Below are 70,583 nucleotides of genomic sequence, written 5' to 3'. Positions count from 1 at the left end.
GTAAGAAGAAACATCCAAGGATATATTCCGGCAACTAGAACCTCTGGCAAAAGCTCTTTCGCAGATTCCGGAGCACTAACAAAATTCCAAACAACCTGCATTGCAGTTTCAGTCTCCTTCGAGTTACTTGCACCAAAGAAACTCACAACAGCCAAACATTGCAGCAGCTTCACCGCCGCTCTAGCAAGCCTATGGTATGAAGCGAAAGCTGCTTCTCTAAGAGGGAAGCCGAATCCTTTTTCCTGAAATTAAAGCATCTCTGTAGAAAAGTCGTAAAAGTTATTAAATTTCCTTCCAGATAGTCATAATCATCCACGAAATCCTTTTTAATTAATTGCTTGATTAACGAGGCTAGCGCCGCCCCTAGATCGGACCCCTTCGATCAAGACAACCGATTCAAGCGAGAGGAAAGCTCAATCTCTTCCGGTTTCGGAGCCATGTAAATGTAAAAATCAATGTCGGAGTCCTCACTTTCATCATCAGCGGTGGTAGCAGGTTTTCTACCGGTGTTTCTTTCGATTCTTTTCTTCTTTGAATAAGGTATTCCTTTCTTTCTTAGCGACAGACGTTTCTCTCTTACTTTTTGGCACAATCGACGCGCCCGAATTTTCTCTTGGTAGTAGACGTTTCTCTCTTGCTCTCGTCACGATCGACGCAGCCGAATCGTTCTGGCATTGTGCGTTCTTCTGGCGGTGTACGTTCATCATTGTTAAAATGCAGGAAATAAACATGTTGGAATAATGGTAGGCTAGTCAATTTTCTTGTTCAAAGTTAGGCAAGTTAGGTTAGTCAAGCAAGATAGGTAAGTTAGGCAAAATTAGGCTTATGATCTTTTTCTTCCCTATATATATACTTCATCTTGTAATTGTTGAGATCAAGTAAATATACATCAAAATTCAATATGGTATCAGAGCCAAGTCGGTCAGGGATCGTTCTTGGTAAAGCATTGGTTGTAAAGTCTCTTGAAATTCCGAGTATGCTCTGTGGTTGCAGTTTTGACTGATCTTCCACATCAGAAAAGGTTTCTTGAGATTATTGCTGGGGTTATCACAAACCTTGAGAGGGAGCTTCTTTGTGTCCTCCAACACAGCTCTAAAGCAGCCACGAGGTCAACCATTCTAGGCATGGCCTCTCATTCAAAATGGGAAAGTCCCAACCACCCGCTCTATCTCCACCACTCGGATCAACCTGGTGCAATCCTCGTACCACAACCATTGGTGGAAGACAACTACAACACATGGGTTCAATCCATGAGTATGGCCTTAACGGTCAAGAACAAACTTGGTTTTGTTGATGGGACGATCAACAAACCAAGTGAGGATAATTTTCAGGAGCTGCAGCAATGGAATCGCTGCAACAACTTGGTCAAGACATGGCTACTAGGCTCCATGTCAAAGGAGATTTCAGGGAGTGTCATCAACTACAAGGATGCTCGACAAATGTGGACCGATCTGGAGGAGAGGTTCTCACATGTGAATATAGTTCAGCTGTTCCATGTTGAGAACGAGATTCATGATTGCGTCCAAAGCAATATGAGTGTAAATTCTTACTTCACTAAACTTAAAAGTTTATGGGATGAACGTGATACTTTGTGTTCCATTCCAGCATGCAGTTGTGGAACAAAGAATGAGATGAACTCATATGTTGAAACTCAGAAAACCATGAAGTTCCTTATAGGACTGAACGAATCGTATGCTACGGTTCGAAGCAATACTCTCATTCTCGAACCACTGCCTACGGTAAACAAGGCATATGCATTGGTCCTTCGACATGAACGCCAGACAGAGGTTTCCAATGGAAAAAACACACAACTAGAAACTGCTGTCTTTGCAGTGAAGAATCTGTCGCGAGAACCTACACCTGAAGACAAGGAGATGCGATGTGGAAAGTGCAATAAAACCAATCACATCACCAAAAATTGTCGTGCACATCTCAAGTGCACTTTTTGCGGATGGAAAGGCCACACCTTCGATTTCTGTCGAAAACGGAAAGCAGCCACAGAGACCGAATCCAATCGTCTCTTTTCTTCAAAGGGCAATCAAGTTTCACAAAGTAACAAGCAAGAGACAGTGCCTAATTTCCCGTTCTCTCAGGAGGACTGCAAGCAAATCCTTCAGATGTTGAACAAGAACAAATCATCATTTGCCAATCAAGTCAGTAATCCTCCTAGTCATGAAGAACTTTCAGGTAAAGCCTTCTCTTTTCCATGTAAAGGAACCAAAAGTATTTGGATCCTGGACAGTGGTGCCACGGATCACATAGTTTGCAGTCCTAGTCTCCTTACACACTCACGAGCTGTTGAAAATCATACAGTTAAACTGCCAGATGGTTCCGTTGCCAAAGTCACTCACATTGGACAAGTTGTTTTCTCTCATAATCTTATCCTTGAAAATGTCCTATGTGTGCCGTTCTTTAGGTTGAATTTAATATCTATCAGTAAACTAGCCTATGATTCCTTATATGTCACCATTTTCTTCACCCAATTTTGTGTCATTCAGGACCTTCGCTCGGGGAAGATGATTGGGACAGGAACTGAAAGGGATGGACTTTACTACCTCGACCCATCAAAGAAAGGAACATGCAACAATATTCAAACCGTCTCACCAAAGCTTTGGCACCAACGCCTAGGACACCCATCTCATAAAGCCACTTCGTTATTACCTTTATTTAACAATAAGGCTTGTGATTTGGAAAAATGTTTAATTTGCCCATTGGCCAAACAAACAAGATCACCCTTTCCTTTGAGCTCTATTTCTACCAAATCATGTTTTGAATTATTGCATATTGATATTTGGGGTGGTTATCAAGTTGCTTCTATTTCAGGTGCCAAGTATTTCCTTACCATCGTAGATGACTACACTAGAAGCACTTGGGTTTATTTGATGAAACATAAATCTGACACAAAAGACATTTTAGTCGGATTCATTCAAATGATTGAGACTCAATTCAATACCAGAGTTCAAATCATACGAAGTGACAATGGCCCTGAGTTTAAGCTTGAGCAATTTTATGCTCTCAAAGGCATCATACATCAATCTAGTTGTGTCAACACACCACAACAAAATGGTGTTGCCGAACGTAAACACCGACATTTGCTCAATGTTGCTCGGGCTTTGCTCTTTCAAGCTTGTTTGCCAAAACGTTTTTGGGGGGATGCAATCTTAACCTCAGCTTACCTCATCAATAGAACACCCACTCCATTTCTCCAAGGTAAAACACCTTACGAAAAACTGTTTCACAAAGCACCTAACTATTCCCATTTAAAGGTTTTCGGTAGTTTATGTTTTGCTTCTACACACGCCCAAAGGCCCTCTAAATTCGACCCCCGTGCAATCCAATGCATTTTTCTTGGGTATCCTTATGGTCAAAAGGGTTATAAATTGTTTGATATAAAACACAATAAGACTTTTGTTTCTAAGGATGTTGTTTTTTTTTGAAAATCATTTTCCATTCCAAAATCATACCACTTCCGCTGCCCCGTCTCCATCAAACATTACACCCTCATCCATCACGTTTGACTTGACCTCTCCCATTGAGTCGCACTCAAGCCTTGCACCCGAAGACATAAACACCACCTCTCCCACACTTACCGACATCACACCACTCTCATCTCCTTTACCTACTACAACTCCACCACCAGATACCTTATCAACACCTCCAACCACTCCATCACCAGACCAACCACCTCCACTCCGTCGTAGCACTCGACCGACCAAAACTTCCACATTTTTGCAGGACTTTCATGTTGAGGTGGCCCTCCCTTCCCGTGTTGCTCCCACATCTTCCACAAGCATGGTCCAGTCATCAGGTACATCTGACCCCATATCTCATTATTTATCTTATGACCATGTATCCCCCACTCACAAAACCTTTCTCACAACCCTCACCATTATCAAAGAACCCACCAGTTTTTCGCAGGCTGTTCAGGATCCAAAATGGCGTGACGCCATGCAAAAAGAGATTGTTGCCCTTCATGACAATCGCACTTGGACTCTTGTGCCCTTACCACCTCACAAACATCCCATCGGTTGCAAATGGATCTATAAGGTGAAGCTTAAACCTGACGGCAGTGTTGAACGCTACAAAGCTCGTCTCGTTGCTAAAGGCTACAGTCAAATTGAGGGGCTTGATTATCGGGAAACTTTTGCTCCAGTTGCCAAGCTCACCACCGTCCGCGTCCTCCTGAGTATTGCCTCCATACAAGGCTGGCATCTTCATCAACTTGATGTGAACAACGCATTCTTGCATGGTGACTTATACAAGGAGGTTTATATGTCCCTGCCTCCTGGGTTCGGATGAAAGGGGGAGACACGAGTATGCAAATTACACAAATCCATTTATGGTTTAAAACAGGCCTCGAGACAATGGTTTATCAAGCTGTCTAGTGCTCTCAAGACTGCTGGTTTTCATCAATCATGGTCAGATTACTCATTGTTCATCCGAAACCGTCAAGGCAGTTTCATGGCATTACTTGTGTATGTTGATGACGTGATACTTGCAGGTAACAATTTGAGAGAAATTGAAGAGACTAAACTCTTCATTTCCCAACATTTTAAACTAAAAGATTTGGGAAAACTCAAATACTTTTTGGGGATAGAAGTTGCAAGATCTAAACAAGGGATTGCCTTGTTCCAACGCAAATATGCTTTGGAGATACTAGAAGATGCTGGGTTCCTTGGTGCGAAGCCCTCACGATTACCAATGGAACCAAACCTGTCCCTTACACAAACTGATGGGACGCTCCTACATGATCCTTCTTCATACAGGCGACTCGTAGGGAGGCTGATTTACTTAACCATCACGCGACCTGACCTGACTTATGTGGTTAATATGTTGAGCCAATTCATGGACAAGCCACGACAACCACACCTTGAAGCGGTGCATAAGGTTCTCAGGTACATCAAACAATCTCCTGGACAGGGAATTCTTTTGCCTTCTACAGGTTCACTACAACTACAAGCCTTTTGTGATGCTGATTGGGCTCGGTGTAAAGACACTAGAAGGTCAATAACCGGTTATTGTATCTTCCTTGGACAAGCACCGATATCTTGGAAAACGAAGAAACAAAACACAATATCTCGTTCCAGTGCAGAGGCAGAATACCGTTCTATGGCTACTACTTGTTGTGAAGTTATATGGCTAAGAAACATTTGAAGGACTTGCAAGTAAATCATGCACAACCAGTCACAATGTTTTGTGATAATCAAGCTGCCATGCACATTGCTTCGAACCCAGTGTTTCATGAACGAACGAAGCATATAGAGATAGACTGTCACTTAATACGTGAGAAGATTCAAATGGGAATGGTGCAAACAGCTTACATACGGACCTCGAATCAACCTGCAGACTTGTTCACCAAACCACTAAGCTCGGCACAATTTGAGGTCTTAATTAGCAAGTTGGGTGTCATCGACATTCACACTCCAACTTGAGGGGGAGTGTTAAAATGCAGGAAATAAACATGTTGGAATAATGGTAGGCTAGTCAATTTTCTTGTTCAAAGTTAGGCAAGTTAGGTTAGTCAAGCAAGATAGGTAAGTTAGGCAAAATTAGGCTTATGATCTTTTTCTTCCCTATATATATGCTTCATCTTGTAATTGTTGAGATCAAGTAAATATACATCAAAATTTAATAATCATGATTCGTGAGAAGTTCCAAGCTCAAAGCAAATATTAGGATGCAAAGATTGTGGTGGGTGAAATTGTTAATGTGGTGAATGAATATATATATATATATATATATAGGGTTTTGGTTTCATGTTTACTATTCTTGCACTGAATAGGAATTACGTTCCCTAACGTTGATTGCATGCAATCTCCTAATCCAATTAAAAAAGGGAAAATTATCCAAAACATCCAAAAAGGTTTGCTTTTAATCATCAGAACAAAATAATTTGATAATACCCAAACTGGGCATAAGAAAAATGACAAAGGAGGGCTCTAGGGAGACAAAACATACAGCAACCCTTGAAAACCTTTAGACAACAATTGAATGCAAAATAATAAAGAAAGGGCATGGGCTCCAGGAGACAAACCATGCACGAAGATTCACATGGGTTCACATGGCCTTTATCAAAGCAAAAGAAAGAAAAGACAAGATCTCGTCAGAATCAGAAACAATGTCTACAGCTTGTCAGAATTAGAAACAGTGTCTACAGATAATCAGAAACAATGTCTACAGATTCAGAAACAGTGCCAAAAAATGGAAGATAATGCACACCATTTAATAGTAAAGAATTTTGTATGTTAGTATTCTCATTCAGTGTATATAAGGAGAAGTTTCATTCATTGTAAACACACCACCTCACAACCTCAACACCTCAACATCTCAACACCTGAACACCCTCTATATACTCACACCATCTTTATCCGTAGCCTTCATAGCATCCTTGCAAACAATTCTTTGTAAACACTTTCTTGTAAACAATTATCTTTGTAAACATTCTATATATCAATAAAAGTTCAAGTGTACATATTCAAACAATCTCCAAATCTTAAGTAAGTTTTCTTTTCCTTCTTTAGTATGTTTGTTTAAATAGACTTCTAATCCAAAACAGGGAAACACTATTGTAGTTATATTATTAACTTGCTAAACTGATGTTCATACTTTGTTCGAGCATTCTGTTATAGTTGAATGCTTACCATAAAAATAACTGGACATTAACCAGGGTACCTCTGAGTTTTCGTACCTCTGAGTTCAGCTGTTAAGGCCTTATACTTGTATTGTGAGCGGTCGTCATGCTGAAACTGTCGAGTTCCATGTCCAAGGTTTTATGTCTAGTTGTTATAATGGCCATCCGACTATTTAACAGGGTCTGCTGTCCGAATTTAGTATCAGAGCCAAGTTTAGCATTTTAATAATATAATTATAATAGTAAAGTACCTTGAGGACGGAAGTCATTGATACAACTGATATCATACTTGTTTAGTTTGTATGAACAATAGATATTATTGTCCTTGTATACCTTGTCAACCACAACCACCAGGTATTTATTGTCCCGGACACCCAACTATAATTAGCATAAACAGAAGATTAGCATATATATCCAAAAGAATTAGTAGGACTTTGAAGAAGCAGAAGTTTTATCTTGATTATCTTGAACATCCTTTATTTATTCGTAAATATAATAACACAGAAGTGCAGCATAAAGTTTTAGAAGCAAAAAGAGCAACATATCAAGTTTTAGAGACCTTGAGAAAAGAAAGAGAGTTTCTAAGAAACTAGTTAGCCGTAACTCTAGAGAAAGGTAAACTGTAGTTTATGATAGATTATCTTAATTTAGAAATTAGTGAACCTCAAAAAAGAAAAATAACCTTAGACCAAAATAGTTTAGTTTGTTATTTTCCATTGAGAAAGCATAATCATATTTTGCATAGTGAAGAAAATCAACAAGCCAATAGTATTGTAGATCTTATTATTAGTCAAGCAGAAAATACAAAATTAGAAAATAATAAGCCTAATCATTTGTTAAACCAGTTGTTAGAGCATTTTCAGAAAAGTTTCATAAAACAATTAGACAAAATTTAGACTATATTACATGTCAGTCAGAAGACAATAATAAAAATATTCAAAGGTTTCCTAGCAAAAGAGAGATAAAAGAGCTTGTTGACCTCATAGATAGTAAGCCTAAGCAAGTAGAACTTAGACCACTAGAAATAGTTGAGCAGTTAAAATTAGAAGTTCAAAAAATTCAATTAGTGCAAAAGGAGTTGAGTAAACAAGTAGATAAGCTGCATAATAAAATAGATAAATTATTAGTTTAATAACCGATTCTAGACCTAGCAGAAAATATATCCAAGCTTTGAAAGAATTTAGTAAGCTAGATAAAGAACCAGTAGGTTTAACATTATTTTCAACACAAGTAGCCAGTAGTAATATTTCCATTAGGCAAAATAATTTAATTATTCAATTAATTATAAGTTTGGCTAAAAAATTAGATCAAGTTGAAGAACAAATAGCGGAAATAAACCAAGTTTTACATAGAGCATCTTCATCACTTCCACCATCTTTGTTAGAAAAATTAGAAAATTTAACTTTAAGTACAAATAATCATATTAGATGACCTAAGATAAATCATTTTGATAACAAAAAATGGAACTTTTTAGGAGAAAAGGAAAAGAAGTAGTTAGAGCTGAAGATATTTATCCAAATAAAGAAGAATCACAAGAATTTATTAGAAGAGGTTTTGAGAGAACACAGAAAAATAAATATAATTTGTATCAATTAGGTTTATTTGAAAATAGAAGCAGAATTGTAAGTAGCATTAGTCAACATGAAGTTAGTTGTATTGATAAAGAAGTTACACTTAATTTAATTAGTAAAAAAACAGTTACTCATTTGAGAAAATCACATTTCAGTCAGATTCACATAGGAACAATATTAATTGGAATAGCAGGATTAACCAGAGTACAGGTATGCACAAAAGCTTTAGTATACATATATGATGATAGAAGAGATAATCACCAGTAAGCAGCAATGGCAACAGCTAAAGTAGACTTAAGTTCAAACTTAGCAGTCATAGGATGTATTCCAAATTATGTTATGACAATTAATGAATTTAGTAGATATATTAAAGTAATCATAAGAATAGAAAATTATAATACGAAAGGAGAGTATAAAATTTTTTGTATTAGCTTAATGTATATTGGTAAAATGTCTGATAGATATAATCATAAGTTTAATTTAGAATTTCAAAATTTAGTTCAAATATTTGGTAGTAAACATGTAAATATGATAGAAGCAAAACCAGTAGATAATAGCTTTTTAGAAGGAACTTAGTGGACATTACTTAATTTACAAGTAACAAGAAATAGACAGCCAGATAGAGTACAAATATATATATATATATATATATATATATATATATATATATATATGAAACTAGTACAGGTCAAGCAACAATTAGGTTTAGTAATTACAAGCAACTAGAAAAAATAGAAGAGGATGAAAGTGAGATCGAAAATGAGAGTATTCATATGGCTTTTGATAATTTAAATATTAATTTAGTTAAGCAAAATTTTGATCATATTGTAGATAAGCTTATAGAAGATATTGATCATTTAGATGAAGAACAATATTTAGAAAAATATAAGACATATGATTTAGGACTGCATAGAATTTCAGATGAAGAGATGAAAATTTTAATTTTAGAAATAGGAGCAGAACATATTTTAGGATCAAAAGAATATAATAATCTATTAGAATTGAAAGCAGAATGTAATTCAGTAGAAGAAAGTAGTATATCAGGAGTAGAAAATCTAAGACATATAGGTAGAACTGATCAACAATTTTTGAGACCGACAAATGAACAATATAAAGAACAAGCTAGAGTAGATTATATGGATGAAAGTGTAATAAAACCATCAATAAGATACCATATTTGAGAGGGTTAGAACAAATTAATATAGCAGGAAATATATTAAACTTAGATATCGTAAATCCACAATATTGGGAAAGAATGATTGAAAGATGGGAGAAAGGTTGCGTACATGCAGCATTAATGTTAGATTTTAATAATTCACAAAATATGTTAGATTATTTTGAACAAACTTTATATGGTTTAGTTTTTTATTATTTCCAGTCATGGAAAGTTCAAAATCCAAAAAAACATCAAGCAGCCAAAACACTTTTTAATATAGATGGCTTTGTGACTTTGATTAAACAAGAATTTTTAGATCATAATAGGTTAAATGGTAGAAGCGAATAAGAATAAAAAAGAGCAATTAGAAATTTAGAACAATTACAAATTTGTGATTTACAGTATATAGCTGACTATACTACAGATTTCTTTAAATATTTAGGAAGAACATGTAGAATTAGTGATATTAATTTATTAGATACTTATATGACAAAAATAAAAGGACCAATAGGTGAAAAGATTTGGAATGAATTGTAAAAGCATCCAAAGAAAAATGATATTACAATAGGACCTAGAATTCAACGTGTATATGATATACTTAGATCAGAGTGTAGTCAAATAAAAGCTAAGAGACAAATTAGGAAGCAATTTTATATGAGCTGTAAAAATATAGATTTACCACAGTAATATGGTTGTCATAAGAAGAATAAGCATAAGAAAATATACAAAAAGAAATATAGGTCATACAAACCGTACAAACAGCATAAGACCTTCAAGAACATATAGGAAGAGAAAATATATTCCAAAACAATTTAGAAAAAGAAGTGGCAGACCTTGGATTAGAAAATATAAAGCACCAAAAGATAAGAGTAGTTGTAAATGCTATTCATGTGAAGAAGTTGGACATATTAGACCTAAATGTCCAAAATTAGGTAAACAACCGAGAGAAAAAGTACATTTAATAGAGTTGTTTGATGCGTGATTTATACACGCACACAAATTAAACCCTCTTTTCGTCAAATTGTAGTATATGTATAAGTATGGATCGTTCTAGACCGGGGATTAGGAGGGATTGTTAACCACTTGGATTTGACTCAAAAACGTAAAATAACAATATGAAACACTATACTAGACTCAAAGAATGCAAAACTAAACTTTAAAACACTAAAACAAACGAAAAGACTCAAACATCACCCAAAACACTCAAAACTGCCTTAAAATCACTTTCTGGGCAGTTTTGAGCCCTTTGGTGAATTTGGACGAATTTATGTAACAAATTTAATCAAAACACTTAGAAACATAAACTAAGACACTTTCTAACTAAATTGGACAATAAAGTAAAGGGGGATTTAGATTTATACGAAAATTGAAATAACTGATGCGAGAATTATACGCACACAAATTAAACCCTCTTTTCGTCAAATTGTAGTAAGTATGTAAGTAGGGATCGTTCTGGACCGGGGATTAGGAGGGATTGTTAACCACTTGGATTTGACTCAAAAACGTAAAATAACAATATGAAATACTAACTTAGACTCAAAGAATGCAAAACTAAGCTTTAAAACACTAAGACAAACCAAAAGACTCAAAACAACACAAACACACTCAAATCTGCCTAAAAACCACTTTCTGGGCAGATTTGAGCACAAACACAAATTTGGACGAATTTATGTAATAACTTGACTCAAGAACGTAAAAACACAATATAAAACACTAAACTAACTCAAAGAATGTAAAACTAATCACTTAAAACATTAAAACAAACCAAAAGACTCAAACATCACCCAAAACACTCAAAACTGCCTTAAAATCACTTTCTGGGCAGTTTTGAGCACTTTGGTGAATTTGGACGAAATTGGGAAATAAAATGAATCAAAACACTCATAGACACAAACTAAAACACTTTCTACTTAAATTGGACATTAAAGTAAAGGGGGATTTAGATTTATACGAAAATTAACTAAAATGCACATATTCAAATTAAAGCAAAATGTAAATGTGAATGTGTGATAGAATTTGAATGGAATGAAGGCTAGCTAAGGGGTTCATCTCCATACATGTTATACTTGCATAATAAAATGATTTCCAATTGCATTTCAATAAACCATGAAACTCAACACCCCGGGTTAACCGTGATGCACTAATTAACCTTCAAATCTTCCTAACGTTATTGAATTGGATGGGTTAGCGCATACAACAATTCAAAACATTCCCCACAAGTCCCCTACATGATTGCATAATAGAGATACAAGCAAGAATCATTACGCTCTATGAAAATTATAAGTGTTGACGAGGCATTCGTTACTATGGATTGCATGAAACTTATGCCAAGAATTCATTTAACGCGATTGTTTATAAGCAACCTCCACTACTTGTGAATATAAGTTCATAACTATTAGGTGAAACTCACTTACATTCTAGCGTCATATTCATGCATGAAAATTAAGCGTGCAATCTCAATAAACATACATAAATAAGTTATCAATCAAACGGTTAAACAAATTGAATCCACAACTTATAAAACGCAATTAGAAGTATTCAAATCAAAATGCAAGCATAAACATATATTCGAATCACCCCCTAACCAAGGGGGTTTAGTTCCTCATGGTACAAAACAAAGAAAATCAAAGAAACACCTAAACATTCCAACAACTCAAACTTGAATTGTATGAACGTTTAGGCCCTCTTATCTTCCATTCCTCATTCGTACAAAACAAAGCGTATTGAAATTAAACATTGAAATCAAAGAAACACTTAAACATTCCAACAACTCAAACTTGAATTGTATGAACGTTTAGGCACTCTTCTCTTCCTCTTCGTTGTAGCACAAGGTCTAGGGATAGTTTGATGGTGTGAATGGTTTGGGGAGTGGTGGAAATAGAAGGATGGTGTTTGGATTGTAAGGGAGACCACGGCACAAGGGAGTTTGATGGTCTACATTTCTGCAATGGATGAGTTTATGGAAGAAATGGATGGACTTTGTGAAAGGCACGGCCCCAAGGGACCAATTTCTGTTGTGAAATGAATGTGAATGAATGAATGAGTATTTATAGGTGAAATGGGGGGAACATGACAGCTAGGTTGCATGTGCTAATGCTTGTGTGTGCATGTGAAATCTGCCAAGATGCATGTGAAAGTGTATGAAATGCAATCTGAAATGGGATAGCATGTGGGTGAATGTGTGGCTGCAATGATGAAGTGAATGCATGTGTTGAATGATTAAAATGCAAGTGCAATGTTTTAAAGGATGGAATGATGGAGGAACAAGTGCATGTGAATGCATGGTGATAGCATGTGCACAGTTTTGGTTGGAATGATGGCAGATTGTGAAATCATGTGAATGCATGTGTTTGATGAATGATAAGTGGTGAATGATATGATAAGTGATAAGTGGTGAATGATAAGTGATGAATGATAAGTGGTGAATGATATGATAAGTGATAAGTGGTGAATGATAAGTGATGAATGATAAGTGGTGAATGATATGATAAGTGGTGAATGATAAGTGATATGATATGTGATTATGATAAGTAATGGGAGCATGTGTATGGTTTTGGGAGAAAGGTGGAGATGCACGGCATAAGGGAATTGGAAAGGTTTAAATGTCCTAAAACTAAAGGAAACAAAGTTCCAACACTTTGGTCTTCAATTTCGTCCAACATTTTGGCGCCAAGCATAAGCTATCCATCCTTAGCCCAAAAGTGCTCCAAAAGTCTCCAAAATGCATCTTTTTGCTCCTTTAGCCCTTTGGACCTACAAACACACGAAAATAGCTTAAAGGACTAAAATAACTAAAGAAACATAACGTAAATGCACGAGAACAAGCCATTTAAGTCGTATGAATATGCTCCTATCAATAACAAAACAAGTTAATAAACTAAACAGATTGTAAAACGAATTTGATGGAATGGAATGAATGGATGATAGAATGGCTAAGGGGTTCATCTCCATACATGTTATACTTGCATAATAAACGATTTCCAATTGCATTTCAACAAATCATTAATTCTCAACACCCCAAGTTAACCGTGATGCACTAATTAACCTTCAAATCTTCCTAACGTTATTGAATTGGATGATTGCATACGACAACCCAAAACATTCCCCACAAGTCCCCTACATGATTGCATAATAGAGATACAAGCAAGAATCATTACGCTCTATGAAAATTATAAGTGTTGACGGGGCATTCGTTACTATGATTGCATGAAACTTATGCCAAGAATTCGTTTAACGCGATTGTTTATAAGCAACCTCCACTACTTGTGAATATAAGTTCGTAACTATTAGGTGAAACTCACTTATATTCTAGCGTCATATTCATGCATGAAAATTAAGCGTGCACTCTCAATAAACATACATAAATAAGTTATCAATCAAACAGTTAAACAAATTGAATCCACAACTTATGAAACGCAATTAGAAGTAATCAAATCAAAATGCAAGCATAAACATATATTTCGAATTACTCCCTAACCAAGGGGGATTTAGTTCCTCATGGTACAAAACAAAGAGAATCAAAGAAACACCTAAACATTCCAACAACTCAAACTTGAATTGTATGAACGTTTAGGTCCTCTTCTCTTCCATTCCTCATTCGTACAAAACAAAGAGTATTGAAATTAAACATTGAAATCAAAGAAACACCTAAACATTCCAACAACTCAAACTTGAATTGTATGAACGTTTAGGCACTCTTCTCTTCCTCTTCGTTGTAGCACAAGGTCTAAGGATAGTTTGATGGTGTGAATGGTTTGGGTAGTGGTGAAAATGGAAGGATGGTGTTTGGATTTGTAGGGAGACTCACGGCACAAAGGGGGAAGTGTTTGTGGTATGTACAATGGATGAATTTCTGAAATGGAAGTGTGGGATGAATTGAGGTGTGTATGAATGAGTGTGTATGTTGTGTGAAGTGTGTATGGTTTTTATAGGGAGATGAATGGATGGGAGAGGGAACATGACAGCTAGGTTAAGTGAATGCATGTGCAAAACAGCTAGGATGGCTGAAATTGTAAGGGGAATGCATGTGCAATGTTGGAAATCTGATGGGAGAAAGGTGGATGCATGTGTTGGCTGATTTAAAGAATGTGAGGGAATGATGAAAGGGGAAACATGACAGCTAGGATGAATGCATGTGGAGTGCATGTGCAATGTTTTAAAGGATGGAATGCATGTGAATATGCTAGAAATCTGATGGGAATGAATGATTAAATGTGAATGGCTGATTAGAATCTAGGGTGCATGTGGGTTAGAAATGCATGTGGGTGAATGTTTGAATGATTAAAGGGGAAACATGACAGCTAGGTTGGTTGGTGGCTGCCATGGAGGTGTGGAATGATGGAATTGCACAAGGGGAATGCATGTGCACGGTTTTGGTGTGGAGAAATGATTATGGATGCATGTGTTGAATGATTTCTTGGTGAGGGATGTGGAGTGGCTGGAATGATGAAAGAATAAAGGGTGCATGTGGGTTAATTAATTAAAGGGAGTGCATGTGCAATGTTGTTGTTGGTGCAATGATGGAGGAACAAGTGCATGTGGCTGAAATGTGGAAGGTGTGTGGCTACTTCAAGTAGGAATCCTTGTGACATCAACTCTTCAATTTCGTCCATTCCTTTTGCTCCAAGTATAAGTTATCCCTTCCAAGTCCAATTTTGCTCCAAAATGCTCCAAAATGCATCTTTTTGCTTCCTTAGCCACATGAACCTAAAAACACACGAAAATGGCTTAAACGCCAAAAACAACTATGAATTAACAATATAAATGCACGAAAACAAGCTAAGTAAGTCGCATGAATATGCTCCTATCATTGTTTAAGTTAGAAGAAGATAAAGGTATAAAGTCAATATATAGTTTAGATGATTTAAGTGATAATGAGAGTATTAACATGATGGATTCAGATTCGAAAAATTCAAGTAGCACAAATAGTGATTTAGAAGAGTATATAAATGCTATTCATGTGAAGAAGCTGGACATATTAGACCTAAATGTCCAAAATTAGGTAAACAACCGAGAGAAAAAGTACATTTAATGGAGTTGTTTAAGTTAGAATAAGATGAAGGTATAAAGTCAATATATAGCTTAGATGATTTAAGTGATAATGAGAGTATTAACATGATAGATTCAGATTCAGAAAGTTCAAGTAGCACAAATAGTGATTTAGAAGAGTATATATGTGCATTCATAGAAGAACAACATGAAGAAGAATATATATACAATAATTTAGGTTGGTCAGAAAAATGTCATAAGTGTAGCAAGTTAGTTACAAATAAATACGATAATACATATTCAATATTATGTGAAAAGTGTTATAGCAATACGCTATTAGAAGTTAATTAAGTAGAATCAGCAGAATCACAAGAAAATACAGAAATATTGTTTATAGTATAGAAAAGCCAAAATAGTTCTTTAATTACCATAAAGGCTAAATAGCAAAAATGGTCCCTGAAATTTGCATAACTCATCACTTTGGTCCCTGAGATTGAAACTCAATATAAATGGTCCTTGAGGTTGTCCACCATCCATCATTTTGGTCATTCCGTTAAAAACTCTTTGGGCAATTTTCAAAGCTTCGTAACTCAATTGTTTCTTAACCAAATTCGACCCATAATATATCAAAATGAAGATAGAAAAGTGTAGAACAAGGTTATACCTACTTGGAAGCCCAATGGTTGCCAGAGATGGCCGGAAAATAGCCTCAAAGGTGACTGGTCCGCTAGAAAACTGGAAAACTCGCCAGAAACTAGGTAAACTTTAAACGTTTATAACTTCTTTGCTACTCAATGAAATCGAGTGATTCAAAAACGAAAATCATAAGTGATTAAAAAATGAAAATCATACTTCTCGTCGAGATGAAAATAATGGTAATAGAAAATTATGATGATTTGCACCTAAAAGTTGCTAGTATTCACTACACTCCACCAAATGTTACTTTAACTCCTACCAGATTGATGTTAGCTGTCATCCACCAAAGTGCATATGACGATTATACTAGCTCTCCAAAAAAATTGGTTAGCTGTCATCCACGCTCCAAGTCACTAAATTTGACACTCCTGTGAAGAATAAAAAGGTCGACAATGAAGTACTTGATATGGACAATGCATCAATTGATAATGGCTTTTCTGATACTCTTCCGGAATCAGTATGTCATGTCTTATATGTCTATAGTTCTATAAAAGTTGTTGGAGCTTACTTTAACCACCTACACAAAATTTTATTTACTTATGACAACATTTCGTCTACTTATTCTGTGAAAGCTTTTTGAAACTGACTTCAGCTTAAGTGGTGTATTGTAATATTACTAAGTTCATCCAACCCACAACATTGTTTTTGTGCAATCCTTTTTTCCACATTCCACAGTATCCAACAGAAAGAAGGTCGTATGCTGCCTTTGGATATCAACCATATGTGACATGCTCGACCCTGAAATTTCTCAAACACTAGGGTAGACACGTACTGGCTGACACCCAAAGGTGACGAAGCCAAATTAAAATGCAAGAGAACTGTGAAGAATGAACAAACATAAATAAAATTCGTAAATTAAACCATATTGAATATGCAATTGTGGAACGTGTTCAGAGCATACAACTAATCCAGAACATTGTAGAAAGAATATTATAAAAGTATCGAACAAAGGGAAGGGTCCTACGCCGAGAGGACTCGAAGATACTGATGCGGGAGTGCCTTGATGCCAGGATTGTACGCCTCGATTCTAAGTCCTGAGAGGAACGTAAAACAAAACATGAGTGGACCAAGTTTATAAATAAATAATACTAAAACAATTATTCTTCAAATGTACTAAACCCCAGTTTAGAAAACTCATATAGTATAATAAGTAATAGGTTTTCTGAAAACTCTAGCATGCCATAAAACCTTTCATATATCATATAAAATGTGCTTAGAAATGGTATCATAATTGCCCGAAGCCACTACATCGCCCGACCGAAGCCATATATAATTATCTTCTACTCGAAGGCACTACTTCGCCCGACTGAAACCATATATAAGTATCATTCGCCTTCATCACCCGACTGAAGCCATATATAGGTATCATTCGCCCGAAGGCCCTTCATCACCCGACCGAAGCCACCCGACCGAAGCCATATATAGGTATCATTTGCCCGAAGGCCCTTCATCACCTAATCGAAGTCATATATAAGTATCATTCACTAAGTAAGCACAGAAAATCATGAACATAATTTTTCCAAAACATATATCATCGGAGCTCAATAACTCAAACATCATATCATAAACCATAGAGCGTTCTAGCTCAAAACATCATCATAAACCATGTTCGTAAATATATAATCATAAATATTTCAAAGAACGTAAATCCGCTAAAGCATGATATTTCATAAAGCATAAATCCGATTTATTCATAAACGTAGTCATAAAATCTTGCTTTTCATGTATGCATTTCTAATAATAAAATCATGCATTTTAGAAGGGGTCCACTCATAGATACTCCGTTGTCGAAGAGCCGTGCAAACTAGAGAAGACGGAAACACCACAAATAAATGCACTTAAGCACATAAAGGGACCAATTAATAAAACTGTACTAAAATGATTGAATTTGGGAAAACGGATGTCGAAAACGGATTCAGGATGTTGAAAAAACTAAGAGGGGACCTCGGGTACCCCACGAGCCACCGCACAGGCAGTCATGGGGTGGCGGCTCGGGGGCCATGCGTTACTACACGCGCCTCCACATGCTGAGTTGAGTTGTTGGAAAGTTGGCTGGAAAAGTCGTCGGTGCCACCGTGGACGGCGGCAGAGGCGCGTGTGCTCTACACGCCGGCCATAACAGCCCTCTAAGCGCACCCACGCGTGGCCCACGTGTCAACTGTGGAACTGGGTCGGGGGACCAAGGTGTAAGGGTGGGCCCCACAAGGCGCACCAAACAAGACCAAAAGCAACCATTTAAAATAAACACCCTAACCAAAGTGAAATCTCGAAATTGCCCTTGACGTTATGTAAAATCCAGGACGGGTCGTTACAATATGTATTTTGTTTGTTTGAGTTTGAAGAAGAATTGTATTTGTTCAACATAGATGTATATAATTGCCCTCGAGGTTATGAAAGTTTTTGGAACCATTGTTGAAAATCAATCGCAGTATCAATCATTAAGGCGTGCTTTATGCAGCATTTCCTTGCATCTACCTGGACTTGAATATATGAACAACATTTTTTAGAAGTATCCATTCATCTTTCTACAGCTCAAAGATGAGGAGAGGACGGTAATGGAGGAGCAAATTCCAGTCATCTCACATGCAAAGAGGGATCAACAGAGGATTTCCGGCCTACCTAAGCTCGTCGACATGATTCATTTCGTATTTTAGTCTGTCAACTGTTCTGCCATCACAAAAGAAGAGCTTGTGCACAAGCTAATTTGGAATAACTTTGAATTTACCGACACAAGTAAGCCATCGTATAAAAGTAAATCATTTCCATTACGGTTCACGAAAGCTCCTGGTGAACCTAACTCCTTTTCTATTCTCTTCATAGATGAAGTTGAAGAGCAGCTTACCTTCTAGATCTGGTTCCAGAATGGATTTCGGAAGAAAAGTCGGAATCCGGAGGAGATTTGCTTTTGATCCAGTGAGTTTTATCTAGTCCCGAAAAGAAATGATGTGTTGCGTAAATGAATTCTGCCTTGGGGATAAACTATAGAAACTTAATCAAATTGTTTGATGTCATTTGATCTCTGTTCTTGCAGCATTAACAAAATGTCAAATCCAGATTCGATACGGGCACAGCTTGAGGCAGCAAACTAGCAAAGTAATCTGGACAGTGCTGGGATTTCTGAAGGTTGCTGTAAAATGAAGATTGAGGGATGATGTATGATTTCCCGTCTCATTAATTAGTTCATGCAAAGCACATCTAATTTTGGTGTTCTTTCAGCAGCATAGGAATTTAGGATACATTTCTTTTTTCTAACAAGTAATTTTTTGGTCCAACGTCACGTAATGTTATCACATGGTAATTGTTTGGTACGACGGTCATTTGCACCTATGTTCGAATCTGCGTCCCTAATCACGAAGATAACCTCCATAGCCACATGAGAAATTAACACGATTTGAGTGAAAAGTAAAATATATAATTTGGTTGTCAAATAGAATCCATTCCCTCTACCAATGAGATTCAACAGGATCCCTACTAAAAAAAAACATCAAACTAATCTCAACATTAATGAATATCCTCTTCCTATTTCCATGCACCTGCAGACCTTCCACAGATCTCTCAGTGCAGTAAATCCCCGATATAGCAAAACGAAAAACATGCTCTGGAAAGCGATACAAAATATAACCCCTCGTCGAAAGTAGCTAAAGACCTGTATGGCTCTACAGAAAAATCCATATGGCAGAAACTGAATCTTTACCTAGAAAGAATTAGAAATGTAGGATAGATGCTCAGAACGATCTTCTCAAGCACCTTACTAATCTTTGGCAACATTAGGAAACTGCGGCAACTTAAGCGGTACTCTTCTTGTTTCTAAAGCTTTCCTTCAGCAACGCAAATTTCTTCTTGCATTGAACCACAGACTTCCCTGGAACAGCAGCAGCAACTCGCTCCCAACGCTGAGCGGCATCCTTTGGAAAGGTTTTCAGAGCCTGAACCAGCGCTTTTTCTTGTACAGCAGACCATACATCTTGCTCGGAACCTGACAACAATCCATTTTCAACAATCGGATTTGTAGGAGTTTGGTCTTTTGCACTTACGCTTGACGACTCTCCCGCTTCATCTGTCTTCACGGCAGGTGTTTCAGTGGCCTGAGTAGTCAGTACCCCTTCTACTTCGACTCTGGTAGTAAGTGGAGAAGCAATAGATGGTGAGGGTTTCCTCTTTTCAAGAAAAGAATCAAAAGCTTTGCTAGAATCAGGTTTCTGGAGGAGGACTGTTTTTGTTGCCTTCAAAATTTCTTCAACGGATCTTCCAGTACCAATATAATCTGAAACAACCTCCCACCTCCGAGATGTTCCTTTTGGAAATTTTACCACTCCTTTTCTCAAAAGCTCAATTTCTTCTCTGCTCCAAGGCTTCTCTTCCTTCTTCTCATAGCTGGCTAACTGAACGGTACCATTGGACTTCACGGAACCATTCTGCTGTTCTGCTTTCTTCTCTTCTTCTTTCTTACCCACCAAATCGTCTTTATATCCACATGCATCTCTAAGGACTTCTGCTCTCTGCAGCCCCTCTTTGCCCTCCATCTTCTCACATATACTCCTAAGCTGCTCGGTACCAAGAGACGAACAGAGACTTTCCACGTCATCCTCAGAAAGATTGAGCAAATGCTTCGAAGTAACAGGCCCTGAAATTGTTCGAAGGCGAGCCCGCTCTTTCCGCAGGAGCTTCTTCTCTTTGTCCTTCAGCTTCTTCTGCTGTAAAGCTGTTTCTGCAGCTCGTTTGGCATCCTCTTCTTTCCGTCTCCTCTCCTCTTCTGCAGCCCTGGCTGCTTCCTCCTCCTGTAATTTCTTAGCCATATATTTGGCCTCTTTTTTCCTCTGCTTCTCAGCTTTCTCTGCTTCCTTTCTCCTCTGTATTCTCGGGTCTCTTTTATATGCATTGTCAACAAGTGTACGAATTCGTGCATACTCCTCCTTCCTAGCCTTTTCTGAAAGTTTTGCATTCTGCCTCTCCATCCATCTCTTATGGTCACGAGACTCCGCTTGCTCAAGATCAAACTCGTCCGCATGTGGGAACTCTCTCCAACTCTTGAAGGTGTACCAGAAGTCATAGAAATTGTCTACTTCCTTCAGTGGAGTATTCTCATCACCTAAAAATGGGATTGGTTGGGTAACTGACCACCGCCCATTCCTCATAAAAGCAGGACCAAACACTCTGAAGAAGTCCTGTGGGGCACATTCAGTGGGGATCTCATCATCAAACTCATCAGTGGAGTCATAGATCCTTCTCTTCACAGGATCAATTAACACCTCATACGCTTCTTGGATGGACTTAAAGTGACCCTCTATCTCATCCTTCTTTGTTTGTTTTGCAGCTTCAGTTTCCTCATTGAGAAGAAGAGAAGCCTGTTTGTCAGGGTGGTATTTCAGGGCAGTCTCACGATAGCTTTTTCTTATCTGCTCCTCAGTTGCAAGGTATCTTAAATGACTCAAACCTAACAGTGCATAGTGATCTTGCTCTTTGCCTTCGCCACCAGATTTCTTCTTACCTTTGCTGCTGTACGAATCAAATGATGGTATAGAAGTCTGTTCCTTGTTATTGACCACCTTCCTATCTTCAACTTCTTTCTTTTCCTCCACACACCCACGAAGCTTCAAAGCGACAGCATGGAAAGAATGCCCAGCTGGTTCATGATTCAAAGCCTTGACAGGAAGGCAGTTTGAAGAAGCATACAGCGGTTGACCATCTACCAACTCTTGGGAGTACGAAATAAGGCGAAACTTGCTTGGGAAAGGCATGATGATTATATCAAACCCACAGTAGCCAGATAAATCGACAAATTTAGTACCCAAGAAAAAGCTTCACTGCACTTGAAAACCCTCTTAATATGAATGCACACACCCCACACTGCAATAACAAACAAAACAAAAATCAACCCGGAAATCTCCGACATGGAAAGGTGCAAAATAGCTAGGAATTTGACATGTATAGAGAAATGAACACATACTTAAAACACAAACACACCTGCATTATTAAAATAAAAATAAATAAAGCTAGCTCAAATCACATAAACCTCAATATTTTCAAAAAATAAACAAAAATAATAGCAAAGAAACAAACTTTAATCACATAACCCTCAAAATTTGTTTCATAAATTAAAATACTTCCCGCTTAACACCATACAACCCTTCATTTTTTATATTATGCACTCATTTATTACTGTATCAACCAAAATTATTATTATTTAAAAAAACAAAAACATTTTCATTTCATATTGGATTGCAGAAAAAGATTGCTAATTTAAACGAGCAATGCAAACAAAAAAGAAAAATGATTCAGCAAAGAAAATAAACGGCGGCTATGAAGAAAAGTCTCAAACCTCGAGGAGAGCAGATGGAGGTGATGAGGGTTTGACGGAGGAGGTGACAGAGGAGCTCGATGACTGCTTGAGCGGCGATCGAAGGTCTGCCGGAGTTTATAGTTGGAGACGCAGTCGTTCGCTCGGCTCGTTGTGGGTTTTGGTGGTTTCACATATATAAAGCTTCCAACTTCAAAATGCCCTAATCGATTGCAATTGGGGAAATGATGGCTCGCGATCTGCGACTACCACGTGTCACGTGACTTTGGTTTATTTGTTACCTGATAATACTGGGCCACCGCTCTTTTAATGGGCCCAAATACTCTGGTTTGTTTGGTAAATGAAGATTGAAGAAACAAATGGGACGAGCATCTCCATGGTATACGCTTTGCCTAGCTACATTCTCATGCCCTAAAGCCCTTAAGAGCATCTCCGATAGCGATGTTAACCAAAATTCCTACAATCGTATAGTTCTTAAATATAAAGATAAATGATTTTTAATAAATTAAAATTGAAGTTTTCAAAATATATTAATACATAAGAGCTCGTTGGATGTCCTAAAAAAATTCTCTAAACATTTTCGGTCATTTTAAAAAACCTATTTTGTGTAATGCCGATCAAACTTCTAAATCCCTGTCAAAATTTAAAAACGCACGTACAGATACAGGTAGCGGCTGAGTTGACGCTGGAGAGAAGAAAACCATGGCGTCTCTGCCTCCACAAATACGGCGCCGTTTTCTCAGCACCACCACAACCAATGTCTCAAGGAAATGGGCCGTGAAGAAGGTGACGAAGTCCAATTTTTCCGAGTCCCTGGAGGAGTTCAAGAACCACCTGTCTAGTTCCGACTTCGTGGCCGTCTCGCTGCAGAAAACGGGGTCGTATCGTGCGCCGTGGCACCGCCCCCAGCCCTTCGACACCGTCGACACGTCGTATTTCAAGGCCAAGTACGCCGCCGAGCGGTTCCAGCTTCTCCAGTTCGCCGCCTGGCCGTTCACTCTCAGAGCCTCTAAGCTCACCCCTCACCCGTCCGTACACTCTTACTATACCTATACATACACATATAAATTTACATATATATATATATGTATATGTATAATAATGTGACTCGGTGATGTGAGTTTGATGATTTTGGTGCAGATACAACTTTGTATTGTTCCCAAGGGATGAATTGAAGATGGGGATGCCAACTTATAGCTTTTCAGTTCAAACATCACATTTGACTTCCATGGTGGAAGAAGGTTTTGATTTCAATGCCTGCATATATAATGGTAAGCCTTCCCTGTGAAGTTTTGGTGTTAATCACTCCCCAGTTTCTAATTTTGTGGAATATGATTTTACCCAAGTTAACATTTTTACAAAAACTAGAGAAGAAATTACTGAAGTTAAGAAATTTGTCTCGATGAATTGGGGAAACTGTACAATTTGGGATTTTGCAAGTCTGTTGTTTTGAGATTTTGTGTTTTTGTAATGAGAAAGGTATCTCGTATTTGTCTAGAGCACAGGAATCTGCAGCTAAAGTTCGGATAGGGAATCCGGCCGCCATCAGCTATGTAACGAACACTTCTTCGACCCATACCATTGCTGATACAGTTTTCGTTGAAAGAATTAAATCGCGAGTTAAGCGTTGGAAAACTGCATTTAAAAGCACAAAGAAAGATGGTAAGGACAGAAAAAGGTTCTAGATTCTATTTACATCCGTTACCAATGTGTTTCCTCTTTTCATTTTGCAGATGCTCTGTTGAGTTCCTTAAGAAAAATTGTAATGCGAAGTGAAATGTACGGAACAAGACCTTGCATGGATCTAGATGTTTGTAGTGAACGTCAAGTGCAGCTTACACTGGAGGTATGTTGATCGTTTGTTCTTTTTAATCCTTTTTTTCTGGTGCTGCCATGCCGGTATATTTAATTAGAATTTTATCCCATTCAGTGTTTTTTTTTCATTGGTTACAGATGTTGAAAGGGTTCTCTGATGACCTTGTTCCTTTAATAATCCCAGCAAAGGGCGGAGGAACTCAGGCTGTTCGTGTTGTTTTGACAAGTTCTAAAGAGGACAAGGAATTGTTTGAGGTAGTGACATGATTTTCAAGTCTTGCTGTTTTGCATCATCAGGCTTTTTATAAAACATTTGGTTTGAATGTGTGCTTACAGAGAGAGCTTCAAAACCTCGAGGAGGAACAGAACAAGAGAGTTCGTGGATTTCGAGAGGTGATCGATTTGATTTCTGCTTCACAGAAACCTGTTGTCTCCCACAATTCCCTTAATGGTGTATCTCTATTTAATAAATATCTGTAAGCTTTAATGCCCTTGACTTGGCCTCTGTTCTTTTCTAGTTTCTCAACTTATAGTTTAATTTTGCTTTGTGCAGATTTCACAGTTATTCATTCAGAGTTTCTCTCTCCCCTGCCGATTAATGTAGATGAGTTTGTGGGTTCCTTGCGCTCCGTTTTCCCCCACATACTTGATATCAGCCATCTGATGAAGAATATTGGCCCTCTAAGGACGATGACCAATATTCATGCAGCTATTTCATACTTGAATAATCATTACTTTGCACCCATTGATATGGAAATTTCGCCTCAAGGTATGTCAATACCCTTAGTTTTCACGTAACACACAGACACAGTCGGATAGAGTGCAGTAATCCCATGTTTGTTGCTCTTGTGGGTTTACTTGGTTCTCTAGTGAATTTCTTGTGTCAAATCATTGCTTCGAAGATATTTTGACCTAATTTTTGTGAGATTGGTTTCCATCATGCCCTCTTTACTTCAGAGCAAACCTAACTTATTTTGAGTTGTTATCTACAGAAAATGAAGGCAACATTCATAATCTTTGTGTTGTGAAGATGTGCTACTTTTTTGCAAAGCTCTGCTCCATTCTGAAAATTTCCGAAAATGCTATGGTATCTAACAATGCACTGTTGGATCCAGCCCTCGAAGAGTACAAATATATTTCCGGCCCCCAAGAATCAACCAATGAGGATGTCAGAGTCTGGACAAAGAATATGAGAAAGGTCAGCTGTGAAGATTTAGTATTCTTATGGGGATTCAGAAGTGGGATGACTGCGGGGATGCTCAAGAGCTTGTTGCACAAGTCACATGCCGTCTTCTCTGAAGAATTTGATGTTCGGTTAGTGGATAAGAGCTGTGCCATTGTTGTTTTCTGGGAACCCTCTTTATCCCAAACTTTTCTGGATGCCGTGAGTAGTGAAGAGATTTGTGGTTCTTTAAGGGAGATCATTTCGGAGGGCCTAAGAGCATCGAATTATGAAACTTACAAGAGAGTCTGCAGGTTAGGCTTATGGGAGGCAGATTTAGCAGAGTCCATGGACAAAGCCTTGGAAGACTCGGACTGCCTTATGGAAGCTACATATTCTAGAGACATTTATTGGTCTAGCGACTTTACGATTAATTTTGATGACTTGTAATATGTAAAACTCCATATGTTAGAAATGAGATCAGTTTTGTTCTAAAACTCGTTGTTGAACAATCGAGAATTGTTGTCGTGCTATCCCAAAAACGGAGAGCAATCAGGCATTGCCCTCGATTCTGGAGGTTATCTGAACAAAACCTTTTCTTTTAGGTAATTGTATAACACATGATGCATAGCAATGACCAGTACAGCAGAATCGAAAACCAAAAATTGCTTTCCATGTAATTTCTTCTAGTTTGCTTGCTTCAAGCGCATCCTAAATGTTCATTTAGCAACTCCAGGAGGAGAGGATCTTGCAACTTTCAACTTTTTCGACCAAAGTGTTTCCAAAAGTGCTTTCAATCCATTCTAAAAGCACTTCCAAATTAGTCTTCTCCTGTACTCGAGGCATTCCATCAGACATCTTAAGGTCAAAATTTAATATCAGAGCCAAAGTTGAACATGAGATTAGTAAAAAGAAACGACGGATATTGGCGTCGTTTGATATATAATAGGACTGTCATCTGGCGTGCCCAAATTCAAATTCAAATTCACATTGTTCAGAGAAACATGCATACATACATTACAGATCTTTGTACCAAACTATCAAAACCCACATTCAGTTTCTGCCGGCAAGTCCTCTTATCTTATCTGCCAAACCTGTTTCCCGGATAAATCAAGGGTCCAAGTAGAATATCATTGACAGTAGCAGGTGCAACAATCATCTTCTCGAGCACAGGTGAACTTGAAAGCAAAAACCTGATGAAATCTAGTTCAGCTTCGACACCATAGATGTCGGTTATTTTCACAAGTCGCAGTTTGGTCAATAAGCAATTCTGGTTGTTGTCTAACCCATAGTTCACATCTCCCACAAGGGCCACAACAGCCTGATCTTCTTTATTGGCCTACACAAGTGTATCATCAGATACTACAATTTCTTGAGTAAGAGTTGGGTCGACGTTCTTAATTCAACACCAGGATATGCATGCATCAACAGAATAAAATTAAACTCACCCGAATTTCAAGCTCGTGTAGAGCAATGAAGCTTCTCAGAAGACAGAAAGTAGTTAAAACATTGAAGCTTATGTGTATAGACAGAAAGTTCAGGTCTCGGCGCGGTTAAGGAAGCTTTCCTGGTAAGACTCCGACAGCTAAATACTGGTGCATAAGGGTTCAGAAAACAGAAGATTGAAAGTATAAGGTCAAATTCTGATTGCCAGAAAATCTGATTACTGACTGAAAACTATGAACCACAAAATCCATTACCTTTAATAAGTAATTTTCAATATGAAGCCTTCGAATACAAGGCAGATGAACAAAAAATTTGAGCAAATTGTTGGAACTTCCATGTCTTTGGTCATTTGCAACTCTTAACATTCGAAGTCGAGCAAATGCCAGCATCACTTGGTAAGTTGCTAATTTTGTCCAACTCCATTGACATTTTTGAACGGGACTTAGGCGGTTCTCTTTCCATTTGAGATATTCTAGAAATTAAAGCAAAATAAAAAATGGAAAATCAAATTTGAAAGTAAGAGGTCTTAGATTCGACTCTAACCAAAGGCAAATTTGAACCATATTATTGCTAGCTTTTTGTATAGTTAAACTCTGTCTCTTTCCTTTATTGTAGATAATATCATTTTTTTCAAGAAAAAAAATATATTTCTAATATAAAAAAAAAAAAAAAAAAATCTCTTTTCCCACCCACACGTTCTCCCTCACTCACTTCCTCCCTCCTCTCATTTTAAAAATAAATAAATAAAATGTTCACATACACTTTGTGTGGACATAAATTGACCTTCATACAATAGGCAGGAATTCCAACAAATTTCCACCTCTATAAATTGACCTTCCTGCCTATTGTATGAAGGTCAATTTATAGAGGTGGAAATTTGGCATGTGTGAGTTCGGTATATTTGGTTCAATTTTTTTTAAAATTAAAAATCAAACTGAAATTACAAATTAGCTCAATTTCGTTTTTGCAATTTGTTAAAAAGAAACATGATTATTTTAGTTTGTTTTTCTTTTTAAATTCGGTCAAGTTTGATTTAGTTTTTTTTTTCATTTTTTGTTTTAGTTTTATTAACCTAGAAATTGGACAGAAAATAATTAAAAAAATATAATGAATACGGCTTTCTACATATTTTGGTAATAGCTGATGTGAAATCCCGTTCTTGAATTTCACTATTGTAAACTACGTATTTGTATTAACGAGATTTTATATTATTTTCGAGAATTTATATTAAATTTTATTAAATTTAGATTTTAATTAAACTAATTACGAAGTTTGAATTTTGGTCAATAATCATTAAAAATCTGTGGACGGTACGAGGTCACACTAAGTATAATTGGATAGAGCTCGATCCTACGAGCGTGTAAGCGAAAACCGTTCGCGAATCTAAGTTGAAACGAATAAATTAGAGACATTTTAGTTGTTTAAATAAATAAAATTAAAATTAAAATTAGAAGTTCGCAGATGGTAGTAGGAGAGAGGGGGAAAGAGAGAGTTGCGGGAGAGAAAAGGAGGGAGAGTGACCAATCAGGGGGGAAATGAAGGAGAAGAAGGAGAAGAGAATGAGGGAACTGGATCCCCTCTTCAATCCGCCGACCCGACCTGGCCATATCCCTTTATTCTGGCCACTGTTGACGAAGAGACCGGTGTCATGTCAATCCTTACTTCGAACCCAATCGATCCCTCCTTCAATTTCACCCAAAAACTAACATGATTTGGCCTCGTTTCACCATGAACAACGTTGGTGCTGCCGGCGTTCCTTGGCGGCGATCCGCCGTTTCTGAAACCAACTCCATCGACCACCACCCCCAATAGACTCTTCTCAATCTCAAGAACAAGATCCATGCTTAGTGTCAGAGTACATTTTGTGGTCGAATCGAGAACACCCAATTCTAGGTTTTTCGACGGATCGAGGCCAATTTTAGGTGCTTCCTAGCCAAATTGAACTTCGGCCTAATATGAAAGTTCTTCCCCTTGAACAACTCTACATTTTTGTAAAATTTGGTAATTTTTGGAGTTAGTCGGAAAATTAGGTTTCTATTCGCTGAAAAGTGCCGCATGCGACGACGTGTGGCCTGTGGGCCAACTTTGTCTTTCTAGGCTAAATTCGATACCCCAAATCCATATGTGACATCCAATTGATGAAATCTCATCGTTTGAACATATTTTCGTTAAAGGCCGCCACTTGATCCTCTAATAATTAACGATTTGACCATTAGATCGTTACCGAACTTTAATATGTTATTATACGTAATATTTGAGGACCTTAGGAACTTACGGATTGGAAATCCGGTGGACGGTTCTCCCTGATTGATCTACTAGGGTTGATTTTGATCAAAAGTTCTTAATCGTTCTTGAATACTAAAATTAGTCTTACTAGAGACTAAGTAGGGTATAGTGAGCCTATATCAGTTAGTGAGCTATCCCAGGTAAAATGTACCTCAGTTTACGTATATGGGGTGCCTTATTGTGATCTAGAGGTGTATTTTTCTTCTTGATAATATGAATGACATGTATGGTAACTCCTAGGTAATATATACCTCAGTTTACGTGTATGGGACACCTTATTGTGATATAGATGTGTATTTATCTTCTTGATAATATGAATGACATGTATGGTAACTATTATGACCATGTAAGCCTAGAATCCTATTAGAAGTATTCCGTGAAACTTGTATGCTTTTGTGACATGTTAGTTAGTGGTCATGAGAAATTAATAGTGCAAGCGATTACGTTACAAATCATAGGGGTTGTGATAGGGGTAAGGAGGTTGTGTGTTGATTTAACTACACCATGTAGCAATGGTACATGGACGGTCCTGCTTGGTATATCCGCGATAGGGGACCATACGTATTTCTGTGGTGATCATGCTTGGTATATCCGCGATGGGTGATCACTGCTTACGTTATTAGACTATACATATGGTTATGCTTGGTTTATCCACAATGGGGGACCATATGCATTCTAGAAGTGATCATGCTTGGTATATCCGTGATGGGTGATCACTACCTAGAGCTATAAGATATAATCCTGCTTGGTATATCCGCGATGGGGTATGTTAAGGGTCAACATGCTTGGTATATGCGCAACGGGTGATCACTGCCTACGTTATTAGACTATGCATATGGTTCTGCTTGGTTTATTCACAATAAGGGACCATACGCATTCTAAGAGTGATCATACTTGGTATATCCGCGATGGGTGATCATTACCTAGAGTTAGGATGTGGTCATGCTTGGTATATTTGCGATAGGGGACCATGCGTATTTCAGGGGTGATCATGCTTGGTATATCCGCAACAGATGATCAATGCCTACATGATTATATTATGCCTATGGTTATGCTTGGTATATTTTCAATGGGGGACCATACGCATTCTAGGAGTGATCATGCTTGGTATATTCGTGATGGGTGATCACTACCTAGAGTTATAGGATACAGTTATGCTTGTTATATCCGCGATGGGGGCTGTTAGGGGTGACCATGCTTGGTATATCCGCCATGGATGATCACTGCCTACGTTATTAGACTATGCATATGGTTCTGCTTGGTTTATCCGCAATGAAGGACCATACGCATTCTAGGAGTAATCATGCTTAGTATATATGTGATGCGTGATCACTACCTAGAGTTAGGATGTGGTCATGTTTGGTATATCCGCAATAGGGGACCATACGTATTTCAGGGGTGATCATGCTTGGTATATCCTCAATGGGTGATCACTGATTGCACGATTAGATTATGCCTATGGTTCTGCTTGGTATATCCGCAATAGGAGACCATACACATTCTAGGGGTGATGAGGATTAGTTGTACTTAGTACATTTCGATAGGCAACCGTATTTTAGTTGGATTCCGTTAAGTAGTCCAAAATCCCTACTCTTGCTCATTTCCTTAAGGTTAGTTTGACCTTAGATTCGAGTGAATACGAATTACTCACAGTAGACGTTGTGTTTATAAATTAGATTTATAATGTTAATACTTGGAATCTAGGTAAGGAATTATGTAGAATTCCTTTATTAAATTTCATGAATTGATATGTGATCTTATTGATTGATTAACATAGTTAAATGTTAATATCATGCATCTTTGATTCTTGGGATTGATTAATTGGAGTGATTGTGGAATGATGTTGGATATGATTGTTATTACTATAATCAGATTCGTTGACCAATGTGAAAGAATAATATTGTGTTCATTGGTTGTTCTTTAAGATGTTGCATGTTATAACTTGCCGTTTTATGTTGAAACATAGTGATTTATAAGATGGATGAAATGGAAATCCTGATTGTCATGTGAGTTGTCTATAGCCCTAAATCTATTAATTCATGCTTGTCAGGCCCCAATAATTGATTAAGGAATATTATGCCTTCTTGTCAGAACCCACTGGGATAAATGTCTGAGTTTAGTGAATAGTGAACTACGAATGGCTTGATTCCTTCTTAGGGTACGTAGGCTGTCTAACGCTAAGGTTAGATGCAGCCATGAAATAAAAGAAAATGAATGCGTGGTTAAATCATTGATTGTGTTTTGGTCTTACCTCGGAGGCGAGACATGATAGATAAACAGGAATGTGGTGACGTCACGTGTTAACCTTGATCGTATGTCGAAAAGAGGGCATGACAGTTGACTTGGAATTGGTTTGAAAAATATAATAATCTCGGCCTAAAAATTTAATCCAGCACCGTCGTTGTAGTAGAATAGTTGTTTCTGGATTAAAGCCTAAATTTTTTGGTTAAAAATTTTAAGTTTTTACCGAAAAGTTGAAAGATGGCCTTAGTAAAATGCAAAAGAGAAAATTACCATAAGTTTATGTGTGTGACAAAATGCTAGTATTATTGAAGGGAACTATTAGTGGCACTCTAAAAATCTCATTTGACACTCCTCACAAATGTATTTTTCTTTCTAAATATAACAAGTTTGGAGTGCTAAATAAGAATTTTGGAGTGTTAATAACAATTTTCTTACTGAAAGTCCAAAAGATTTGTACATAGAGGAGTGCAAAATGACACAGTTCTCCCTATGTTTCATATTTTGGTGTTATTTTCCTCTTTTTCCATTTTTTGGTGGAGTATTCTATTTTTCTCCATACTGCGGTCATCACGATCCACAGCCTAATTGTTCCCGAACCTGATACAAAACAATGGCGATGGCGAGCCTTCAGAGACTCCATCACTACCAAATCCTCCACCGCCTCCCTTCCCTCTCCCTAATCTCCAGATCCTCCGCCTCCTCCACCTCCCCATCCTCCTCCACCCACTCTGCCAAAGTTTCTGACCGAATCATCAAGCTCTTCGCGATCGACGTCGACGGCCGCAAGCGCGAGGTCGTGGGCCTATCGGGCCACACTCTCCTCAAGGCCCTGGCCCAGGGCGGCCTTATCGAACCGGCTTCCCACCGGCTCGAGGATATCGACGCCTGCTCCGCCGAGTGCGAAGTCAACATCGCCCAGGAATGGTTCGACAAGCTCCCGCCGCGGTCCTACGACGAGGAGTACGTGCTGAAGAGGAATTCGAGGGCTAGGGTTCTCAACAAGCACTCCAGGCTGGGATGCCAGGTCGTCCTCACTCCGGAGCTTCAAGGTATGGTGGTTGCTGTCCCTGAGCCCAAACCCTGGGACATTCCATAAGCTTAGGGTAGTGAAATTCCAGGGATCTTACTCTGTTTTTGGATATAATAATGCGATTTTCTGGCTCCGCGGGAATTTTGTGGAACCAGTTGTTTAATGCTGTGGGTGTAATGCTTTGGATTTCTGTGTATGAATTGAGAAAATTGTTGCTCAATTTCATGATTTGAATATGTAGGAATGTTGAATTGCTTATTGTGGTTTCTGCCTGTCGTAATCTAAGTGCTTTTATCGGTGTCTGATTTCGTTGGTGATTATTGACAAAATGTAGGAGAATGAAGTAAAGTTCTTGAGCCATAGATTTGGGGATCAGAAGTGCTTATTCAATTCTTCCATTTAGTAATATGAGGGTAGTGTTTCTGAAGTAGGAGCAAATCAAGGAAATAAAGCATAGATTGTGATTTGAATGGAGTATGAATGTGGGTCTCAGTACGTAGGCGCAGCTTGAGAAATAATCTTAGATTTTGACTTAAATTAGCTGGATTGGGGATCTTTAGTTCGTAAAAGCTGTCTTGTTGTAGCTTATGTGAGCGAAGAGTGGTAGCTAAGTTTACTTGACTTGAGTGCAGCATAACCTCTGTAAATTGTGGAATTCTATGGAATGTCACATAAAGGTAATATAATTCAACAAGCGTACGAAGGAGGTTCGTGAGTTTAGATTTTTACCTAATATTAGTTACAGTATCAATGATGATGAACTTGAAAAGCTTGGTGATAGGCTAGTGCTAATGTCCATGGGGCGTTTGTTTTGCGATAGCTATGGTTGCTTCAGCTGGTGATAGGGCTGAATCATAAAGGCTTATGTGAATTTGAGATTAGTGTAGCTGTGTAAGAAACTAAGTAACAGACTGGTTTATGTTTAAAACCTGCTTCTATGAACTTCTTTGTTCCGCGCACTGTTCGGCAAAGTTTTGTTCCGTTACATGTGGTTGTTATGGTGACTTTGGTTACCCGTACTTTTACACTTGAAATGTTTTGTTCTGTTGTGATTATTTGCCAGCATCTAGTGGAGCTTACTTGAGATATTATACGAGCTTTGTTCTTTGTGTACTGGGTAGTGGAGATATCGAAACATCTCTCCAAACTCTTTCTTTCCAGCTTGCTGGAAGAATAAGGGATAGGTACCTTGCAGGACAGGGAACCATGAGAAGATCAGTTTAAGTGACGAGCTCTTCGGGAAGCACATATACCCTGTAATTTGGATTCTGTTTGAAGATGAACATAGTTGAATGGTGAATTATTGTGGTTGGAGGATGTGATGGTGCAGTGCTCTCACCTCTTCTCCAGAACCATACAAACTATAACAAAAGAGGGCAGAAGAGATAGTTGTAATAGTGACTACTTAGTTTGAGTCCCCTTTTTTTGCGTTATGTAATGTTTTGCTTCCTGGTTTGCATGATCTAGTGGTGCCTTAATGGGTTCTTTCACATATATAAAAAGGAAAAATGCCTTCTAAACTAGGCTTTAAGCCGATGTGAGAGGAAGAAATAGACATAACTACCAAATTATTTCGAAAAATGACTCACGTGCGTTGCATGTGACTATTTACCAAAACATTGAACGAAACTACATATGGATATGACAGTCCCTCTTTTTTATTGCATATCCGACCATTCAATGGTGAGTGTATCAAGTAAATGCATATACTGTAGTATGTAGCTAGGTCCAAACATATAAAGTTTTCAAAGTAAGGAGTTTCAAACCCAAATTGAAAATCAATGTGGCAATTTGGACCACAATCAATAGTTGAAACGAGGTAATTGAATTTTTCCCTAAATAAAAAAAAATTATTCCTGTTTATTTCGAATGGTTATCATGGGTCTTGTTGTACGAGAAGTACTTTCATTCAGCTATTGTTGTAGTATCTCAAGTTAATCATTTATGGCTAAAAATTAACACATTATAACAAGTGATTAATTTGTAATACCATCACACTAGCACCGCCGTGGGTAACTTTTGTCAGTCTTGATACAGAGCCCAACCTTGAACCAATGGTCCGAGATCACTAGTTCTAAGTCTATAGGCCTGCGCCTCATGAGCTAAAGATAACCCCAGTGGCTGCTGATGTTCTATTATATACTTCGACATCAGAGATAGCAGTATGTATCGTCGTCTGCACCAAAATTAGAAACGTTGCGGAATCCAAATGGTCCGTAGTTCTCTCCTGAATCTGACTTGCTCCTCATTCTTCGGGCCCTTTTACTACTCTCACATCTTTATTCTTTGTCTATTTTCCCCCATTTTTCATTTATAAAATTTTGATAAATAAATATTAAGCAAACGCTATGTTGCTTATCTTTTTGTATGAAGTAACCTTCTATTTGTTTAATTCAAATGAAATAACATGGCCATTCTAAACAGTGTTTAAAAATCACTTTTTATTTGTATTCTGGTGCAACGGGCCTTGGCTGATTCTGATTAGAGATCTGGGCCTGATGCTTAGTGCTTAACCTGTTCATTTTTTCAAGGAGTTGCAAGATAAAGGGGTTATGAGTGGAGTTAGGCACCATTGGAACTCTCTTTCATAAGTTTCCATCATTTCTTAAAAGTAGGGAAGCTTGTTCAATGTATTGGTTCTCGAGATGTGCCTGTTAAAAGGCCCCCGAGTCTCCTATACCCCTTTGTTCCTCCAAAGTTTGTTATTCCTTTTCTGGATTAGGGGTTGCCCGGGGTTGTGATAGACGACCGAGTTCTTTGATGATTGGGTCATTGATCCTTGAGGCTCTATGGATAGGTTTTTCTCGACGCTACCTCAAGAAGTCTCAACAATCATAGTAAACGGCTCTCGGTCGATCATTCCATTCCTTTTGCAAGGAGATGTCTTCCTTCTCTTGCTTTGGTATGAAGCATCTGGGTTGAGAGAAGTCTTATGTTGATCAATATCTTGGTGAGAAGGTCATTCCTCATTAAGAATGCCCATGTTAGAGACATATGGACCTTCGTGTTGGTGGGTACCCATGTCATGATCCACAGTCACGGGGACGATAGGGAAATGAGACTAAGTCTGTCTAGCCTTGTGGAGCATCTCGAAGAATTTCTCATATTGTTCTTGGAGAATCTAATTCCTGATCATCATTTTGTTGTTCTGAGCTTCAAACTCTTCGACTTTAGTTTGAAGAGCAACCTTTTTCCTTTCCCTCCTTTGTTGCCTTGAGCTAGGCATAAAGGGTGTCCTTCTGTGTGTTGTGGCTTCCTTCACTCCCCATGTTGGAGAAAGGTGTCTGATCGAAGGATAGTGTACAAACGATGGAAACCAGCTTGACGAAGCTTGTGAGAGTAAGAATAAGTGTCGTTCCCACAAACGGCACCAAATGTTGATGCACAAAATCAGTGTGTCTTTGGACAACGTAAAATGTTAAGTTTAAGACCTTCGCAATGTTGCTCCAGTCACCTAGTGAGGATAATATGTAGAAAGATAGAGATAAGGAAGCAAACACAAGATGTACGTGGTTCACCCTAAGTTGGGCTACGTCCATGAGGGTAGAGGAGTTCTTATTAATAATGTAGAGTTTACATAACACAATGGTTTAAGCATAATCATCATTAGTGAGTTCTAATAATGATTTAAGTACAATAATAACATTAGGAATTAATTGTAGGATAATAGTCTCATTTTATAGTTGAGAAGAGTCTCTCGCTTTTGCTCGCAGTTAATGTAGGACTCTAGGAGCTTTATTCTGATGTTGACACGTGTCACATTGTGATTGGCCTCCTTGTTGGAGAGAAACTCTTGTGCTTCAACATGGATGCCTCAACATGAATCCTATCCTACAGTGGGTAGAATGTATGAAGTTGACCGGTACTCGGTAGTTTCGAGATTGGTAAAGTATGGTACGAATAAACCTTATTACATATGCATCCTTTATCGCTACAAACTAGCCTAACTCACATCATTCTCTATCATTGTAAATTAGTTTAACTCACGGCTACACATCCGCTTTAATTGCAAATCAGCCCAAGTTGACATGCCCCGATCCCGATATGAATGGCACGTGTTGGTCGACACTCGAAGGTGACGAAGCCATTTTAAACATACATATAAATAAAATACGTAATTAGAAAGAAATATGCCAATGCAGAACCATGTTCAGAGCATACAACTAATTAAGAATAATATGAAAGAATTAATATAAAATGATACGAACAAAGGAGTGGATTCTACTATGAAAAGACTCGAAGATACCTATGTGGAGGTGTCCTGACGCCGGGATTGAATACCTTGATTCTAACTCCTGAGGGGGTGCAAAACAAAAGGTGAGTGGACCAAAGTTTACAATAATAATACTAATACTAAGAAAACCATTTTCTTTATGAACATACTAACCTCCTATTTTGAAAACACATATATAGTACTACATAGTAGGTTTTCTGAAAACTCTAGCATGCCATGAAAAACATTCGTAAAACATGTACATGGAAAACAATGCTCAATAAAGGTAATATAGCCGCTTGAAGGCAAATCCACAAATCTCATCAATGATATACTCAACTAGGGGTGTCATAGTGGCCCGAAGGCATAACCATTACCAAAGGTGAGCTGTATGACATTGGGGTACGCCAGTGAAGAATCATGGTCCATCACCCGAAGGTGAAGCTATATGACTCCAGGTTACGTCAGAGAAGAAACATATACATATAACATAACACACTGATACTAGCCCTGGGCTAGTGAAGCTGGGAGTATGTCATAAATATCAACAACTATGTCCTATGGCCATAGACGTCTACATACCCGTATTGTGTGGATGTGTTGTATGATAACCCACTAGATAAGCAACAAAAACATATCTCAAAAACTCATATCAAATCACCGGAGCTCAAAAGCTCAAAACATCACCTCATAAATCCATGATAATTCATATTTGTAAATCCATAGAATTTCATATATGAAAATTCCATAATTCATAACCTTTAGTAAAACGTAAATTCGATAAATCATAAATATTTCGTAAAAGAAATTCAAATAAATCATAAATCCTCCGTAAACCATACGTATAGAAATCCGTAAAACATAATATAAAACATATTCAATTCATGAAATATTAAATGCATGCAAGCCTAATAATTTATAAAAACATGCAATTTAAGAAGGAGTCCACTCACAAATATTTTGTTGTCTGGGAGCCGCTCGAACTAGGGAGGATGAGATCACTTCCAACCGATGCACCTAAACACAACTAGAGACCATTTAATAAACTCTACTAAAATGTTAGAATTTGGAAAAACGGATGGCGGATGGCGGATTCGCCACGTCGAAAAACCCAAGAAGGGACCTCGGGTTCCCCCACGCGCCGCTGCACGTGTCGCTATGAGAACAGTGGCCCAAAAGGCCACGTGCTACCGCATGTGGCGGTTTCCAGTGAATGAAAACCCAATTTTCCTACCAACTCGAAAAATTACAACATTTTACAATAATGTAGAGCTCATCAAGGGGAAGAACTTTTATACTTGGGTCGAAGTCCAATTTGATCGGGAAACACCTGAAAATCACCTCGATCCGTCGGAAACCCTAGAAATGGGTGTTCTTCCATTCATCAAATATGCAGCTCCACCAACCCCAAACTTGTTTGGGCTTTGTTCTTGACCTTAAGATGAGTTGAATGAGGGTGGTGGCTATCATTGGAGTTTGCAAGATTGGCGGAATCGCCACAGTGGAGTCCAAGGACAAACATGGGTGTTCGTTGTGAAACAATGCTAAAAACAGCTTGGGTTTGATGGAGAAATGAAGATGGAAGGTCTCTGAATTGATTTATGGTGGTGGATGGCTGCAATTTGTTGGAAAACCAAACCGCCAAAAAATTTGAAGGGAACCAAGTCGGGTCACGCTAGTAAAAAAGGCTCTGGGTTCCTCCCTTCTCTCTTCCCTTCTTTCCCCCTTTCTTCTCATCTTGATTAGCCCATCAGTCCCTCATTTCCCTCCTTTCTCCTTTCTCTCCTCCGTCCATCTCTCATTTCCCTCCATCCTGGCCACATACGTGGCACCATCTCACTGTTCCAAGAAATCTGAAGCCTTCTAGATGATGGTTAAATGACCATTTTGCCCCTAATTTTGCTCACCTATAACTTCTTCATTATAATTCCAAATTACATTCCGTTTGCGCTCACACATTCGTAACGATGAGTACCACCAGAATACGCTAAGGAAATGAATCTTACGTGACACGACAAGGTGGTCAACAAAAGTCGACATTTTTGCTTCGAAGGGCATTTTTCGTAAATTCACGTATCAAAATGATATAAACCAAAATATTTAAGAACAGGTTGTTACACAAGTCATGTCACATAACGAGTCGAGCATGAGCATTATTAATTACCGAGTATGATAATTGAATGGAAGTTATCCTCACCACAAAAAGCAAGCAAGCTTTGGAACATTATCCAAAACTCCCTCTTATATTTTAGGCATGCTCAAACATAGGATTTCCCCGAAACTTGTGTTGAACAAAAAGCAAAACCTTTGACCGACAAAAAAAAAAAAAAAATTAAAGTCCTAATTTGAGAAAATACGGCGCCACAAATAACGATCAGATGAACGTTTGAAACTCCTTATAAACGCAGTGCCTCAAAAACGCGGCTTTCAAATCAAACGACTTCAAACCAATACCGGCGTTTTTCAACCGACGACGTTAAAAACCAAAATTTTAATCCAATCAATCACCAACGTTCAAACTTTTGACCCTCATCGTTTTTTCACCTCTATTTTCCTTATAACAACTCCGACCAACTCCCACCACAAATCGTCAGTTCGGTATTAACCAATTTTCCTAACCTTTTTTTTCTTCAGGTTTTCCCCATTTCTACCCTTCGTTCCCCACTTGTTCAAGAAGTCAAAATAATTTGATCATTTGGGTTTTGTTACTGGTTCCTCAATATCCGATCGAATTTCAAATCGTGGGATTTGGTGGTCAATCAATTTGTAGCAATTTTAATGGACAAGGCGGAGCTACGGCGGGTTTTCCATATGTTTGATCAGAACGGGGACGGGCGGATCACGAAGAAGGAGATGAGGGACTCGTTGGAGAAGCTGGGGATTTACATTCCGGACAAGGACTTGATCCAGATGATCGAAAAAATTGATGTGAATGGAGATGGGTTCGTGGACATGGATGAGTTCGGGGCGTTGTATCAGACGATCATGGACGAGAGGGATGAGGAGGAGGACATGAGGGAGGCGTTCAATGTGTTTGATCAGAATGGAGACGGGTTCATCACGGTGGACGAGCTGCGGTCGGTTTTGTCTTCCTTGGGGCTCAAGCAAGGGAAGACATTGGAGGATTGTACGATCATGATAAAGAAGGTTGATGTGGATGGTGATGGGAGGGTGAATTTCAAGGAGTTCAAGCAGATGATGAAAGGTGGTGGGTTTGCTGCTTTAAGTTCAAATTAGCTAATAGAAGGATTTTTTTCATGGTAGTGATCTTCGAATTTCCGTTTTCTCCTTCTACACTCCTCCTATTATTTACGTACCTTGATTCGCCTTTGAGTTCATTCGATACGAGAACTAGAAAAACAAGGGGTGCAGAAGGTAAAAAGGGAGTACGGAAATCACTTTGTTGTTGTTTTTGTTTTTTTCAACAGAGGAGATACAAAAGAAGAGCAGCCTTGTTGTGTAGAGGTTTAGAGGCCCCTCTCTCTCTTGAATAATTCCATTTTATGTCAAAGAATGCAGACTCTTTCATTTCTTTGTGCCTTTCGGGTGATCTTCCCGTCGTTCATTAGTTTCCTTTTAATTTCGTTGATCAGAATAGCATCACGTTTTTCTTTCCCTATCTTCTTTAGTTATGTGTGTGTGGTGATTAAACGTATTCGAGGTTTATCTTACGACCAAAATATGGTTTTCCATACGGAAATTCGTATGTTGTGGAAGCTTTTCATTACCCAAAAAGAACATAGCTTTTTATTTTTTTGGCTTCTAAATTTGTGACAAGATCTAATTGCCATGTTCTATTTAAGTATGAATTGATAATCTACCGGTAGTATCAATCCGTACGAAAAAAAAAAAAGGAATCAAACGGAAGTTCAAACCTCAAGAGCAACCAGAGAAAAACAAAGAATCAAAATTCAACCACAACAACCCCACAGCTAGTATACACACTTAACAAACTGTTTCACTTGGTGTCGATCGATGTGGATTGCATGCATTGTTGGAGAACAATTCATAAACAAATTAAAAAATAACAAAACTTGAAATTCTAAATCTTTATTAACGAAAAATACTTACAATACATAATGAAATAACATAAATAAATACAAGAATTAAAATGGTACTAACTTGACTGAATCACAGATGGAGGTTAGCACAAAAGCTATGTCTTTCGAACAGTATTTCCGTCTCATTCTTGTGCTTGTGGTTCTACGACAGCTACTCGACCAGGATACAACTATCTAATTATACAATCCGCATTGAATTATAGAATTCTGGCGAATAGATTTGTGAGTTTACTTTCCGTAAGGTTTTGTATGGGAGAGATAGAAAGGAAAAAGATGATGTACAATAGAACTGAGACTTCAATTATAAAGGTTATTTCATACCTTTTCAAATACCTTTCAGATGTATCTGAAACCACACAACTCTTTCCAAACAATTATGTCTATTAACCAAAACATTTTTTAATTAACGTAATTTGAAATTAAAATTAATGAACTTTGATTAATTTTAACTTCTTGGGGCCCAGGTGCGGCATGGAAATATAGTCCAATCTCACAGCTAGTTGAATTCAAACTCATGCTAACTTTGAGATCACGAGAGACGAGTTACTTTAAATTCACGATCTGTTTGACCGTCTTATTTCCAAACTTGTCTACTCCCTGCCGCCGAAGTTTGCAGGGGAGTGTTAGGGATTTACACACTTAATCACCAATTCAGTGCCAATTCATTGTGGTTTGTAACCACTTTCCATTGTGCCATTCATTTGTAATTTACTGTATCATTGTGGTTTGTCCCTTCCATTTTTTATTTTTTATTTTTATGAGTACATGAATATGTTCGGCTAAGTCATGTAAACAATAAGCTGCCTAATTTTGTATCAAATTTGTCATTTACGAGATTCGAATCTAAAATCTCTCACTTCTAAGAGAAGAAGAATACTTTTAGACTGCGAACTAAATCATATTAGAATCCAAAAAGAACTAGTTTTTCGTTACTCGAGTAAGAAATCTCTTTTTGCAGCACTAGGCAACTGCGAACTAAATCATATTAGAATTAAATTTGTTGCGATGTTGACAATGAATTGTCGAATTCCAAACGCTGGATTTTGAAGCTTGGAATTCCAGATGATCTAAACTCGCCTTCTTTCTGATCCTCCAATCAGAGAATTGCTATTTGCTAGTGCAGGTCTGCCCCAATGCAGAAACTGGCGCGGCCGAGCCTTCTCCGGTCACTGCGCCTTCTCAAATCCCACAACCACCTCAAAATCCACCGACACAGGTACCCATCTTTCTCCAAATCTCAATGAATTTTCAACCAAAGTTTCATTGAAATGTATAGCATTTCATGTCTGGACCCCACAATGCAGTAGCTTGGGTGATGTTGTATGCAAGATGTTCGACGAAAAGCCTGCTGCTTTTGGGGACTTGTATTAACTACATTGCAAAATATAAAGTTGGTACAGAGGAAAAGGAAGATGATAGAGAGAAAACCAGAGAGATTGTATTGATTGAATGGATAAAATGTATACAAATGAACTTTTTTAGAAATGATAGCTATACAATCCCTTATATAGCCATATAACCTACTTACAATAATACCCCTCTAACTATATTTCTGTTATATCAGTTATTACTCCCCCCTCAAACTAAACTTGGAGGATCCAAGTGAAGTTTGAGCTAACTAGGTATTTGAGACTAATCTGGAACTACGAAACGAAGATGTCTGCACTGCTTCAACCCCTGTCTCTTGCAGTTTGGAGTAGTGTATGATAGTCTGGAGTTGTTGACATTAAGGCACTGTGACTGGACCCTTTTTTGAACCTCTGATTTGCTGCAAACCGGTGATGTGCTTCTTGAATTCCCTTGAATGCAACCAAGAACTCACTAAGTACTTGGAGAATGACACTCCAAGAAACCAAATCAACAAAGGAGAATGACACTCCAAGAAACTAAATCTACCAAGGAGAATGACACTCCAAGAACCCAAATCAACCAAGGAGAATGACACTCCTTTTCACTTCGCTGACATGAAACCTAACAAAAAAAAAAATTATACTGATTTCTACCAAGAAAGACTGACACTTTCTTGTCATAGGAGATTGATACCCCTTTTCACTTTTCACCAGAGATTGACACTCCGTTGCTTTTCTCAAATTACACAAATCTCAAATATAATACTCCTCAGTATACTAATCAAGCAACCTTCTTCATTCTTCACACAAAACGAAATCATAGAAAGTCCAATTCACAGAAATTGTAGATATTGCACAAATTTTTCATATCAGAGAGCTCCAAATTCTCAAATCACAGTAAACTTCTCAGACAACATTATAGATTTGCATATGGATACCAAGAGCAAAATCACCTGATTTACACCAGAGATCGAACATGTGCATAAACTCCAAGCGCAAAATCTTCAAGAAACCCAGCACTCGAATTGACCAGTAAACAGGCATTGTTGCTTGCTTCTCTGCTTTACCCCGACACACTGTTCTGCCTAAGATTCACTAGCATGGGACTGCCACTTTCAGGAGAGTTTCCTTGTCCATTTCTTACAAGTTCAGAGGCACAAAATGCAAACCCCTCATACTCCATTTTATACTGCTAAAAGTGGGTGAAACTACAGATAAATCACCATTAGTCGAATTGCTGACAGACTGACCAGGTAACAGAAGTTCAGATCCATTTGTTTGGTAATATGTAACTAGTACTTTCATCCTCTGCACGGGCAACAACATCCTCCACTCACAAAAACCGGAAACAATGCTAACAAACTCATCTTCAAAACCCAAAATACTTGATACACAAAATAAGCTGCAATCAGAACTCATCTTCAAAACCCATCGCACCAAGGCACAAATCACTACAATTCACCTTATTGAATACCCAAAGAAAACTCCAACTGGTAGCGGCATTTTACATAATCCAACAATATTCTTGAAAATGGGAGCACAACAGAAACACAAATAGAATACCCAAATCTTGAACAAATATACTTCCAAAAGCAACACAAGCCACAACCAAGTAGCAGAACAGTAATTCTGAACCAGCACCAAAAAAAAAAACTTGAAAAAAAAAAAAACCCAAAAAAGATCCATTCTAATTGTTCAAGAATTCAAAGAAAAAGGGACTGAAAACATAACCTTCACATGAAACTTTTGAGTTGGGCATTTCGACAAACACCTGGAGTGCACTCATGTCTGATCTTTCTTCCATACAGAGAACAGAGTAGAGATCAAAAAATTCACTGACCCATTTCTTCAAACAGTTGGAGTGCACATAATTGGAACACGAAGAGCTCCCAAGAACAGAATCCACCTTCAGCCACCAGAAAATCGTCAACTCGAGGAAATGGAATTAGAGCACCTCGATCTTTCTTGTCGCGCCAACCTTCCACCGTTGACCACACAAGATCTGAAGAAGAAAACTCCAGTGCAGGTCAATCTGGGCTTTTTTTTTTTTTTTTTTTGCAAATGGCAGAGGCAAACTCCTAAAGCCAGCGCGAAGGTTCTCTCTGTCTACAAACAGCAATCTGGTGTCGAAACGAGAGAGGAATCATCGAGAACAGTGGTGAAATCTCAATTCATATCCTAGAAAAATAAACCAAGAACAATCACGGAAGCACTGAAAATCTAATGAAAATTCGAAGAGAAACTAAACTAGGAAAAAAAAAATTTAACTATTAAGAAGTGAAACCACCATAATCTATGGCGTGAGCCTGGTGGCTCTGATACCATATCAACTACATTGCAAAATATAAAGTTGGTACAGAAGAAAAGGAAGATGATAGAGAGAAAACCAGAGAGATTGTATTGATTGAATGGATAAAATGTATACAAATGAACTTTTTTAGAAATGATAGCTATACAATCCCTTATATAGCCATATAACCTACTTACAATAATACCCCTCTAACTATATTTCTGTTATATCCCCTCTAACTATATTTCTGTTATATCAGTTATTAACTTGATGGGTACTGCGTGGTTTCCGCCGGAGGGCCGTCGATGGGTTTATTCAGCTCCGTATGTGAACACAGAGCACAAAGCTGTGGAGCCGTTGGAAAATTCGAAAGACGGCGGCGCGGGTGCCGACGGAGCTGGTGATGGTAAAGTGAAAAGGAAAAAGCTCAAGGGGAAGAGGGCAGTGGTTAGGTGGCTCAAGTTCTTCAGGTATAAGAAGAAAGATTATGAGAGAATGACTGCTGAGGAGAAAATTCTCCACTAGTTAAGAAAGGTAAACTAATCTGTACATTAAGAATTGTATACGGTTAATGATTTCGTACAAGTTATCTGACAAATACGGATGTTTGCATGAAAAATGTAGCACGGTTCTGCAAAATGTTTTGAGACTGATGATGATATGTGGTTGCTGTTTTTGCAGGCTCAAGGGAAAGAGGAAAGGCTTGTTGAAGCTCTTAAGAAAATTGAGCCCTCGGAGCCATCGGAGACAAACCATGATCCAGAAATATTGACGCCGGAGGAACACTTCTTCTTTCTTAAGATGGGTCTCAAGTGCAAGAATTATGTGCCCGTTGGAAGACGGGGGATATACCAGGGTGTGATTCTGAACATGCACTTGCATTGGAAGAAACATCAAACGCTGCAGGTTGTGGTGAAAACATTCTCACCTGAGGAGGTTAAGGAGATTGCTTCTGAGCTGGCTAGATTAACCGGAGGGATTGTGCTCGGCATTCATGAAGAATACACGATAATTATGCATAGAGGGAAGAACTATTCTCAGCCTCCAACAGAAATCATGTCACCTAGGATCACTATCTCCAGGAAGAAGGTTCGCTTGTCCTATATTTGTCTAAACGTACATCTTTCAGACAATTTAGACTTAAACTGTCTCCATTAGAACACTGCATGTCAAGCCCAAGCAGAGTGCTTTTTAACTGCATATTTGAAATTATTTTTCCATGCTGTAACCACCTCATTGCTCTTTTCTGATAAACATTTTAAATCAATGCCCGATACCATGACAATCAAGTCCTTTGCTTGCTTCCTCATGACCGGAAAACAAGTTTTCCTTATATAATATGTTAGTTCAAAAGATCCATCAGTAAATAAAACACAAATATACAAGGAGATGCAGGTATATGTTCGATAAGACAGTTATACTTTTGACAGGTGTTGAAATTAAAACTAGGTTCACTGATCATATAGTTGAAGCATTGTATGTCATTATTTGTTCTCATGTTTTCCCTTGTATTCTCTGCTCCCCCATACAGGCTTTAGATAAATTGAAGTACAAGGATGGTCTTCGCGCTGTAAGAAAGTATATCCCAAAACTTGAACAAGAACTTGAATTGCTTCGAGCACAGGCTAAAAGGAAAATAGACATTTATACAGATTCTATGGAAGAAATGCAGGAAACTGGTACTGAATCTACTGATAATGTAGACTCTGGGAGCTCCTCAAAGTTGAAGCTGGAGGCTTCAAATAAGGTAAAAGAAATGATGGATAGAAGCAAGGAACGCTCTGAGGATGACCTTTCAACAGACGTGGATATATCTTCGGACTCTGAAGATTTACCCGATATTTTTGATACTGATTCTGACAAGGAGACCGAGAAGAAGGCAGATCGACCTCTGTATTTGGAAGAGTTTGAAAAGTTTCCTATTGAAAGTGATGTAGAACCTGAAGATTTTGAGGATCACTTGCGTCAAATATCTAGGGACGCAAAGAAGGATAAATCATTGGACGAAAATGCTGGCTTGCCAAATTTTGATGAGGTTGATCGAATATTTCTGCGTGCTGCTTCACTTTTAAGGGAAAAAAAAAGAGTAGATGAGACGCTTGTAAATTGCTTATGATCACAATTCGATTGTTAGATACCTGCTCTTCTTCTTCTAGTTAGATACTTGATTTTTTATGTTATCTTAATTTTTTGGAATATACTTCCTTATAGCGCGATAGTGTCACGCTTTGCAGAAAATATAAGATTACTATGATACTATGTCAAAGTCCAAACATGGTAGCATTACATTTCCAATGGAATGTAAGGAGCGTTTTAGAAAAAATTGATTTGTAAAGTAAAAACAAAGTATGATTCAGTAGTATTCTGAAATGAATCAAATTCAAAACTTCGTTTGTATAATCCAAATATGAACACCCAGAATCCGTACCTGAATTAAGATTCCCAACAAAAACTGGCGGGTGGGAAATTACCAAAATTCAATCTTTACCACTTTCTCACTTATTTTCTCAGGAAACTAACGGAAAAGCCGCCAAGCCAACTAAAAACAAGTGGTACAACTAAACGACTAGTAAAATGATGTCGTTTGGAGGTCGTACGACGTTGGGACAATAAACAAACAAATAAATAAATAAGCGAGGGGAGTTGAGATTAGAAAGCGAATTGGAAAGTGTGAAATTTTTGTTGCCATTTGTGAGCAAGCGCTGAAAAATGGAGCATAGATTCGATAGAAGGCCAAGACCTTGGCTTGGTTTGATTGGAAGCGACCCCAAATCCCGTAAGTTTTCTGCTAGCTTTCTCTTCCATCCAGTAATTTTGTGTTTGGTTGCCGAGAAAATTTGAATGAGATTTTGAGCTGATTGTGTGCAAGTGCAATCTATCATGGGTTTTGCCTTTTAATTGGGATTTCATGGTTTTTTGGGTTTGGAGTGTACAGAAACTTCTGCCCAGAAAAGAAAAAGTAAATGAAAAGCTCTTGAAAGTTTAAAGATATGAACTTTTCTAATGGATTATGGTGAAAAAATGGCTTAGGGAAGAATGAATTTGGCTTCCATTTCTGTAATTCCAGCGTTTAATTACTTAAAACCTTGTTTTTTACTTGAAGGATTTAGTTTTTAACTGTCTGATTCATGAGGAAGAATTAACTTTGGTGTTCAACAAAAGCATATAAATCTTCAGGGTAGGAGGAAATTCAGTAGAATGTGATTTGTAGAGAGAGAGAGAGAGAGAGAGTTATTATATTTCTCGAATGTAATAGTATGTGATGTGTGGTTGTGAATTTGGATTGGACAGCCGGAGCACCTGAAACTTCGGTCGAAAGGGACTTGAATGCAGTTGGAGAACCATATGTTGGTATGGAGTTTGAGTCTGAAGATGCTGCCAAGGAGTTTTACGAAGATTATGCAAGGCGTGCTGGATTCATCATGCGTATAGGCCAGTGTCGTCGATCACATGTTGAGAAGAGAATTCTTTCCCGTAAGCTATCCTGCAATAAGCAAGGTGGGCGTTCTGTAAAAGCTAGAGACCAAGTCCGGTCAGTTCGAAGACCGCAACCTACAACAGGAGAAGGGTGTAAAGCGATGATGCTTGTCAAACTTAAAAAATCTGGAAAATGGGTCATTACAAGAGTTGTTAAGGACCACACTCATCCACTTATAGTTTCTTCCGGGAATTCTATGGTAAGTTTATCTATCTAAATTCAAGAAAAAAGTAATCATTGCTCAAATCTTTACTTTAGTTTTTAGTAAATGAAGTTGCTCTTTTATGCCTGTCGCTCTTCTTCTCGAACTTCTAAAGCATGAGGGAGAAAATGATTGATGGAACTTTGCTTACTGACTGCATTGCTGAAACTGTATTTTCTGAAATCGTAGTTTATGTATCTTCTGATCAGGTCTAAGTGGTTTAGATTCCTCATCCCTGCTATAACTAGCATGGTTTCCGTCTAATGTAATTCACCAGCTTATCTATGAATGGGGCCTTTCAGGTTTCCATGCAATGGAGTTTCACAGGTTTAGTTTTTCGATGTTCCGGATAATTGGAACATATACTATTCAGGATGGGCGTATTTTTCTTTCCTTTTAAGATGAAGAATCTCTTATTTAGGTTGTTTTTTATGTTAGGGAATATGGTTCGACAAAGGATCTGAAAGTGTTTATGGGTACATGATTGCGGAAGTGCATTACCTGCAACCTCTGAATCTGATTTTCTCTCAAATAACTTCGCAGGATGCAAAGGATATGAAGATTGCGGAACTCACTTTGGACCTGGAGCGTGAAGAGCAATTATGTGGACAATATCGTGAGCTACTACTTACATTGCTGAATCATGTTGAGGAGGAGACGGAAGACATAGCAACGAAAGTTAGAGGAGTCGTTAACTACGTAAGAGAATTTGAGACTCAAGTTGAAGGGATTCCAGAAAATCAAATGGAGTCAAGTTCGAGGGCTTCCTCAAAATCAAACGGAGACTGAAGTTCAAGAGCTTCCACAAAATCAATCAGGCGACAATTAGAGACAGAAGTATGGCTCTGTCCATACTAGTTGCATGAGGATTCGACTAATGTTCTCCTCGGGAGTATTCTGACAGCCTAACATACTGTATAGCAGAGTTGGCTTGGCTGATTTATCGCACAAGCAATCTCGAAAAATGTCTTGAACCGATAAACTTTCATTGTTTAATCGAACGAAAAATACAACGAAAGTTTGTGGAAGAATGTTGGATTTGCATTGAACTGTAGAATAAAGGCACATCTCTATTTGTGACAAAAGAAATTGATTGCAATTAACACTGTACATTCTTTGATGATGGAGCGGAATGGTGAGTAATTCACAGATGAAATCCTAGTTTTAATTTCCAATGCTGCTATCTACAAGGAGAAAGATTTTGCATTGTTCGTAAAACCGAGTAGTTTTTCTCGATTTTCCGATCCTTGTAACCCTGCAATCATTAACAAGCAAATTAGTCAATTGCGGAAATTGAACCGAGTCAAAAGTATCGATGATTGCAGGGTGATAAAGATTACTATCATGAAATAACAATCATAAACTCAAAAGATTGCTATCATAGAATTCTAAAGTCGATTCATTAACAGATTCGAAAATTTTCCAATGATTACTTATCTCAAAGTTCACCCTTCTTTATTCTCTACTTGAAATTATTTTCAACGGTGGTTCATTCAACAAGTTTGAAATAAAATAAAAATTCGCACCAAACATATATATTAGGGAAAAATTAATGTCTATTAGGTTTTAAAACAAAATTCCACCAATTACCAAATGTTTTAGGATTTGAACTAAGTTTGAATATCATCATTAGCTTACCAATTGTAGTAAACGTTAACAAAAATTCTCCTATTATCATATAGTTGTACCATCATTTATACCATCTCTCTAATAAAGTGTGTGTAAACACGAATTTTCATGCGACAAATGGAACAAGAACACGTGTATAAAATAATATTTTGTATTAATTTTTGGGTTACAATCTCTTTTACAATTTGATCCTCTGATTCTATCTTCGTAAGGTGTAAATTTGTGGATGGGATGTTGATCCAAAGGGTCGTAGGGGTTTGGTCTAGGGATGAACAATTGTGCGATTTGTTGATGTTGTTGATCCAAAGGGCCGTTGGGGCTTGATCTTGGGATGAACGAGGATGAGGGGATCTTCAAGGGCTTTAGGGCTTGATCTTGATGAACAGTTGTGTGGATTTGGGCTTGACTTTGATGGACGAGGATGAACGGATCTTCAAAGGCCTTTCGGGGCTTGATCTTGATGAACAGTTGTATGGATTTGGGCTTGACCTTGATGAATGAGGATGAACGGATCTTCAAGGGCCTTCAAGGCTTGATCTTGATGAACAGTTGTGTGGATTTCTTCAAGGATTTGATGAAGAATGAAGAGAGCTTTCTTGATCCTTCGGGATTCTTGGGAATTTGGGAGGTTGGATGCTTGAAAGCTTTAGAGTTTCATAACTTCAAGGATTTGGGGAATTCTCTTCCAATTTGGGAGTAGAGAAATGCAAATGTGAATTGGTCCCTTGATCCCTCGATGGAGAAGCCTATTTATAGGGTTTGAGAATGAATCACCACCATCATGTTTTTTGTGAACTAAGTGGAGGTTGTAGGTGAAGTAAGTGGATGATGTAGGTGAAATGAGTGGAGGTTGTAATTTTAATGCATTGGTACATTTATTTCACCAAAATTTCGATGTCTACAAATGCCCCCATTTCAAACCGCATCGTATACATGTGCTTGTCACGTGTAGAATATGCGTTTTGAAGTCCCTTAATGTAGATGTCGATCTAAGGGCCATCAAGGCTTGATCTTGAATTGGGCTGAAAATTTCTTCAAGGGCCGTCAGGGATTGATCTGGAATTTAGCTGGAAGATTTTCTACTTTCCTCCAATTGTTGGTTTTTCACAGGCTTAATCTTGAACAGGGCTGAAGGGTTTTCTGGATTCCTTCAAAGGTTGATTTTCCACATGCTTAATCTTGAACTGGGCTGGAGGGCTTTTTTTTTTGCCAAAATTCCTCCAAAGGTCTAAATTTACTCCTTTTATGTGGAACTAAATTTGATTCAAGGGTGGTGGACACTTGATCTTGATTCGGACTTATGATCCCTTCAAGGGTCGTTGAGGCTTGATCTTGAATTTAAATGGGACTAGGAGCGGTTTCACCTGGCAAGTGAGATTCGGCTTTATTGGGGATGAATCAACACATGCGGTTGTTGCGTTTGTTAATTATCCACAAGTTTGATGTTTCATTGTCACTCGTCATATATGTTCTCTAGGCAGATGTGTTATCTTCTCTGAAAGCACATCAGCAGTTGAAGATGAGTGCTCGAGAGCAATGCTAGGTAAGCAATCAGGGAAGACGTTTCAGGCAATCGGTTCCTGACTGGAAGCTTAATTCCAAGTGCTGACTGATTGCTCTCATTCTCATTATCATGCAGGTAAGAACAAGGACAAATAAAAGGATTGAGAGAAAGCATAATATGAGATACTTTTTCTTTTGAAGAAGTAGTGGTGATTTGACGGCGTTGCACAACGAGGCTTTGCTTTTCGATGACGGTACCAGTGAAGGGCTGTTGAGCTTCTTAAGCTCTTCGATTAGAGCAACGATGGCAGGCTAGAATTTGACTTAGATTCCTCCGTCTGGAATATGCAGTTCTGCAGGGAAAGGCGTCATGCTATAGTGACCTATTCCAGCTCATTATTGATCATTCTGCTTCAATCTCTTACATAACAAAAGTGGTGCGCAACCTTTGTATTTGAATGGTCCTTCAGAACATCATTTCTCAGTGACTCATCCATGTTTGGCAGCTTCAATGTAAAGAGCCAACATCATATCAACTGTCATGAAGTATTCATTGAGGAAATTCGAGACCTATCGACAGTTGAAGATGAGCGCTCGAGAGCAACACTAGGTACTCAACCAGGCAAAGGTTCCGGGTAATCAGTTCTAGATTGGAAGTTTGATTTCAGGTTCCGACTGATTGCTTTCTTTCTCCTTGTCTTGCAGGTAAGAGCAAGGGAAAAAGAAAAGACAGGGAAAAAGCATGATATGAGATACCTTTGTTTTCGACCCTGATGATATGAGATACGTTTGCTTTTGAAGAAGTAGCGGATGAATCATCACATGTATTTGTTGCGCTTATCTCCACATGCTTTGATGTATCATTTTCACTTGCCTCATCTGTTCTCCAGGCATCTGGTATCTTCTTTGGAAGTACATCAACAGTTGAAGATGAGTACTTAAGAGCAGTGCTAGGTAAGTAATCAGGGAAGGGGTTTCAGGCAGTCAGTTCCAAATCAGAAGGTTGATTCTAGGTGCTGGCTGATTGCTCTCTTTCTCCTTGTCCTATAGGGAAGAACAAGGACAAAGAAAATGACAGGGAGAAAGCATGCGATGAGATACTCTTGCTTTCGACCTTGATGATATAAGATACTTTTGCTCTGGTGTGACTTGGTTGAAGAGGTATTTTCAAGGGGGAAGAAATCTGAGTATGTTAAGAAGTTTGGTTGCAGATGTATTCTTGGCAACGAAGAAGAGTCAGGCGTTTTGGATATGTGCCTTGCCATGGAGGATGAAGGTCCACATATATAGGGATTTCCCAATAGCAGGTAGTGTTGCGGATGTGGCCTTGTTTCCTATGCTTGTTGGCAACAGCGTTGTAGTTGGAATAGTAACATTCACATGTTTTCAACTTTGTCAGAGATATTTAACAAAGTTGCACATGATATCTGAAAAACTGAGATTGTGTCTGAAAAGTGTTGACAGGCTTTATGCAGGAAAATCCGGCTTTTGAAATTCGAAGAGTGGTGTCTCTTCAATTTTTGAACGGATGGCTGTGTTGCCTTTCCTTTTATAGAGGTATCAATTGTATTCAAAATGCACACTTTGAAGATTGCCCACTGTGAAAATTGTCTCTGCTGTATTTCTGAGATTTTACTCCATCCAACCTTTTTCTTTCATCATTTCTGAAAATGGCTTACACATCTAACATCTGCTTAGATTTGAGTCTCATGAGTGATACAGACGAGCCGCATCAGGATAATATATGGCGTCCGTCCTTCTTATCCTCTAATGGCCCTCTTACAGTTGGAGACTCTATGATGAGGAATGAAATGATAGTTATAGTAGTAGCTAGGAACCTCCTTACTCCCAGAGATAATAGGCTTTTTTCAAGACAGTCTGATGAGTTAGCCGTTTGAGACTCCTTGACTCTTAGTGTTTGGTGTACGGGCTATATGTCCAATATGGGCTAACGCCTACTTGCTCGAACTCGTCAAGTTGGATCATTAACAGCCGAGGTGGCAAATCTTAGATAAGAGATCAGACAGCTCAAGCACGAGAATAGAAAGTTGCACATGCTTGCAAATAATTATTCAACGAGCATGAAGAGAAAGCTTGATCAGCTACAAGAATCCGAAGGTCGGATTCAAAGTGACCATTAGAGGTTTGTGGCTGTATTCCAGAGGTACTTTTTGCCTTCGCCATCTGGAGTTCGACCAAGTATTGAGGCACCACATGATCAATCTCTAGTGCCTCATTCTTCTGGGGTTTTGCTTGGTACTAAGGCTTCATGTGAACAACCTTTGTGAAGGTTCCCTTTTTTCTTTCTTTCTTTTTTTCTTTGCTTTTTTTTTTTGTACAGATTTGTAATTTCTCGTAGATATCAATAGACAGGCTTTATTTCATTCAGTGTATTGTGCTAAATCACATTCAAAGGCAGCAGCCATGGCGGAGGTGCAGAAGCAGCTGGAGCTTGAGGCAGAGTGTAAGGCGTCAAGCTTCATGACTGACTAGTCGTTTGACAGCAGTCACTGAAGCTCTTCATTGATTTTGATCATGGTGGCAGAATGACGAGCTCGAGGTGGTACAAGGTGTCGAGCTTCATGACCGACCAGTCGTTTGACAACAGTCACTGAAGTTCTTCTTGCCCTTAGAGATAGCAGGATGCGCAAAAGCTGGAGGAATGATGCACAGAAGCTAAAGCAAAGATACACAAAAACTAGAGCAGCAGGAGGCCAAAGAGTTGAGAGCATCACGGAGGAGAGCTAGAAGATAAAGCACGGTCGCGATGAGGTTGATGAACAAAGGAAGGCCAAAGAGCTGAAAGCGCCATCTGTGAGTCTAATGATCGCAGCCTGCCCCCTTGTTTCAGCCAACAGTAGTGGAAGGCAATCCCCAGGCATCCAAGACGCGGTGAAGCGACACCAACCCATGTCACAACCTTAAGCCGAGTCAACAACACCAATCCAAGTCACAACCTTCAAGTCCAATAACCGAGCTTAAAGATGGAAAACATGAATCCTGCAACACCAACCCAAGTCACAACCTTAAGCCGACACTGTGGCACTTCGTCGATACCTTCAACTTCTCTGCATCCTTTCACCAAAGTTTACCATGCCCGTAATGTCTTCACTAGCCAGAGCATCGCCGTGAAAACCATCAACAAGAAGAAGGCACACCGGCTCCAACCTCATGTCCAACATCAACAAGCTCTACGAGGTCTTCGACCTCCGAAGTATAGCAACTGCGCAAGTATTGCACAGCCACTGCACACCCGTTGCACTATCTGTCGTCGATGACTAGCCCAACAGTAATGGTGTCGACCAAAGACTGATAAAGCTGCTCTAGACCTTGAGTAAAAGCCTCTTCAAAATACGTGACATCTGCTGTAACAACCCTAGGTAATCTATGATGAAGAAGAGGTCTAAAACTCTGCCATCTGAAGTCAGCATCTGAATCAGAATTTCAAGCTCATGTAATACTTTGGTAACATCGTGGAGTGAGCCTCTTTGATTGTGGCACCAAAACTTTAACAGATAGACCAGAGAGGGTGTCGGGAAATGTTAAAAGAGAAAAAAGTAGGGGGCGACGACAACAACTCTTTGTGAAACCCCTTGAGGTGGAGCTTTGACTTGTCCATGGCCAAGAAATTGAGTCGACGAAGAGGCTCCAGAGGTGCGAAGCGATGGCGATGGATTTGGCAGCGGAGGAAGAGAGAAGAGTAATTGTAATGTCGCTATTCTTTTGCAAGAAATCTCCATTGATTTTGCTTCCGCACTTTGGCGATTTCGAATCTTCATCCAGATGCTTTTCCAGTTGGCCCTCTGTAGTTCCTCCACTATGTAAACAGATAAGGACTCAATGGCATACCGAAGCCCTTTGGAAGAAACGGCAGTAAACGATCATAATTTGGTTTCTGAAGACAAGGTCGTGCGGCTGGCTTGGAGGTCCACTTGCTCCGGGTGTGCACACCATGTGTAGCAGGTGGGGTGTAGGTGGAGTAAGGACGAAGAAGACTGGAGCCTCCATCGCAACTGCTTCGATTCATGGCATCTGATCTTGGAGCCCTTGGTGACAGATACGGGTTTGAGGTGGACAGGTGAGCTGAGAAGAATGAGAAAGATAGCTGAAGACGAGGAAGCTTTGGGAGAGGGTTTGGACTAGCTTGGAGTCGAGTGAGGATGGGCCATTGGAGTTGGACTCATTGCTGGTGGACTTGTTGATGGTGTAAACCGTGTTGGGCCGAAGCAATTGCAAATTTATATATATATATATATATATATATAGCTGTAATTTAATTTTTTTTTTTTTGCAAAGAAAACTTGTATTTTTTTTTGTGATGAAATTGACTTTAATAAAATCCTTATTTTTTTATTTTGGTGTGACTGAACTCGAAGTTGAATGTTTGAGCTGCCTACGTAGTCTTCCAAAGAAGAGATTATGTCATAACGTAGTTCAAATGAACGATAGATTGCTTTTGACGATTTTAATGGTGATCTTGATGATGATTTTGCCGTACATAGTTTATGCTCTTACGGGCCAAGAGTATGGTGCATTTGTTTTAAGGGTAGTAGCTCTTCAAGAATCTGCCATTGATGGGGCCAATCTTCAAGTCGTCTTCCACCATGATTAAGTAGACGTCATTGGTGTAGACTTCTTGTATTACGTAAGGTCCATCCCACTTTGATGTGAACTTGCTTTTTGTTTTGTGAGTTGTGATGATAAGTCTACGCAATGCAAGGACGAGATCTCCCACCTTGAAAAGAACAAAGACGAACATTCTTGTTAACAGCCTTGGAGAGTCGTGCTTGATAACACTCCAAGTGCTGCTGAGCTTCGAGCCTTATCTCATACAGCATTTCCAGCTCTTGAAGACACAACTTTGGATTCTCTTCATCAGTCAAGCCTTCTTGTATAACCATCCTTAGTGAGGGGATTTGACTTTTGAGAGGTAGAACAGCTTTCATGCCATATACGAGAAAATAAGGTGTAGCTTAGGTAGGAGTCTTGTGTGTTGTCCTATATGCCCAAAATGCTTCGCTTATTCTTTCACGCCAGTCTCTCTTTGTTCAGCCGATCACCTTTTTTAGGAAGTTGCACAATGTTTTGTTGAATGCTTTTGCAAGATCGTTGGTCGAAGCATGATACATGGAAGACTTGTGATGCTTGAACTTTTATTGTCCGTGATAATGTAGTAAGGCACACTATATCGGTGGATGATATGCTCTTTGATGATACGGATGATAGTTTCCTTCTTGACTTCTCTTAGGGGTATAGCCTCAGCCAACTTGGAGAAGTAATCTGTTGTAGCTAGGATGTAAGCTTCTCCTACAAATTACTTTGGTGTGATCGGTCCTACGACATTCAATCCCCATGCATTGAACAGCCATGAAGCAACTGTAAGGTGTAACGGTTTAGCAGATTGATGTATGAAGTTGGTGTGGACGTGGAATTGGCAGGCTTGGCATTTTTTGGCGTGTTCCAGGCAGTCATTCACCATAATTGGCCAATAGTAACTCATTCTTTTGAGCTGGAAATGTAGAATTAGTCCAGACTGATACGCCCGCACACACCTAAATATGCTTCTTCCATGGCTTGATTGGCTTATTCCTCACCTACGCATCTCAGGAGCACTCCTTCAAAAGAGCATCGATAGAGTGTTCCTTTGCAGTAGAGGAAGCGAAGTGCTCGTTGACGTATTTCAGAGCGGTGTCTACGATCATCTGGAGGCCTTCTATTCTCCAAGTAATCGATCAGCGGTCGTCTCCATTCTTCAACGTCGACCAAAAGTACTGAGATGATGTTTACATCATCTAGTAGTATTTCAGTGACAAGCGGGATCACCCATTTTTGGCAAACTGGCATGTCTGCAGTTTCGTCTTTTCCTAGTGTCATACTCGAGGCTAGGTTGGCAAGAACGTCTGCCATTTGATTTTCTTTTCTTGGCATATGTTTTAATGTCATGGCCTTGAACTTTTGTAGCAGTTGAGTTGCCAACCGAAAGTGTGGGATGAGATCATATTTCCTCACCTTATATTCAGTTAAGAGTTAATTGATTATAAGCTTGGAGTCACCATAGACCTCAAGGGCTGTGATTTCCATGTTGATCACCATTTAGTGCCCGATGATCAGTGTTTGGTACTCAGCGATGTTATTGGAGCATAGTTCGCTTAGTTGGAAGGAATAAGGTAGTATTTGCCTTTGTGGATATGTGAATACTACTCCTGCCCCTGCTCTATTTACTCGTGCGGATCTGTCGAAGAACATCGTCCATGTCGGGAAAATGTCGATGTAAAACACCTCCTCATCAGGCAAGTCGTCTGAGATTTTCCAATCAGTTCAACTCAACACTGGTGAGAGTTCAACTAAGGTAGTAAAGCTCTCATTCTGTCTGGGATTCATTTTCTTGTGCCAAGAGTGCTCCAATTAAACTTTCATGAGCGGCAATGTACAATATGAGCGGCTTCCCGGGCATAGGTGCCCTCAAAACAAGTGGACTTCATAAATACTTTTGTATGCTTTCAAAAGCATTGTGACATGTTTTTCGTCCTATACGAATGGAACATCCTTCTTCATGAGTCGGCTGAACGGTTGACAGCACCCTGTAAGGTTGGAGATGAAACGTCTGATGAAGGTTAGTCGTCCTTGTAGACTTTTCAGCTTGTGTAAGTTTCTTGGCTTAGTCATGCTTTGAATGGCCTTGATCTTTGATTGGTCTACTTCAATGCCACAATGCTTGACAATGAAGCCGAGGAATTTTCCAGAGGTGACACAAAATGCACATTTTAAAGGGTTCATCTTGAGGTTGTATTTTCGCAGCCTTTCGAACACTATTCGCAAATCCTTCAAGTAATCTGATCTTTTATTTGTCTTGACCACCACAACGTCTACGTAACATTCTACATTTTTGTGTAGCATGTCATTGAAGATTTTCTACATTGTGCGTTGATATGTAGCTCCAGCGTTCTTCAGACCAAAGGTCATCACCTTGTAGCAATAAATACCTTTTGGAGTGCAGAAGGTTGTCAGTTCCTCGTCTTTAAGAGCCATGCGAATTTGATTGTATCCAAAAGAGCCATCCATGAATGACAGTGCCTCGTGGCTAGTGGTTGCGTCCACAATGATTTCGATGATTGGCAAAGGGAAGTCGTCCTTCGGGCAAACATCGTTGAGATCCCGGAACTCTATGCAAACATGTACTTGTCCAAATTTCTTAAGGAGGATGATGATGTTGAAGATCCACTTAGAGTATTGCACTTCTCGAATGAAGCTGCTTCGATTAGCTTGTTAATCTCAGCCTCAATTTGTAGGATGAGTTTGGATCGATAGCGTCTTTGAGTTTGCTTATCGGTCGCGTTCCAGGCTTGACTGCAAGATGATGTACAGCGATGATAAAGTCAAGGCCGGGCATTTCTTTGTAGGTCCAAGCAAAGACGTTTTTGTACTCTAATAACAGTTGGTAATACTCATCTATCTCGTCCATACTTAATAGTGCATTTAAGAAGATGGGATTTGGTTCCTCGTTTGTGCCTAAGTTGAGTTCGTTGAGATTATCAACCGTGGCTTGCCCCCCATCTTCGAGTTATGGTGGTGCAACAGTGACATCTTCCTCAGAGATTTCGTCTACTTTGCCTTCTTGGATCATGAAGTGGAAGACATCTTGGACCTCCTCTTCAGTGTTGTCCTATTGAGCTTGTTAGCATGAAGATTGTCCAGTGTGGATGATGGTGTGCCTTCTTACTTTCAGTGATCCATTTGTCTCAACCTCCAAGATTGTTTGGTGCTTCATCTTTGAAGGAATCAAGCTTCGAAAGTTGCATTTTTCTGCTAGCCCATCGATTTTTTCTACCTTTAGCGTTGTCTCCCTCTTTCTAGAAGGCTTATTATTGTCTTCAAGTCTTTCCAAAGCTAACCATCACAGAGGAAAGCTAGCCATGTTGCTTTGTTTCTTAGATTTTGACAACTTTTTGAAACAGAGCTTTGGGATGTTAACGTATTAAGCCTCTTGAAGATGGAGGTTTGGTCTTGACCACTCATGCAATTAAGTGCCAAAATTCTAGGTCTTAACAATTTATCTTATAGAAGACTGACGTCCGAGATGTGGGTTTAAGCTCCTCTTGATCTTGTTCAATGGTCACACTGATGTGTTGAGCGTTATTCGCTTTACTTGAAATCTTCACAGATGCATTTGGTGTGAAGCCAAGTCCAGCTTTGTTGTTGTCAACTCCATAACCATGCTTTTTCAACTTCTTTTAAGTCTCGGTGAGGTCACGGTCTTTATTGTTGACAGTGTTTGTAACCTTTTTTCCAGGATTTGAAGAGGAAGCGAAGTTGTACCCACCAATGCTTTGCCGAGGAAAGGTGAAGGTGTTTGCAACCTTTCTTCCTCAGTGGCGATAGTTTTACCTTTTGAGGGCTCTTCCATCTCTATTTCAACCATGTGACGGGCAACGATAATGCACTATTAGAATAAGTCCTTCGAGAAATACTCGTGCAATGAGACGGGAATGTATGGCTTTTGCTCCATAGGGTCCTCACTGTATGTTGGCTTAGCAACTCTTACGTTTCCTTTGGGCTTCCTATTGTTGTGGCGGTGGTGATTTCTTCCTTGTTCCACCTTTGGCTGTGTGAGTTGTGGTTTTGGCTTCCTTGTCTTTTTGTAGGTCACCAATGTTCATCCTTCTTCATCGTCGGTAAGTGCATTTTGGTAAATTGGCCCCAGCAATGGTTGTGCAAAAGGTGTTGTGTGGCTTAAGCATTGACGGGAGTGGCCATTCATCATTTGGAGAGGAACGGGATCAAAGGATCCAAACATGATCGCAGTAGTGTGCGTTGCGACCTTATCTTCTAGGTCAAGTTCGATTCGCCGTTGTTGTGACAGCTTCATGATGAACTCTTTGAGGATGAAGCACTTGCCAACACGATGACTTACGATACGATGGTACTTACAATACCTGGGATCGTTAACACGATTCATCTATTCGGGGCGTTTGCATTCCGGTAACTCGATCACTTTCTTTTCCAACAAGTCGTATAACATTACAGCCATATCTGAGTCAGGAAAAGGGTACGTTTTTTGCTTCAACTCCTTTAAGGTGTTTTTGTACCTGTCTTGGGTGCAAGAAGGCTTATCTCTTTTTATCTTCTTCGTTTTGTTCTTAGAAGAGATCTTGACGGACGTAGATAAGGTTTTAATGGGGGTAGTGTTGATAGTAAAAGCTTCCTTAACGGGCTTTTTCCTATGATTGTCCATCTTCGGAGCAAATACCTTATCCTTCTTGAAGTCGGAAATTGGCTCATTTTTTCAATGATACGCCATCAACTCCATGTCGTTGGCGCGGATGGCTAACTCTTCGAATGTTCATGGTTTGATGCCTTAAAGGATGTAGTGTAACCCCATTGTATGCCTTGGACGCATATCTCGATTGAGGAGATGTCTGAGAACCTGTCTTTGCAGTCGAGGCTTAGAGTGCGCCATCAATTGATGTAGTCCACGACTGGCTCGTCCTTCCATTGCTTCATGCTTATCAGCTCCAGCATGCTCACAGTGCGGCATGTGTTGCAGAAACGGTTGAGGAATTCCCGCTCTAATTGCTCCCAACTATTGATGGATTCAGGCTATAGGTTCGTGTGCCAGTCGAATGCATTCCCCTTCAGAGAGCGGACAAACTGCTTTCCGAGGTAGTCTCATTTTGTCCCCGTGTTGTTGCAAGTTTCAACGAAATAGGCGACGTGCTGCTTTGGGATTCCCTTTCCATCAAACTACATGAACTTTGGTTGTTAATAACCCATCGGCATCTTCAGGGGCGTCAATCTTCTTAAAGTAGGGCTTTGAGTACAAAACGAAGGTATGTGAGCTCCCATCGTACTACACTTTGATGGTGTTGGCGATCATCTCCTGCAGCTACTGGATAGAAAGAGATCCCATGAATGCCCCTGCTTGGTCTGGCTTCAGCTTCTCTTCGACTTTCTCCACCTGAGGCTCTTATTCTTTGTCGACTTCTTTCTTTAGTGGACTAACCTTTAGGTCGACTTTCATGTCGTGCTGCGCCTCCAATTGGTTGACGAGTGCAGCGATTTGCAAGTCTTTATCCTCCACAATCCATGTGAGTTTTATGATCGCTTCATTCATTTGAGCCAGTTCCTCCACAGTCCATATGGTCTTGACTTGCATGGCTGAGCTGCTACTCGAGTTGGCATCGAAAAGTAAGGACGTTAAGTACTTCCTTGGGCTTTCCTCTCTTGGCACCCTTAGCAAGGCCAGGGTGATCACGGGCTCGTGCCTCAGGTGCTCTTGTTCCTTTGGCAGAGTTAATGTAGGAGTGGAAGCCGCGACAGAGAAAGCTCTTACCTTGCTTCGGGTTGTGATACCCGAAGTGTCACCATTTGCATCGAGGATGTTCTTCTTCTTCCGCTTTGGTTGCGGGAGCAGCTTAATCCTCTATTGATGCCATTTATGCTTTTTTTACGTATTTAAAGATATACATGAGAGGCAGAGATAGTCCCACCGGGCATGACAAATTTGTAAACACGAATTTTCATACGACAAATGGAACAAGAACACGTGTACAAAATAATATTTTGTGTTAAATTTTGGGTTACAATCTCTTTTACTATTTGATCTTCTGATTCTATCTTCGTAAGGTGTAAATCTGTGGATGGGATATTGATCCAAATGGTCATTAAGGTTTAGTCTACGGATGAACAGTTTTGTGGATTTGTTGATGTTGTTGATCCAAAGGGCTGTCGGGGCTTGATTTTAGGATGAACGAGGATGAACAGATCTTCAAGGGCCTTTCAGGGCTTGATCTTGATGAACAATTGTGTGGATTTGGGCTTGACCTTGATGAACTAGGATGAACAGATCTTCAAGGGCCTTCAAGGCTTATCTTGATGAACAATTGTGTGGATTTCCTCAAGGATTTGACGAAGAACGAAGAGAGCTTTCTTGATCCTTCGGGATTCTTGGGAATTCGGTAAGTTGGATGCTTGAAAGCTTTAGAGTTTCATAGCTTCAAGGATTTGGGGAATTCTCTTCCAATTTGGGAATAGAGAAATGCATATGTGAATTGGTCCCTTGATCCCTTGATGGAGAAGCCTATTTATAGGCTTTGAGAATGAATCACCACCATCAGTTTTTTTGTGAAGTAAGTGGATGATGTAGGTGAAGTAAGTGGATGATGTAGGTGCAATGAGTGGAGGTTGTAATTTTAATGCATTGGTACATTTATTTCACCGAAATTTCGATGTCCACAGTGTGACCCACCATCATTGTCTTGAAGACGAAGGTTTTTTTATTTCACCATCGTTGTCTTAATTTTAAGGCAAAGTAAGAAAGACAACAGCAAAACCCTAATCTCTGTCAGCACAATGGCAGCGACCATCGTTGCCACCATCGCAATAGCCGCCACAAAGGAATGCATCGCCTTAAACTAAAGAAAGCACCCTAACCAAAAGCTAGATCTACGAAGGTTGTGCTAAATCCATCCTCTAAAAACCAAAACCGCCACAACACCTGCAAGAAAGGACACAAACCGTAACAGGAGGATGGGGCGAAAGGAGTGTGCAAAACACTATTGTTCTGATGTGAATCGTTCCACACTTTGCTCAATTTTTCCAACAAGCAGAATCGGCAGTGAGCTGTGTTGGTTGGCTCTAGTGTCAAGACAGGGCCCAACACCTCGAGACCTAATTTCCAATTAAAGGTTGGAAAATATGAGGGGGAGCAAGGGGAAGGAAGGAAAGAGCAGTGCGATGGGGAGGGAAGGTAGGTTTGGCGATAAACTACCATTAAGTGATGAGAAGGTCCAAAACTGAGACAAAAGCTCAGAAAGCTGAAATAAAATTCAGACGAAAACATATAAGAAGAAGAAGAAGAAGAAGAAGAAGAAGAAGAAGAAGAAGAAGAAGAAGAAGAAGAAGAAGAAGAAGAAGAAGGGAGGAAGAAAAACAGAAAACAAGAGAATCAGGGGGCTACCACCGTCCCTAAAGCCAAAATCTAGGGTCGGAGGCTATGAGATGGTTTTCTTTGGGGTTTTCCTTCTGCAGAGAGTTTATTATTTTTACTTGTTTAAAGATTATCTTCTTTGCTTCATACTCTGTCAATATATTCAGTTGTAATTTAGTGTTTGTTAGCAAATTCGAATTTATCTCTATATATATTTATCATTGATTGTTGATGTATATCCAATAATTACTAGGATTGTTAGGTCTTTAGTTGTTTGTATAAGCTTTTGAGGATTTAATTTGTAGTTATTTTTCACAAATTTTTTCTTAAAAAAAAAACAAAATAAAAAACAAAAAGGTTATTTAAAAAAAAAAAAATCATTGACAAATTTTGAAACCGAAGAAGATGTTAAATGAGACTTTCCCTCCTCACCCGAATGAACTAGTAGGGAAGGAACATTCTAGGCATGGAACGATAGAATATAAGCCAACAACTAATTGAGTTAGGCGACTCAATGAGATATTGAAAGGAGAACGAAGTGATAGTTAACTTCTATGTTCTTAGAGCGAGCATGAAAGACAGTTTATGCTACCGAGTGCGTACGCTAATTTTATCAAATGCATGAGAAATTTATAACGAGGCAATGTTAAATAGCGTAGCGAGTAAAAAAACCATATTTTAGTTAGTTCGGAGGTAGTAGAAGCAAACGTCTGTACTCTGTTTGGAAAAAACAGAATCTATATGTCGCCGTATTAGCTTCTTGATTGCCCTTCTTCTTGCATGATCTGAGATACAGGAGGGTGTTTCTATTTTTGTCAAAAATAAAAATTAGAGTATTTAAGTTATTTCTCTGTAACTAACATAAATGGGTAATTCTATATGCCAAATAAAAACATAAATGGAAAATTAGATTTTTAAAAAGAAAAGAAAAGAAATTGAAGAAAATGAAAGGAGGTTATCCGTAGAGAAATACGCAGTTCTCTCACCGCAGTGGATCATTCATCTGCCATCTACGCCCGCGCCCGCCACCTCCCAAAACCAGAAGAAGCAAAAAGTTCGTCCCTTTTTGCTTCCTCTCTATTGCAGAAGCCAAGCAAACTGTTGGGTCGCGATCTCTCTGTCAAAACAAGTGAGTTAATCATTTTCTCTTAGCATTTCCACTCTCTTTAATTTCCTAATCATTTGTTAATCCGCCCTTAGTGTAAACCTATGATTGTGTTGTTTTGCTGTTTTTGGAATTTCCTTAATCTGTTTTACAGCTGAGAAAAAGTAGAGGACTATAAGATGTGGGTAACTTAGAATTCAGCAACCCCAGTTTTGGGTTGTTCTCAGTTTTCCAGTCTGTTAGTATTTTCTTGTGTTTTCTCGGCAGCCAAACACAACCCAAGTGCTGTTTTCCGGTGGATATTTGAGATATCTGTGTTATTCAGCATATGTGATCAGAATCATTGGTAAAATGAATTTAGTAGGGTTTTGCTTGGTTACATTATGATGTGAGACTTTGTACAATTTATTAGGTAATTGAAAACTAGTTTGGCATAAAAGATCACAATTATTCGTCGCAAAATTACTTTTTTTTCGCTTGAATTTGGGAAGTTAGAACCTTAGATGGAGTCTTATCACAATGCTTATTTGGCAGTGGATGATGAAGAACTTTCTATGAGCAAGGATGAGGACGTGTCAGAGAATTCCAATGGGAAGGATGCAGTCACATCTGAGGGGAACTTGGATGTGGAACCATGTGTGGGTATGGAGTTTGAAACTGAAGAGGCTGCCAAGGTGTTCTATGATGCGTATGCAACACAGGTGGGTTTCATTATGCGAGTTGATGCCTTCCGGAGATCAGTGCGTGATGGGAAGGTAGTTTGGCGTAGGCTTGTGTGTAATAAAGAGGGATTTCGCAAGACGCGAGCCAAAGGAACTGAAAACAGGAAGCCTCGAGCAATCACCAGAGAAGGGTGCAAAGCAATGATTGTGGTAAAGAAAGACAAGTCAGGGAAATGGGTTGTAACACGATTTATAAAGGAGCATAACCATCCACTAGTAGGTACACCTGCAAATGGTCGCCGCAGTATGCTTCTGTCTCAAACACCGGTGAGTGCTTCTTATCTGCATTTTTTTTAGTTGCTCTTTTATGGCCTATAGGTTTATTTGTAAGACAGACGCATTGTGATTTGTGTTGATTTAGTTAGTTTGTTTACTTGTCTTGGTTATGATGGTCAATTATCTAGTTTATGTTCGTTGTAGATTTGAAAGTGCATCAGGTGTTCTAGTATCTGTTGCCTTGAAGTGGTTTGGAGCATTTGCAAGCTGGAAAGTTACTTTTTGCTTATGCATCTTACATGATATTAATAGGAATTCTGGTTTGTGGATGAAGTTAGCAGATGCCCCTTGCTTGAACAGGTTACTCGATGCTGTCATTCTTATGGTTTTCATAGTTCAAAGATTATAGTTCATATATTTCTGAACTTCATGTTAGGCAACCCATGTTCTATCACCTCCAAATTGTTAAAACCAGTTTTGATGTTTCAATCTAAAACGTAGAACTTGTTTGGTAACCATTTCGTTTTTCGCTGCACTTTTCATTTTTGGTGATACTGATAGAGAAGCACTTGTGGGAGAAAGGAAAGGAGAAATAAAGAAGGGTAAAGGAAGGAGGGTGGACGAAATGAAAGGAATGAGTATAAAAATGACAAACAAAATGAAAACTATGGAAAACAGTTTTAAGTTGATTTCACTTTCACATTTTTGTTTTCATATAATCTACATTTCTCCCTCCACCCTCACACCGCCTCCCTTCATCCATCTCCATTCCTTGTTTTGCCCATATACTTTCCTTTTTCGAGCACAAAAAGTAAGAACTACGAACTAAAAATGTTTATCAAATGGGTCCTTAGCTTTGTAAGTTTACTCAAGAAGTAATAAAGAAGTTTTCATAAATTATTTTGGTACTGTTATTAGAATTTGTACAAGTCACCTCGTGTGGTATATGTAATTGCTTCTCTGGCCATTTTGTGAGATGTAGGTGTCTGGATTCTGTGCAGTTCAAGTCTTGATGGTTTCTTTTGGTATTGTGCTATAGCTTATCGCGGTTACGGTAAATGTTGTACATGTAATGTGCTCTAGTTTACAGTGGTTACAGTAACGTTTTATATATTTTATCGGGGCTTGTTAAAGCCATCTAGCAGATACCTGATGCATGTTTGGGACGGCGTGGGAAGAGTTCTTTCCATTCTGTTAGTATTTCCAATAACAATCGATATTTACCATTGATTTGCTTTTTGGTTTGTTCCAGGATGAAAAAGACCTGAAAATTCGGGAGTTGACTGCTGAGCTACAACGTGAGCGAAAAAGGTCTGCCACCTATCAAGAACAGCTTGATACGGTTTTGAGGGAGATGGAACAGCATTCCAATCACCTGTCGAGAAACATCGACGTTATAGTCCAAAGCGTGAAAGAAATCGAATCAAAGAGGGTAGCACTTTCAAATGGTTAAGAGCCTGCTCGATTAGTTCAGCTCCTTTCAGACGCTATTCCATGCAATCAAGACTGGAAATATGCACATGTGGGTTAGACTAGTTGGTCAAGACAGTGTGCCTGATCTCTGAGTTCGAATCCCCCTCCCCATAAGCTAGAGTAGTTTAGATTATTGACTTGTTAAACAGTAAAACTGTAAATCTTAGTTTTAGGTTGATTAGAAACGGAAAACGGAATTACCCAGTAATTTGCTTTCTTTTTGTGACAAGCGATAGCAATAGTGGGTCGATTGTTGTTAGGGGAGAGAGGGAGTTAGTGGGGATCGAACAATCACCAAAGTCCATAGGCATGATTGTTTTCCATCACTGCGGTAAAGCGCCATGTACCAATAATTTTCCTTCTTTGTTTTGTATTTTTTTTTTTCCCTTGGTTTATTGACCCTAGTTTGTACAGATACTATAACTACAAGTAGCAAGACATTTTAACTCCGTAGACCTTTTTGTAACCCGGTTTTCTTCCTTCGGTCTCTTTTTCTAGTTGCTCGACTGAAAAATTAAGGAACGTAAACAAAGGGAGGAGCGCAGAAACAGAACATTTGGCTACGAGAATTCAGGTTCGAGATAGGTCAGGGCACGCCAAACTTGACCCATCAAGTTGCAGTACCTAAGCTTGAAAAATCCCATCGGGTTACCATCTTTTGCTCTGCTCCTCACTTCTTGTTGGATTTACGTGTAAACAACTTATTTCTTTGCTTATAGGTTTTGTGCCTTCTAAGCGTAACGGCTTCTTCCATGTTATATGCTCTTTCTTTGTCCCAAGAAATTTCAGATCATAATTTTATGGCCAATAAATAATATTATAAATCAAGAGGGTCCTAAAAATAAAAAATAAATTGGGATTTAAGTGCCGGTTTCTATGAGTTTGTGGAAGCTCTAGTCCCACGTCAAGCATGAGTTAGAGAGAACGAATTCCACATTAGACTTTACATGAGCTTATAAGTTAGTCTACTTTATGTATTGTAAATTAGTTTTATAGTCGAACGTAAATTTCCTACATCAAATTCCGGTGGAAATGTTCAACAAACAAAAAACGAGTTCCCAAATGCAAGACCAAGGCTTACTTCAGCAGTCAGTCGGGATTTGAAATGCACAGCTGATGAACATGTCAATCCTTTTGACTGTTCCGTTGAGTTGACGCAAAATGTCATACAGAGAGGGTGCGCATGATGTCGAGGGGGCCGGCATAGGACTTCACGGGTGTTGTCATGTACCCATGAGGGGGCATGAATCCCCGATAACAATATCGAGAAGAGATCTGAAGGCCACCGGATCAAGTGATCTGGACCTTTCAAATTTCATCCAACGGTCCATCTGTTTTGATATCTTAAAAGCTATAATAATTTTTTTGCCGTTAGATGAAATTTGAAAGGTCCGGATCACTTGATCCGGTGGCCTTAGTAGAAGGGATCTGAAGAGGATCCCTTCTCAACAATATCAACCAACGCTGCACAGTACACCAGCCAATATTTCTCGCGGTTGACACGGTTGAGGCTCCTACATGGCTTCCGCTACGCTATTCGGTAAAGTATCGACACGAGAGACACATATAAGAGCTCTGTGGTGCCACCTTGGCCTCCGTCGGAACATAATCAGAGGAGCGAGCATGTCCCGGAAGGGCGGCACCATACGACAGATAAGCAAGCTAAACATACTGCCATGTCCCGAGAGTGAGAAACCTCGTACAAACAAAACAGACCAGCAACTGACACTAAAAACCGTACTCTACATAATCGTATGTTGTCATACAAATTTAATCCATATTTTGCATCAGCAGCTAATTCGAGTGAAATGACAGCTTTGTAATGGGATGCTAGTGTGACAATATCTCATGGTAATCACGCATTGGCTTGCAAGATCGCCACATGTCATCGCCTATGTAGGCAAGTTCCTCTCCAAACATATGTAACCCATAAACCCTAAATCCCAGTTTCCTACCGATATCAACTGTCTAATTACTCAGGTGAAGCAAATTCCATTCCAAGTTACCATCTTTTCAATATTCACTCTCAACCAAAACAGGGTCACCTAAAATCTCAAACAAAGGAGAAGAACTTCCCTGCAACGAGAGAGCGAGCGCATGATCGACTTGAAATACCGTCACATTGACATCCAAAACTCAGATACAAAAATATGCAATCTTGATGGTATCGAAAAAGAAACTTACATAAATATAAAATCGGATTCAGCAGCTAGTGAAGAAAAGCATAAACAGCAGTGGAAATATAGACCAGAAGCGCCGTCGTGACCAATACAACAAGCGCCGCCACGGAATGGACGGCGGGTTTGCTGCCACACGACAGCATCCCCAGCCTGATCTGAATCACATTCACCATCGACAGCACCAAAAACACACAACCCATGACCGATCCGAAAGCGGACGCCAACATCCCGAATCTCAACGCCTTCAGATTGATGTGGGCCCGGAACGCCTCGTCGACGTCCTTGCTGTTGAGCAGGTTGATCGCCAGCTTCAGTCCCTGCGCCACCAGCGACGAGAACAGGAAGAAGCTGAAGGAGACAACCTCGAACACCAGCAGCTTCTTCGCCACGTCGATCCCGGCGTCGCAGGATGTCCGGTCCTCGAGGCTCTTCTGTCCCCGAGTTGTCAGGGAGAGCCCCACGAAGACGGCGATGGTGAAGAGTGAGTTGACGTTGACGAGGCCGTCCAGCGCCGTGACGTGCACGCTCGTCGTTGACGATGACGACATCACTCTCCGGCCGTCTTGGGTGTAGCACTCTTTTGGGTAGCCGTCAGATCTGGAAATCAAGACAAAAAGCACAAAAAGATGATTAATTTTTCGTTTCAGAGGTCAATTTCTGAAGCTGAAATCTGAGAGAGGGAGAGAGATCGTACTCATCCATGGCGTCGAGATTGTAATTTTGCTTGTGGGGGTTATGTATTTATTTTTATTTTCTTGCTGAATGTAGTTGCTTGTAGTGTTTTCTGTTTGTTTCTTGGGAAAGATGGGAGGAAAGAAGGGAGACGAAATATGCTTTACCTTTTTATTTTTGGATTTTTGTTTTTAGTAAATTGTAACAATATTTTTTTAATATTAATTTAATTGAAACAATGATCATTCAACTATAAATCCATTACTATTGATTTTTTAACTCATCAAAACATATAATTATGGTTCCTCAATTAAAAATTCATTATCAATGGTCCCTTAACTTTAATTCAATTGGAAAAATTGTTCTTCAACTTTAACCCAATTCGAAAAATGGTCTTTCAACTTTAATCCAATTGTAGTAATGATTCTTCCAACATAACTCATTTTAACAAAATTCTGACGAAGTTTACGAAAATGACCATAACTACACATTTTGATAAGTTAAGAGATCAATAACAATAGATTTTTAGTTGATGAACAATTGTTACAATTTACTCTTTGTTTTGTTATGAGATTTTTGGATTTTAAGTTGTAAGATTTTTGTAAAAAAAAATAATGCTATTTACATGTTTATTTTTAATTTTTATAATTTTTTTTATAATTTTAATTGTTGAACTTGATAAGATTGAAAAAGATGACAGATATTAATGAACATATGAAATAATAAAAGAATAGCAACCAATAAAAAAGGTTTGAGACATTGAACAAAGTGGGTGAGGGATTAAAGAAATTTAAAAGTGTGGGGTTTGTTGAATTACTTTCGAAAAGGATCAGTGTCCCCAACCTATAAAGTAGGATGGAGACGTTCAAGAAATAGCTTTGTCTTGGTCACGTGATTCAAAACAAACCAAACTCCCTTTCAACTTGCTTCAATCTTTGGAGCAAAAATTAGTTTTGGGGTAAAATTGACTTTTGGGACAAATTTAACTCAAGAAAACGATCAAGGTAAAGCTATCGGCCTACCTATGAACGTACACACGTCAAAAACAAAAAAAGGAACTCGGCGGCCCACTTACGTGCCCCATTCGAGCCCGGCCTGCAGCGCCTGGCAACGGTGGGCCCCACTATCATGGCGGTTGTTGGCCACAAGCTGGAGCCCAACAGCTTTTTCGTGATCCAACGATCGAGATTAATGGAGCGTTGGAGATGGTTTATCCAACGATCCAGATTCATTTTTTTTTT

General features: G+C 39.0%; 8 protein-coding genes and 2 pseudogenes across 9 annotated transcripts; 7 read left to right on the top strand and 3 right to left on the bottom strand.

Moving 5' to 3' along the window:
- LOC137728330 (uncharacterized) overlaps positions 1-675 on the bottom strand; it is a 13,490-nt pseudogene extending 12,815 nt beyond the window's left edge.
- A 449-nt stretch (positions 676-1,124) lies between these two features.
- On the top strand, positions 1,125-2,536 carry LOC137728329 (uncharacterized). The gene is made up of 2 exons (XM_068467145.1): positions 1,125-2,187; positions 2,499-2,536. The coding sequence occupies exons 1-2, from the start codon at positions 1,125-1,127 to the stop codon at positions 2,534-2,536; spliced, it is 1,101 nt and encodes a 366-aa protein (XP_068323246.1).
- Positions 2,537-19,432: 16,896 nt separating this feature from the next.
- Positions 19,433-22,518, bottom strand: LOC137727984 (uncharacterized). Its single transcript, XM_068466850.1, has 2 exons — positions 22,362-22,518; positions 19,433-21,889 (listed from the first exon to the last, which is right to left on the bottom strand). The coding sequence occupies exon 2, from the start codon at positions 21,778-21,780 to the stop codon at positions 19,828-19,830; it is 1,953 nt and encodes a 650-aa protein (XP_068322951.1). The 5' UTR covers positions 21,781-21,889; positions 22,362-22,518; the 3' UTR covers positions 19,433-19,827.
- Positions 22,519-22,929: 411 nt separating this feature from the next.
- LOC137730069 (poly(A)-specific ribonuclease PARN-like) lies at positions 22,930-25,791 on the top strand. The gene is made up of 8 exons (XM_068469137.1): positions 22,930-23,368; positions 23,481-23,611; positions 23,820-24,002; positions 24,074-24,186; positions 24,294-24,410; positions 24,492-24,606; positions 24,709-24,924; positions 25,148-25,791. Exons 1-8 carry the CDS (start codon positions 23,043-23,045, stop codon positions 25,765-25,767), a joined length of 1,821 nt encoding a protein of 606 aa, XP_068325238.1. The 5' UTR covers positions 22,930-23,042; the 3' UTR covers positions 25,768-25,791.
- Positions 25,792-31,824: 6,033 nt separating this feature from the next.
- On the top strand, positions 31,825-32,595 carry LOC137730053 (uncharacterized). The gene has a single exon (XM_068469119.1). The coding sequence runs from the start codon at positions 31,904-31,906 to the stop codon at positions 32,387-32,389; it is 486 nt and encodes a 161-aa protein (XP_068325220.1). The 5' UTR covers positions 31,825-31,903; the 3' UTR covers positions 32,390-32,595.
- A 6,403-nt stretch (positions 32,596-38,998) lies between these two features.
- Positions 38,999-40,010, top strand: LOC137727306 (calmodulin-like protein 3). The gene has a single exon (XM_068466171.1). The coding sequence runs from the start codon at positions 39,315-39,317 to the stop codon at positions 39,771-39,773; it is 459 nt and encodes a 152-aa protein (XP_068322272.1). The 5' UTR covers positions 38,999-39,314; the 3' UTR covers positions 39,774-40,010.
- Positions 40,011-41,640: 1,630 nt separating this feature from the next.
- Positions 41,641-46,443, top strand: LOC137727369 (uncharacterized CRM domain-containing protein At3g25440, chloroplastic-like; annotated as a pseudogene).
- Positions 46,444-46,892: 449 nt separating this feature from the next.
- On the top strand, positions 46,893-49,101 carry LOC137730166 (protein FAR-RED ELONGATED HYPOCOTYL 3-like). The gene is made up of 3 exons (XM_068469232.1): positions 46,893-47,012; positions 47,528-47,913; positions 48,460-49,101. The coding sequence occupies exons 1-3, from the start codon at positions 46,946-46,948 to the stop codon at positions 48,703-48,705; spliced, it is 699 nt and encodes a 232-aa protein (XP_068325333.1). The 5' UTR covers positions 46,893-46,945; the 3' UTR covers positions 48,706-49,101.
- A 14,770-nt stretch (positions 49,102-63,871) lies between these two features.
- LOC137729468 (protein FAR1-RELATED SEQUENCE 2-like) lies at positions 63,872-68,160 on the top strand. The gene is made up of 3 exons (XM_068468427.1): positions 63,872-64,103; positions 64,614-65,068; positions 66,270-68,160. Coding segments are annotated over exons 1-3 (657 nt in total). The 5' UTR covers positions 63,872-64,102; the 3' UTR covers positions 66,471-68,160.
- Positions 68,161-68,194: 34 nt separating this feature from the next.
- LOC137729469 (uncharacterized) lies at positions 68,195-69,515 on the bottom strand. 2 transcript variants are annotated; one of them, XM_068468430.1, is made up of 3 exons: positions 69,365-69,515; positions 68,675-69,267; positions 68,195-68,566 (listed from the first exon to the last, which is right to left on the bottom strand). In XM_068468430.1, exons 1-2 carry the CDS (start codon positions 69,370-69,372, stop codon positions 68,700-68,702), a joined length of 576 nt encoding a protein of 191 aa, XP_068324531.1. In that variant the 5' UTR covers positions 69,373-69,515; the 3' UTR covers positions 68,195-68,566; positions 68,675-68,699. The 2 variants fall into 2 exon arrangements, with proteins under 2 accessions (XP_068324531.1, XP_068324529.1); XM_068468428.1 differs by lacking the exon at positions 68,195-68,566 and having other exon boundaries at positions 68,653-69,267.
- Positions 69,516-70,583: the final 1,068 nt, after the last annotated feature.

Source organism: Pyrus communis, chromosome 3, assembly GCF_963583255.1.
Source record: "Pyrus communis chromosome 3, drPyrComm1.1, whole genome shotgun sequence".
NCBI lineage: Eukaryota > Viridiplantae > Streptophyta > Magnoliopsida > Rosales > Rosaceae > Pyrus > Pyrus communis.
This window is presented reverse-complemented; position numbering and strand designations above follow the sequence as displayed.

What these genes read in the sequence shown, in the direction of transcription:
- LOC137728329 (XM_068467145.1), top strand. Translation starts at nt 1,125, where the DNA reads ATGGCCTCTCATTCAAAATGGGAAAGTCCCAACCACCCGCTCTATCTC. An exon ending in TAGTCATGAAGAACTTTCAG is followed by an intron (nt 2,188 to 2,498) that starts GTAAAGCCTTCT and finishes TGTGTCATTCAG; the next exon opens with GACCTTCGCTCGGGGAAGAT.
- LOC137727984 (XM_068466850.1), bottom strand. Translation starts at nt 21,780, where the DNA reads ATGCCTTTCCCAAGCAAGTTTCGCCTTATTTCGTACTCCCAAGAGTTG.
- LOC137730069 (XM_068469137.1), top strand. Translation starts at nt 23,043, where the DNA reads ATGGCGTCTCTGCCTCCACAAATACGGCGCCGTTTTCTCAGCACCACC. An exon ending in CAATGCCTGCATATATAATG is followed by an intron (nt 23,612 to 23,819) that starts GTAAGCCTTCCC and finishes GTAATGAGAAAG; the next exon opens with GTATCTCGTATTTGTCTAGA. An exon ending in TAAAAGCACAAAGAAAGATG is followed by an intron (nt 24,003 to 24,073) that starts GTAAGGACAGAA and finishes TTCATTTTGCAG; the next exon opens with ATGCTCTGTTGAGTTCCTTA.
- LOC137730053 (XM_068469119.1), top strand. Translation starts at nt 31,904, where the DNA reads ATGGCGATGGCGAGCCTTCAGAGACTCCATCACTACCAAATCCTCCAC.
- LOC137727306 (XM_068466171.1), top strand. Translation starts at nt 39,315, where the DNA reads ATGGACAAGGCGGAGCTACGGCGGGTTTTCCATATGTTTGATCAGAAC.
- LOC137730166 (XM_068469232.1), top strand. Translation starts at nt 46,946, where the DNA reads ATGGAGCATAGATTCGATAGAAGGCCAAGACCTTGGCTTGGTTTGATT. An exon ending in TGGAAGCGACCCCAAATCCC is followed by an intron (nt 47,013 to 47,527) that starts GTAAGTTTTCTG and finishes TGGATTGGACAG; the next exon opens with CCGGAGCACCTGAAACTTCG. An exon ending in TTTCTTCCGGGAATTCTATG is followed by an intron (nt 47,914 to 48,459) that starts GTAAGTTTATCT and finishes ATAACTTCGCAG; the next exon opens with GATGCAAAGGATATGAAGAT.
- LOC137729468 (XM_068468427.1), top strand. An exon ending in TGCTTCTGTCTCAAACACCG is followed by an intron (nt 65,069 to 66,269) that starts GTGAGTGCTTCT and finishes GGTTTGTTCCAG; the next exon opens with GATGAAAAAGACCTGAAAAT.